This window comes from Electrophorus electricus, chromosome 7 (assembly GCF_041902795.1).
Source record: "Electrophorus electricus isolate QZ-2024a chromosome 7, ASM4190279v1, whole genome shotgun sequence".
Lineage (NCBI taxonomy): Eukaryota > Metazoa > Chordata > Actinopteri > Gymnotiformes > Gymnotidae > Electrophorus > Electrophorus electricus.
In genome coordinates, this window is record NC_137503.1 from 30,013,649 (window position 1) to 30,085,737 (window position 72,089).

Here is a 72,089-nt window from a genome sequence, read left to right on the forward strand (position 1 = left end):
TCCCAAGAGGCAGGGCACTCTACTGCAGTACAAGAGATACAAGGAGTCAAGCTGATGCATCCAGTAAAATGACGTGGCAGCAGGATGAAGGTTGGAATTTGCTGCGTATGTGCCATACATTAGCTATCGTTGTGTTGTGTCCCTTCTGCTAAAGTGGCTGCCCTTTCTCTTACTGAGGGTATGATTTATGGTAATATCACTTATCAGAAAGATAGTCCAAAGTTAGAATATCATTAGCTTTAAAGCAGAGTCAAAACATCATAGGTAAAAAAAATTACCTTTATTTTGCTTGATATTCTATATATAGAGAATGAATCTACTTCACAAGATCCCAGAGATAGACTGGTGTTTGATTCCACTCATATACACCATGAGACCTCAGATATGTACAAAGTCCACATTATTTATAGTCTTAATGAGCTCCAAGACCAATGTTCTATCTATTTGATGCAGTTTTATTGCGATGTTACAATTAGGCCATGGTTTTACATCTCATCTCCTCCAAACCTGATACCGGGGCAGAACTGTTCCATTTATGAAAGGCTGATTTTAAAAGGCTGCACTGAGTGATTGTGAGTGGTTGTTTACTTTACAGGTAACACCACGAAACTCACTTTAAAGCTTTAGGAAAAGATGAATTATGGACAGCAAAAGACCAAGCGGACTAGCCCAGTCTATTAATCTGACAGAGTGTGCAGCTTCTGTGTGATTAACTGGAGCATTGCTGTTTCAAGATAATCAGGGTGTGGCTAACATATGGCAAAAGCACTTTTCACATTCTCTTCAGCCCTACAAGGATTGCAGAGGTTTTCAATCAGCAATGTCTTGTCCATATCCACAGTATGAAGCTGATATTATTGGCAAGATCCACTAATTAAATCTGCACTTCTGGTGCCAGGTTTTATGGTCATTTGTATGGCTGTATGGACTTTTGCAAGCAGGGACTTGGCAGTAAGATATGCACAAAGCACTGCAGAAGACAACTGCATCCTTATAATTTGCATTTGCAGAATTTTATTGCATTGCTAAATTATCCTGTGGACGGATTTATGCAATGCACGTTATTCAGCAGACAAACTAAGCCTGAAAACCCATAGAAATGACTTGTCCTGTTGAGCTACCACATGACCATTTCACATCCAAACCAAGGGTCCATTTTTTTTTTCTACTTGTTACTCTTTGTTACTTCTACCTTTATGGAATCTTGCTTGCTGACTGGTTTCCATAATAACGGAACACCCAGTACCAACCAATACTACAACATTTACGAAACTTTGTAATCAGTTCTTCTTTTTCAGACTTTTGGTGGAAAAGAATGTGTCAGAAGATCATTTAAATTACTAAGCGAGGGAAAAAACCTTTTTCAAATGATGTTGATTATTAAAAATAATATTGCTACCACTAATTATTAATCATTTTAAAGTATTTTAAAGTATCTACATTTAGTATATATATATATATTTTTAAGTGTTTAAGTGTCAAGGCTTAAACAACAAATGTCCTGGTCCAAACTGCTCATGTGCCAAAGCTATATCAATTTGGACTACTACAGTCACCTACTTTCAGTGCATTTTGCCGAGTGGACAACTCAACTCCTATGTCTATAAACAACCTAATTACATATAAGGGATGTAAATCTGGCCTGCCTTCTTCTCAGCACACAATATACCAGAATATGCTGTTTTTAGGAATTCTCTATATAAAATACCTTTTACTGTATTTTAATGCCTACAATGCATCACTTTATGTCACCTCAAGATGCTAAGATAACTAATAATAACTGAAATCTCATTTCATTGTTATTATAAGATTTTTGTTAATAATTCTGTTAATGTGATTAATTTAAGATTAATGAGATTAATTTAAGATTTAAACACAGCATGGTCTTTTTCAGTGTTTTATTTAATCATGTTTGTTTATTGTACTTTAATTTTATCATTGTCAATTGTTACTGGAGCAGCAGAATGTAATGTTTTTACATTTATGACATTTGATCACATAAACCACAGTGAAAGTTTCACTTCAAACGGCACCGACTCAAACCCCTGGCTGACGGGAAGGTGTGATCAAAGGGTGCCACAATTTTCCCAGCCACTGGAGGGGGAGTTATCACTGCATGGGATTGGATCAATGCTCTCCCCATGCCTTCATTTTTAAAGAGGTCAATTGAGCTGAAACTTTAATGTGCATTAATTGGAAAAGCAAGGGAAGTGGGGGGTTGTGGGCAAGGTTGGTCTGCAAAAGCGCAATCACTGTGCTTTAATGGCTCCCACACCCACCTCCCAGGAGAGAGAGCCAACAGTGGGAGCAGAAAAGGTCAGGGAGCAGTGCAGAGAGCTCTGGGAAAGCACCCGCTGAGCACTGGCTGAATGGGAACAGGGATAAAAGAGAGAGAAAGAGAGGACTGAATGTGAGAGATATGGTGCTGAGTGAGCCAATGGTTTGAAAGAATGAAGATGGTTAAATGAGCTGCAGTTGTGGCCTTTCTGACCCAAAGCCACCCCTCTGCTTGACTCTCAGGGAGAAATGGCTGGAGGTGAGGAAGTTGAGGTGGAGGAAAGGAGGGCAGATTGTGGAGGATTAGGAGGGTGGGGTGGAGGATTAGGAGGATGAGTCGGAGGATTAGGAGGATGGGGTGGAGGATTAGGAGCATAGGGTGGAGAATTAGGAGGGTGGGGTGGAGGATTAGGAGGATGAGTCGGAGGATTAGGAGGATGGGGTGGAGGATTAGGAGCATAGGGTGGAGAATTAGGAGGATGGGGTGGACGATTAGGAGGATGAGCTGGAGGATTAGGAGGATGGGGTGGAGGATTAGGAGCATAGGGTGGAGAATTAGGAGGATGGGGTGGACAATTAGGAGGATGAGTCGGAGGATTAGGAGGATGGGGTGGAGGATTAGGAGGACGGGGTTTAAAAACAGCAACAGACAAGATGGACAAGATTTGAAATAGAATGACCTCATGTCAACTAAAAAAGTGATAATTGTTACCATGAATGTATTTTCTTAGGTAATAGTTCTAATTACACATTATCTGATGTATCTATGAGGAATATGTGCATGTCTGTTTTTAAAAAATCAGTAAAACCTTTCATTGTCTATTACTGCTAAAGACATATATTATTTATGAGAGAAAGGTGCAAAGCAAAATTGCATTCTCTAAGGTTTTGCTTTTGTACACAATTAGACTTCTTTTTGCAGAACAGGCAGGGTAGTGTGGCATTCTGATAATACATTCATAAAAAGTGGGTTTGCCCTCTTTAGATTTTACCTTATGTCAGGTAAAATGATTTTGCATAGCTGCAAAAAAATTATTATTAAAGCAAAACAGCTTCAGCAGAAATGACTGAAAAAATTATGTATGACCTAATTCTGTAGAGTCATGGTGAGGAAAGTATTTTGATCTTAACTCTGTCTTTGGTCTTAACTCTAGATGAAATATGCCTTGCTGATTTTAATTACACACTGTACACTTGGATTAAACATGCAGTTAAGACTGTATTATTGTAGAAAGTGATGCTATTCTAAGAAACAAAGCCTTGACATTTAGATGAAAATGACCTCTGTTCTGTTAACAATTACTAATCACTGTCTTTCATTCTCTTTAAAACTTAAATAAATATCTTAAATTCCATCTTCACACACCTTTAAGAGAGACTTTGGATGAGATAGATGTACACATGTTTTTTAGTGGTTTTGAAATTACCATAATTAAGACATAATGAGGCACAATTAAGACATAACAGACAATCATGTTGTGATTTTCATTGTAATCTACCCTGGTGGGGTTTAAGGTTTTCTAGACTCAGATTAACTAATTGTAATAAATTACAGTTTCATGCCTCGGTATTACTAGACCCAGAGCTCTGCCAGGGTGCCAGGCCCTAGAGATATCCACTTTACCCAACTGACTGTATTATTCCACTATGCTGTTAGAAGACAAAAATAATATCATGCTCTCTGTAAGTTCTTGTTCTGTGGTTTCCCATGCTCTGCATGTTGCACTAAATTATGGACACTTTTACAAATGGATCCCAAAATACTGGAGAGCTGACCAGATTTGTTTGCCTGGTTTTTGTTCTTTTGGTTTTTGATCTGGACTGTTCTTTTGACTCTGTTATCGTCTTCCACTGGTTTGGTAATCTGACCATCTTGGCTCTGATCCTTGCTTGTTTCATGAGTTTGGATTGCCCTGTTCATAATAAAATGGCCCATACTTTTATCTGCAATTGTCTGGCAAGTTCCCTGCCATTAAAGTTATCCCTGAGCTATTTCAGGCTGCAGTGATGAAGGCAAACCTCAATACAGTTATCCCTGAGCTGTTCGAGGCTACAGTGATGAAGAACAAAGCCCCATTTAAAGCAATTACTGCAAAGGATGCACTGATTTGGGATTAAAGTAATAGTTTAATGGCATTAGCTGTTCAATAGTTTGATAGCATTGGTAAATTATTAATGTTGGTACATGCATTTCTCATGCCATATAGTATCAATAATAATAATAATAGTATCAATTTGAAAACTTGAAACTTTAAATTTTATACTTTGACCAGTAATTATATATTCCTATAATCCCTTTCATTCCTTTTTACAGCCTATTCAAGGCTCATAACTGGCGCTGTAGAGGCACTATTATATATAGTGTCTTAAAACATGGTAGCAATGTAGCTGCGTAACAGCAGCCATCCGGTGTCATTCACTGTGGAACGATAGCAGCTTGGTTACTTGTGCAGTAAATACTACTGAGCTGTTACATTGCTGTCATCTTAAGACCATGAATGCAAATGCTAGCATTAATCATACAACTGAGTTTCTCACTCTCTTATCCCTGACCCTCAACCCAACTCGCACCCCATGTTATTACTGTTTTTCTGCTCTTTGTAGGCTTATGGATGCTTCATAACATATGGATGTGTATCCTTAAGATGTTGCTCCCCCCCTCTGGTGTTCTTCTGTCACTGCAGCTCCCAAGGAAAACTGAGACTCTGTGCAAGTACACTTTATACACAAAGTAGGTACTTGAACACAGTACAAGTCATGGCTATTTTACTGCCAATCCTATCATAGTTAATCACTAGGTAAAGTGGTTAGCAGTGCCTTAAAGCACCAGTAAATGTTTTATAACATCTGATGCTGTATTACTATTACTAATGTTAGTACAAAGTTTATTTCTGTAAACTTAATTTGTATATCTATAACGCCAAGAATACTCTTCAGGTATGCTGTTTTACTTCATAACCAAAACATAATTTAGAGATCTGTTCATTTTTTTATGCATATGTGCATATTTACCTGCACAGCTTGCCGGTTTGTCTGTGTGCATGCTTGTGCACTGTATAGTAAATGTAAACAACTGTGTGTTGTTTGTGGGTGTGTTTTGTTAATCTTGCAGTGTCTAACTCAGACACAGTGTGTGTGTGTGTGTGTGTGTATGTCACTGCTGGAGTATAATCTAATTATATGATGATGCAGGTGAAACAATCAGGCCCACTCCACACCAGGGTGCATTATGGGACCATGGGAACAGTACCATACATGCTGTGCTCTGATAGGCACAGGATACTGTAATTGATGAGTAGGAAGCTGCAGGTATGACGTCCTCCTTCAACACGGGGTGAGGAATGCGGCTCTGTATAAAGCCATGATTAGTGGAGACAATGTGTTGTGGGAAGCTTGTGAACAAACCAGCTACTGCGTCAATAATCAAGTGATTGGGATTGGGCAAGTGCGGTGTGTTTATGTGCGTGTGTGTGTATGTATGTGTGTGTGTGTGTGTGTGTGTGTGTGTGTGTGTGTACATATGTGTAAGTCAGTCTGTTTGTGGGTGTGCATGTGAGTGTGTGTACGTTCAGACATGCATGATGCAAGGCTTGTAATGGCTCCAACTGGCTGTGGTGGTAGAGGAAGAATCAGTTTGAGAGGTAGAATGGTAAATAGTGTAGTACTGTGAAACATTTTTGTATTGTTGACAGTGGCAGCCTAAAACAGTTGCTCAGATGTACATACATTTAGGTCAAAAGTTTGGAAGCAACACTAACTTTGTAAATGTCACAATACACTGAGCACCCAGCAGGAGCAGCACAGCAGCAATATTTGAAATATTTTATATATTTTATTTGTTTTTGCTTAAACGTTATATTCTGATTGTGAGTATGCTGTGCGAAAATTGGCTGCCGCTTCTCATCAGTGTGTGTGAGTGATTGTAAAGTGTCCTCGAGTTTGAGAAAGCTGCTATATAAATGTTAATAATAATAATTCTGCTTCACTCCATGTCTAATAGGTGGATTAAATTATGAAGAACTTTTTCTTATCATAAGACTTTAATAGTCCCATTTCAACTCCAATTTTGTCATGTCACTGACTACTACTGCTTCGTATTCAGGGAAAATTAGCGGAGCATTCGTTAAAGTGCCAAATATATTAAGTGCTTAAACTAAACTTTTAATGAAGAAACAGAAATATAGAAAGTAACCGGTATGGTAAAATACTTGGGGAGTTAAGATGTGGGAGGATGTTTTCCTGTTCCAGTGCAGACATATACAATTTACAACATGAGCTACACTCTGAGCCAGATTCCCATACAGATTCCCGCTTCAAGGTTCTGGATTAAACTGTATCTTAATTATTTACTCATACAGAAAGTTTGGAGCATATCAACTATCTCAACTAAGATTTTACACAGTAGGCCTATTAGCAACTCAAACAATTTAACTGGTTGAACTTGCAAGTTTCCAAAAAAATTACTGGCCTAACAGCCTGACACTGATTAATCGGTTTGTCATCCTGGATATCGCACATGTATATGAAACTGAAAATAAAATGTATTAAGGGTTAGTCTGGGTTTTTTTTGTGTGTGTGTGTGTGTGTGTATGTGTGCTGAACAAACATATAAAAGTAAAACCCATACAATAAAGCTGAAGTTATCAGGGTCGATATTTGGGATCACATGTTTTTTTTCTGGTTAGACTAAAATTGCATGATAAAATGGATAAAGAGACCGAAAAACGTTTTAAATTGTGTGTAATTTAAACGTTGAAAATAAAAGTAAAACAATCATTAACAGCAGTGGGCTCATCTTCGATCCTGTTATGTAAGCTAGCTGAGAATGTTCCAGTTTCTGTCACTAGATGTCAGTGTTGGTCAACTCTGGAAGGTTGATTTAATTTCGGCGCTGTGCTAAAAGCTCCAAATGAGGCGTCGCATAATGTTTTTGGGGGGTCAAAATGATAGCCATATAAAAATAAACAAATACCCTAGATCAGATTATCTCATTCTTTACGAAGCAGACCTGTTGAAGCTCCTCCTTTATACAATGTGGACAATCATGACGTTTGGTGTAATAAAATGTTATTTGAAATTATTTTCGTTTATTCGGTGCTCATAATTATGTTTTAAGATATAACCTTAATGCATGTAAACTTTTGCTTTGAAAAAGAAAAACGCCTTAGTAACCAATTCAGTTTAAAACGACTCTACACTTGCTAAATTTTAGGTAGCCTCTATAACAGGACGCAAAAGGCACTAATCTTACGCTTCTCCTCCCCCACAAATTTGAAGCAAGTGTGGCAATTCAGAAATAAGGAACTAGGAAGTACGAAGGGCGATCCAAGCAAGGGAGTGGCTTACAAGGTACTTCTGTTTACCTGAACACGAAGGGAGTTGGGGCGTTGAGCGTGAAATTCCTAAGGATATGATCCCGACTGATGCCGCTACTTTGCAAGGTCAGTAGTCAAGTAATACATAACAGGTTTTAATTGAAAACCAATGCGTAACGCAGTATGCATATGTATTACACATTTGCTCTATTTAGTTAATTAAAAATTACTTTTACAATACCTTCACAATGTACTGTGGCATGCTTAGTATAAGTGTACGTATCCTAGATAACATTCGGAGTATAGTGTTTATTCTTAATAAAGGATTTTGCTGGATTTTGAACTTTGGCGTTATTCCGTGAGATTACTTTGTTGGACCCCTGCAATGAACTCGTGTCCAGACAAGTCTGCGCAGGGAAAAAAAACAAACTGTAGACTGTGCATTCCAGTGTCGCAGTCTGATCATGTTGAGGTGATTCTATAGCCAAAACCTGTAACTTAGTGAATGACATTTACTTAGTCCATCATTTGATTAATATATCAATGGTGCCAGTAGTTTAAATATCATTGTTTCGAAAAGTCCTGTTTTAATTAATCTGTTGATGATTAATTTCTTAGAGGTTAGTTAAACAGTGAGAATTCATTTAGCTATTTCAAAAATGAAGGATAGTTTTAAATAATTGTTCTTAACCCTTGCGTTCAGGATTCGTGAAGTGTTTATCTACAGCCTCTCTGTGCCCGTTCTGTAGTGAATACCTGTCAGCGGCTAACACTTGATAAAGGCCTAATTTAGGCCCCTAACAACTCAAATGCTAGCGTGACAGAATGGCATGGTGCTGGAAAGGTTTTCCTTAATTTTGTATTGCGTTAATCTTTTTATTAGTAGTAAAAAGTCTTTAAAAGACCTTTCTTTTAGTTCAACAGACATCTAAAGGCAAAGAGGACCATGGTTTATTGTGTAGTTTATTGTGTACATATTTATTTTGCTTGTTTTCCAGAAACATTCATATCTTACTTTCAGAAGACGCACAATTAGCTTAGTGCATCACTAGGGTAGCATTTTAAGTTTCATCCAACATGGATATTTGTGGTACAAGATTTGTGGTACAATATTTGCATATAGCTTCATCATTACAAAGTATGCAGAAACTGGAGTATTTTTGATTAGCGATTATAGCTTTTGGAGAAAAAAAATGCAGCTGTTTTGTGGAGTCTTCTCTACCTCAACCCATTTTATTTTCTCTATTTGTCCCTACTGGTTTTGGCCTGGTGTTTGCTTATAAGGTTTATGACTTCCAGAAGTCAGATCTCAGGTGCATGTTACATGTGCTAAATGAACCTTTTGCAAGCCTCAGGTAAAGAAATCATTGTCATGCAGATTGAAGAAAATATTAAAATATTATTATTATTATTAGTAGTAGTAGTAGTAGTAGTAGTAATAGTAGTGATAGTAGTAGTAGGAGGACGAGGAAGAGGAGGAGTCATATTTGACCCAAGGTAACAGTTATTAGGACCATGCCCATGTTTTGAGACATAGATGGTGTAAGCACGTTCACTATTGATCAGACCCTGAATACTCTAGTTATTACTCATGTGCTTGGCTGTTTTCTCTCCCAAGCGCATATTGGTACTATGCGGCAACTTAGAGGGAGTTATTCAAGATATGTAGCCTTAGTCCTAGTGAGGAATTCCTTGCCTCAGGGTAACAAAAACCTCAAGGAGATTCTCTCTCTCTTCTCTTCTCTCTCTCTCTAAACTTCATCAACTTGTGCACTTCACTGCAAATATATATATATATATATATTTCCAGAGAGAAACAGGACATTTCAGACAGAGGTCCATCAGCTGTGCAAGCTAAATTTTATATATATATATATATATATATATATATATATATATATATATATATATATATATATATATATATATATATATATATATATATGTATATGAGAGAAGGAGAGAGAGAGAGCGAGAGAGAGAGAGAGAGAGAGAGAGAGAGAGAAATTAAAAATTGTAGTGAAGTACACCTGGTTATACAAGAACCTCTCAAACATCCTGTTTCTGTCTCATATATATAATAGAAGTACAGTTGGATATGTTGGAGGGTTGTAAACTTACAGAGAACATCCTGCTCACAGTTTTAAAATATATTTGAGTTATATTTGCACTGTTATTTTGCAAAAGACAAAAACATAATAGCCCTTTTCAAAGGCAAAAATATCAGCATGTGTCAAATCCTAGCATCAGTATTGGAGTTGCCACCTTTGGAAATGATCCTTGTCACCTTGCTGTGACTGTGTGTTCTTCACAGGTGTGACGAAGGTGTGGTGGTGTGCATGTTGTTGTGAGAGGTGTTAAAAATGTCAGGTGATACCACCACACTGTCATGGAAGGTCCCCAGCCCAGGCTCTGATGGACCCAAGAGCCCTGTGTTTGGCCTCGCTGGAGAGGGCGGACCTGTGAAGATCCTCAAGGTGTGTTTCAGCAGTAGCAACAACCTGAAGAATTTCAAACTTGTCAAGTGTGACAGCTCATGGCAGATAAGGGTAAGAGTCAATACGTAATAAAGTGTGTAAGCAGCATTTATATTCTACATACCTTCTACATGTGAGATCATCAGAAATATGTGAAAGATTATTCAAGTGGTAAAAGAGGCACTTTTTCAATCTTAAATAATTTAAAAAATCAGTTGTAGAAAAAAATTATGAATTGTAACATAGTACTAATAACAATATAACAATAACAACAATAATAACAACATCTGTTCATTCATAATAACTAAAATATATCATAATATATGTTTGGAGGCGTATTCATACTGGTCCTTTATACTTACACTCATTGCAAGCTTATATGGCTACATTACAATGACACCACTTTTAAAATGCAGGAAATGATTCCTGCAATAAAATATTACTCTCAAACAAAAAACTGAACTAATATCCTGAGCTGCCAATGGCTATTTACTGTTTGTTCGTCCTCAGGCCATCATCCAGTCTATCCTTATTAGTGGACGCTTGGGCCCGAACGTGCAGAATGCAGGTTGCTTCGGCCTCAGACTCAAACACCTGAAGTCCGAGGAACTCCACTGGCTGCATCCAGACCTCACAGTGGGGGAGGTGGAGCAGCGCTATGAGAAACTCCATGTGGAGGCAGAGTGGAGGTGAGGAACACCCAGGGTTACCATACTGATGGTGTTCATGGAACTTGACACAACTGTGTATCGAACATGTGTCGTCCAATTATATTGAGATTTATAATCAGTGTCTTCGCTAACAGTTGCGAATGCCTTTCAGATATGACTTGAGGATTCGCTACATACCACTGAATTTCTTGGAAAGGTTTAAAGAAGACAGAACCTCACTACTATATCTCTATCATCAGGTTTGTACTCCTCATACACAGGCCACATTAAGGTTTGTCTCTTAGATGACAGTGACTGTTATTATTGTTTGTACTTGAATGCATGCGCTTCTTGTTGTGGTATAGGTTCGGAGTGACTACATGCAGCAGTATGCCAGTAAAGTCAGTGACGGTATGGCACTGCAGCTAGGCTGTTTGGAGATCAGGTGGGACCCACTGGGATTTTGAAAGGCTTTACCGTAGACTAATAGCATGCATTATTCATTAATGTACATGTTTTCAGAATTCTGGCCTGAAAGATAGTATTTTTATTTGCTGCAATGATTGTGTGGTTTACCTTTGTGACAGGAGGTTTTACAGAGACATGAATGCCAAAGGTCTTGAGAAGAAATCCAATTTTGAATTGTTAGAGTGAGTCATAAATCTTTGAAACTTTATAAACCTATGTACAAATACTTATTGGATTTTGATGCTCATCAGTTGTTTAACATGTTACAATTACTCGACATTTAAATTTATTTCCAATTGCTCCTGCAACAGCTAAATGCCATATTGGGGCAATATTGTGCTTTGTTCCAGGAAGGAAGTTGGTCTAGAACTTTTCTTTCCACAAAAACTGTTAGAGAGTATGAAGGTAAAGTCCTAATTGCCTCAATTTATTTTGTGTCCATTGGCAGTTATTTTAGTTCTGCTCATGTACAAAATATGTTTGGGGGAAGTGTGTGTGTGTGTGTGTATGTGTGTCTGTCTGTCTGTCTGTCTGTCTATCTATCTATCTCTCTCTCTCTCTATCTCTCTCTCTCTCTCTCTCTCTCTCTCTCTCTCTCTCTCTCTCTCTCTCTCTATATATATATATATATATATATATATATATAAAAGCAGTTTATATTACTGCTAATTAGACAGGCTATTGGGATTCAGCTGAGCTGACTAAATGGAAACCCATTGCTGACTTTGTGTCTTTTTGGCCTGAAGCCAAAGCAGCTGAAGAAGATGATACAGCAGACCTTTCAGCAGTATGGCACACTCAAAGAGGAAGAGTGCATGTTCAAGTTCTTTAAGACCTTCGGAGAATTCATTAACTTCAATGAAGAGGTGTTCCCCTGTGAATTAGTGGTGAGTTCTGTGCTGCAGTCTTGTGGTAAGCCATTGATGTCTGCACTGCTGCTGAGGCCCAGAGTTTTACTGTTTCACAGAGTTTTCACAATTTTATTTCTGGGATATGTGCTTGAGGATTACATCTGTAGAGTGATGCAGAGAGGTCATGCTATTGCCACCCAATTCCTTAACAGCAAGGCTGGAGTCTAGCAGTGGACTTGGTCATTGGCGCAAAAGGTATTCGCCAACGCGCACAAACAGATTCATCGGTAAGAACACTTCAACGCATTTAAAAAGCTACACTGACTTATAAATGATTACTCCTTTAGAACTACACTCTACAAATGGCCATGGGGTTGCAAAGTCACTAGGCTGCAGTTGGGAATTGAAACAATTTTACAGTATCCTAAGGACTCATTCAGGGTTTAGCATGATAAACACAGAATAGTATAGAATAGTTCCCTACTCAGCACGTGTGCTTGTGGTGGTGTTTAAAATGATTTGTTCCAGTTGCATTTCCTGATTAAGGCATTAAAGTTGCGTGCTACTATACTGTTTTCTGTGTTATTTTTATCCCAGACAGTCTGTCTGGCAGACTTTAAACAGATCCGAAGTATCAAGTGCAGTCCACAAGGTGATGGCAAAGCACTGTTAGACATTGAAATCAAGGGAGCCAAACAGGTGAGATCCTCACGGCAGTTCCAAATTTTAAAGCCTTGTTCATAAAATACCACTGTCATCCCTTACAACAGTCTGACTAATCCTGTTTTCACTCCACAGGCCCTCTCTATCAGCGTTCCTACTGTGGCAATGGCAGAGAACATGGCTGATTTGATTGATGGCTACTGTCGAATGGAGAGCAATACCGATACATCTCTGATACTTAGAACAAGTAAAGAACTTTCATTCATCTTCATTTCATCTTCTTTCAGTAATAGTTCTGTTGGGGCTGCATGATAAGTAGTGGTGATCCACATTAAGACTTGAAAAAGTCTTGGTAAAGCTAAACATGCATTGAATGCTGAAGTAAGAAACAAGACTTGTACACTGAGACTTCATTAACTGTTTTAGGGGCAGAGCCTCGAAATGCCCTTCCTGCAATCCCCTTAGCGTAAGCAATTATTTTTTCTTTATGCTTTCGTTCCAAGTCATAGTTTTGGTTTTGATCAGACTTGATTTAAGGGATATCTCTGCACAGAATCATGAATCTGGGCATTCAGTTGTACACATGTGTGAACAGTACCCTGTGCTTTGTCTTGCTTGCTATTTGCCACTTATTTCTCATGGGTTCCTTTATTAGAAAGCTGCCCGAGCCAGTAAAAGACACTGAAAGATATAGCAGGAGTGAGTAGCAATGCAATCTCCTCTTTTGCCTTTGTTCATAACCAAGTCAGTCTCAGATCAACCCACCAGCTGGATGGCAGCTTACTAATTTCAATTTTATTTTTTCATTTCATAGACTCTGATATATACTGTGAAATTCTGGATGAAAAACCACCACCTTCAGGTAAGTAAAGATATTTATTTAATGTGAAAGCAAGGAACTCTGTTTTTGTTTGTTTACTTTTTTAACCTTACCTCAGCTGCTTCACATTTCTATAGAGAATGAACTTATTATCTTGTGTTCAACAGTGAAATATGGAATCTCTAGGAAGTCCATAGTCTTGGGACGGATCTTAGGTTCGGGCTTCTTTGGTGAGGTTTATGAAGGAGTCTACAAAAAAGAGGTGAACATTTGTGTCTGTGTTGACACTGCAGATTAGTTGCACTGAGTTTGGAACTACCTGCTCCAATTAGTTAATATTTTCTTTTTATATTTTGGCTCCAGACCATATTATAGGCTGTAATAACATGTTTAACTGAGGGCTATGTGTCTGAATTAGAATGGAGAGAAGGTCAGTGTGGCTGTGAAGACCTGTAAAGACTGCTCACCCGATGTGATGGAGAAGTTCATGAGTGAAGCAGGTAGTAGAGATAATTAGTGTAATAAGACACTAATGCAGAAGTGTTTTTCAAAGCCTGCATGGGTTTTCACTCTGTCCTTAAACCCATTCTACTTCTGGCTATGCTCATGCTTTTAGTTATCATGAAAAACTTGGACCACCCTCATATAGTGAGTCTGATCGGAATCATTGAGGAAGACCCGGTGTGGATCGTCATGGAACTTTATAAGTACGGGGAGGTAGGTAGCCAACATGGTGTCCTTTTTTTTTAGTTACAACCTTTCTTTTTTTATCTCAAGTACTCCACATAAACACATATACGTGTTTGTAGTTTTCAATCTGCCAAATGTAAATAGGTTAAGAAGGGTTTCAAAAAGATTTACATAGTTCAGCTTTTGGCAGGCACTCTTACATATTTAGCAGGAAGATTGTAAGATCGTGTGACCTTGGTGTTGGCAGCACCTTGCTGACTCCGCTCTACCAGACACACAAAGGGTTCAGAAGTTTAGTATGCACTTTGAACAAAATCTGTCCAAAGGAAATACTCCAGAAGCAGTACACATATACTGATAAAATAATTCTATTTGGTGGAGGCTGGGTGAGGAGTTTTAGTGTCATTTGATTAATCTGCAAAGCAAACCAGAAGCCAAATGGAAAAGACATGATAAAGTTCTCAGAGCAGATGCCAAAGAAAATCCTGGATGACGTAAGTCTGAAAAACTGTTGTCTGGTGCCTGTTGCAATAGCAATAGAAATATTTAGGGAGAAAGACAAATGTTTTATTGTAGGTAAAGTGAATAATCCAGGAAGATGGAACAAAAAGCTTTTACACTGCTTTAAAATCTAAATCTTCAAGAAAGGTCTTGCTAGTTTGTGGAATTGAGGAGCTAAATTCTTACATACTGCATATTTATACTTTCAGCTTGGGGACTACTTGACCAAAAATCAGAACATTTTGACCAGTGTCACACTAGTGCTATTTAGCTTGCAGATTTGCAAAGCTCTGGTCTACTTACAGGGGAAAAACATGGTGCACAGGTATGCATATCAGAATCACTGAATTACTGTCTGTATTCTTCATATTCAGAATAAACTATCAGATAAATCTTGTGTGTGTATCTGTGTGTGTGTGTGTGTGTGTATGTGTGTTTGGATGAAAAACAGAGACATTGCTGTGAGGAATGTGCTTGTTGCTGCTCCGGAGTGTGTGAAACTTGGTGACTTTGGCCTGTCCCGATACATCGAGAATGATGAATATTACAAAGGTAAAAGCAAAGCCATTTTGTTGACACATAAAAGCAATGGACTGTTCAGAGCCCTGCAGCTCCACTATCACCTACTCAGGGAACCACTGGACTATTAGTGACAGCAAACTCAACAGGCCGTGTGCTGAGGCATGAATAACATTGTTTATTTTTCCAGACGTGCTTTTGAAGTGTTAATTCTCATTGAAATGAACAAATGAGGTTTCATGATGACCGGCTTTTTTTGGCTTTCCAGTCTGTTTTGCTTGTTTCTGAAAACACAATGGATAAAGCAGATGGAGGATTATCCCTGCTAGCTATTTTTAATTCCTGTTGTGTTCTTTATTTTGGATATAATGTGGTTCAATAATTCAGTTTATTGTCTAGTCTATTGCTTTTTTTTACCCCAGATATAATATTATAAAGAAGTGTTAGTCTGTCCCAGAATGTGCACCTGCAGCTAGATGAGCAGTGATGAAATGACTCTTGGGTAAGAGACTGAGCTAGCCTGGCAGGCAGAAGGCAACTGTGCTGTGGCTGGGTGTGAATGATAGAAGGCACCTGTGTTGTCGCTGGGTGTGAATGATAGAAGGCACCTGTGCTGTGGCTGGGTGTGAATGATAGAAGGCACCTGTGCTGTGGCTGGGTGTGAATGATAGAAGGCACCAGTGCTGTGGCTGGGTGTGAATGATAGAAGGCACCTGTGCTGTGGCTGGGTATGAATGATAGAAGGCACCTGTGTTGTCGCTGGGTGTGAATGATAGAAGGCACCTGTGCTGTGGCTGGGTGTGAATGATAGAAGGCACCTGTGCTGTGGCTGGGTGTGAATGATAGAAGGCACCAGTGCTGTGGCTGGGTGTGAATGATAGAAGGCACCTGTGCTGTGGCTGGGTGTGAATGTTAGAAGGCACCTGTGCTGTCGCTGGGTGTGAATGATAGAAGGCACCTGTGCTGTCACTGGGTGTGAATGATAGAAGGCACCTGTGCTGTCGCTGGGTTTGAATGATAGAAGGCACCTGTGCTGTGGCTGGGTGTGAATGATAGAAGGCACCTGTGCTGTGGCTGGGTGTGAATGATAGAAGGCACCTGTGCTGTGGCTGGGTGTGAATGATAGAAGGCACTTGTGCTGTGGCTGGGTGTGAATGATAGAAGGCACCTGTGCTGTGGCTGGGTGTGAATGTTAGAAGGCACCAGTGCTGTGGCTGGGTGTGAATGATAGAAGGCACCTGTGCTGTGGCTGGGTGTGAATGTTAGAAGGCACCTGTGCTGTCGCTGGGTGTGAATGATAGAAGGCACCTGTGCTGTCACTGGGTGTGAATGATAGAAGGCACCTGTGCTGTCGCTGGGTTTGAATGATAGAAGGCACCTGTGCTGTGGCTGGGTGTGAATGATAGAAGGCACCTGTGCTGTGGCTGGGTGTGAATGATAGAAGGCACCTGTGCTGTGGCTGGGTGTGAATGATAGAAGGCACTTGTGCTGTGGCTGGGTGTGAATGATAGAAGGCACCTGTGCTGTGGCTGGGTGTGAATGTTAGAAGGCACCTGTGCTGTCGCTGGGTGTGAATGATAGAAGGCACCTGTGCTGTGGCTGGGTGTGAATGATAGAAGGCACCTGTGCTGTGGCTGGGTGTGAATGATAGAAGGCACCTGTGCTGTGGCTGGGTGTGAATGATAGAAGGCACCTGTGCTGTGGCTGGGTGTGAATGTTAGAAGGCACCTGTGCTGTCGCTGGGTGTGAATGATAGAAGGTGCATCTTTTTCCCTTTATTCCACCGTCACAGGAGCATGGCAGAGTGAGCTGCACCAGCATCTGAGCAAAAATGCTGAACACTGGTGCACAGCCAGTAACGGAAGTAGTCCACAGTGTTAGGAGAAATGCACAAGCAGAGCCCAGGGGTACTACCAAGCATTAGATATTACTTTTTTTTGACAGTAGCTGTTATGTCTTAAAATCAAGAGGAAGGGAAAAACTAGTTTAAAATAGCATTATTATAACTTTTGAGTTAGTGAATGTACTTTTAGGGAGATATTTGAAATCTTTTCTTCATCTGTTCAGCCTCTGTTACCCGATTGCCAATCAAATGGATGGCCCCTGAGTCCATCAACTTTCGTCGCTTCACAACAGCCAGCGACGTTTGGATGTTTGGTAAGTTATTTTCAAGACACAGTTGCAACATTTACTGCATATCATAACAAAAAACTTTATTAAGTTAAATGCATAATTTTATTAAGTTAAATGCATGGCCCACATTCAAGGTCTTCATCAGATGTAAAGATTCATAAGATGATACATTTAATCCTCATACCAGTTAAAAACAGGTGTGGTCTCCTAATTAGAGGAGTGATCCATTCTCCTAATCTGCCCCACCTAGTTGCCTAAGTACCAACGGCAGACCTTAACCCGTAAGGTATATCAAGAATAATAGCAAGGTGGCAGAAAAGGCTATGTACACCTTCAGAAAATATAATACACACTTTCAGAAAAACATAATGTGTTTGGCAGATCATCAAATTTATATATTTCTTGCGTGTTCAGTCCACTCCCCATTATGTAAATGGCAGCTTGTAAACATGCAGTGATTCGCAGCAAGTGTGAAAGTATAAATGTGATAACCCTCACCTTCAAGGTCCTAGCTATCGTGGAACCCAGCCAGGAATGGGTAGCAATGGCAGAAAACAAAGTAAAAAAAATATGGACATTAAATACTCTTCCAATTTAATGAAATAGACAGCTAGGTAATTAATTAGGATGTTTGTTATTAATTGTTGAATGGTGAAGATTAAGGTAGATAGACAGTCACAAGCAAAGTCTTTGAATGGGAAGAAGCCCAGATTCATCATCCTTCTTTTTAATGCAGACATTCCCCTTGAACAAGACCAGTCAACAACTTGGAGAATTCTCTCTGACATATTGACATACTGGTCAGCACTGCTTAAATTGCATTAGACTGGCCTAACCTGGGAAGGCACAGGTTGTAGGGGTCTCTGAATCATAATTACGGGCTTGCTCTCGCTGATGGATGGCTCTGCGTAGGTGGTGTGCCCTTCCTAGTACAGTTATGGGATAAGAGTGCAGCAGACAGAATACCCCTCTACTCCAAAGAACCATGAAACCATGGCCTTCGGATCTGTCCTGCAGAGGGTTGGAGTGAAGTTATTTTATGTAACAGTCTGTTGATCAGATCTATGGCTGCCCTGTAGGGTGATGCCCTGCTCTTCTTTATAAAACTCAATACACACAGCACAGATGCAATGCCCATACTTGTCAAAAGTTGGTTTGTTAGCTTGTGCTCAGAGAGACTCCTGTTAACTATACACATTTGCCCTTTGTTATTATAAAGCCCTTTTACTTCTGTTTCAATTCATCGTTTCTCAAACTCCCATGACGGCCTTGCTGACGCCCAGTTTGCTCTTAGGGAGATGTCACTATTCCCAGCCTTTAACTGTTCCTCCTGGTGTTATCTGTAACTGTTCCTAATGGTGTAACCTTTGTGCAGCTGTCTGCATGTGGGAGATCATGAGTCATGGTCAGCAGCCCTTCTTTTGGCTGGACAACCGGGACGTGATCAACCAGCTGGAGCAGGGAATCCGTCTGCCCAAGCCAGACTCATGCCCTCCTGCACTCTACTCACTCATGACCCGCTGCTGGAGCTACGACCCCAATGAGAGGCCCACATTCACTGAGCTCGTCTGCAAAATTAGGTTTCTGTCTCTCTCTCTGTATCTCTTTCTCATGTTAGCCCCAAGAAGTTCTCCTGGGAATGTGGTTATTTTGTATTGGTATTTTTATAGAATCCATAGAGCAGGTATATTTTACAGAATCTAGTGTTAACCTGTACTCTCTGAATGTTGTAGTGATGTCCACAAGATGGAGAAGGAGCTGGAGGCAGAGAAGGAGAGAGACAGAGAGAGAACTCGTGCAGCCAGGTTGGAGCCCAAGATCACCATCAGCGAGCCTCCACCCAAGGTACAGTCGGGCCTGCTCGTGCTGTACTGTGTGTGTCTTGACTGCCCCGCTTACAGAGATAGACCTTGGATGCTATTGTATTCACAGCTGTGTCTCTCTCTGTGTGTGCAGCCCTCAAGAATGAACCCCGGTCGCTTCGGGAATACCCTCAACATTGGTCTTCACATTCAGGTAGCATGCACATAGTGTGTTTTTGCAGAGCGAAACTGAACTAGGTGTGTGTGTGTGTGTGTGTATGCCTGTGTGTGTGCATGTGTTTTTGTGTGTGCGTGCCTGCCTGTGGTTTTTTATGAGGCTCTTTGTACTCTCTCACAGCTGAACGAGGCTTTATGCGCCAGTTCTCCAGACTTGGCCAGTCCTTGTGACTATCAGTCCCCCATAGACTCCACCAACAACATCATGGTTCCCAGCATGGCCACCCGCCGCCTCAGTTTGGGGGTAAGACTACTTTGCAATGCCTTCATCACACTGAGGCTGGTGCTACCCATCAGTCCACAGTCCTCCAGCAGGCTTGTGGTAGTTGTAGTTTTGACGGCCTCCCACATGTGGGCCAGGAAGGGGAGTTCAGTGTGGGGCCATCCAGCATGGAGGACGCACAGCGACTGTGGCAGGCGGAGAAGCAGCGTCTACACGATACCCTGAACAAGCAGAAGGAGGAGATGGTGGAGGACAAGCACTGGCTGGAGAAAGAGGAAAAGTGTCTGGTGAGAAGATACATCCCATACTTTCTGTTTTACTCTTTAACTTACAGACATTTACAGCCTATATTTGACTTTATTTTTGACTTCCTGAATGGCTTTCATTCTTTTTTAAGGACCCCAAGATTAATGAGAACACCACTGTTGAGTTGGTAGGTATCTTTAGGACACATCTATTAACTTTATGCAGTTTGTGAAATATTGTAAAACTGTATTCACATATATTACTGATAATGTGAAGTTAATTTTTACTTTTTTAGGTGTAGTACTTTTTGGAAAAATGTATCATTCCTTTTGAGCTTTTTTCTCTGTCACCACATATATTACACTTTTTTAAACTCAATTGTCTGTTTAGTTATTACATATTCCCACCTGTCATGGCTTGCTGCCACATGATTGCTACTGGCCTGGGAAAGTGAGGACTAGCACACATTTCCTTGGAGGCACATGAAGGCGGAGCTGCCTCAACCGCCCAGTTCTGTATACACAACCTAACAGACACCCTCGATCACAGTGAAGGACGGAGACTGGCAAGGCCACCCTTCCCCCTTAGAGCAGCGCTAATTGTGTGCTCTTGGTCTCCCACCCACAGATGGCTCTGACATTGGCATTGGGACCCAAGCTAGCAATTTCCTGAGAATAGGTTTAAACTTTAGACAGTTGCATCACTCTGGAGCCCTACATTACACTTTTGCAGGGGGCTAATCCTCTCTATATGCAATGGTCCTTATTACCCCAAAAAGAAACTTTTCCAGCGACATACTGATAAAAAAAAAAACCCACAAGAAAAGTGAAATATAAGAAAAGAAGCAAAACATTAGAAAAAAGAGTATAATGTTCATGCACAAAACGCTTATATAGTTTGCTTCTTTCAGAACTCTGAATGTCACACTTTAAATGTGCATTGTATGTCTAAATATGTTATATATTCTAAATGCATGTGAAAGATATCAGACCTTGATCGCAGACATGATTCTGATACTGGCCAGGTTAACTGAAAGCTTTCTCTGTTTTTAGCCTCCAGACCCTCAGTCTAGTTACGGTAAGCCTTCCGTTTTGCCGAAGCTAACTCACTGTAGTAGTTGATGTCTGTATACTGTGCACACCTTTAAAGCACACCATTATGATAGTTTTTTCAACTCCTGTTATGTAGCTGACCTGCAGAAGCCTCCTGCAAAGCCCCCAAGAATTTCAGTGCAGGTAATGAAGCCCACTGTCCGTCTGCACGTTGTAATAGCAGGGTCTCCACACAACTTTCGAATGACTCCACTGTGATTCAGAAGTTCAAGCGCAGTTCAGTTCAAATGCAGTTCTGGTTTGTTCTATGTAGCTCATCAGCACTCTGTGGTTCTGGTCCTCTCTTCTCTCTGTTAGCCTGCCCCCACAGCAGAGCTGGACCGTTCAGAGGACAAGGTGTACCAGTGTATTATGGATCTGGTTCAGGTGGTGGTTAAGCTGAAAAATGATGTGAACACACTGCCATCCACTGAGTACATAAGCATAGTCAAGGTAACTCTGGCACTTTTAGGTGTGCCTTCAGCTGGTATGGGCACTCTGCTAGACTGTGCATTTGTTTTAAAAAATTCTGCCCTACAGGATTCTAATCCATTACAGCAAAGTTCATTTAAATATATATTTTTTTGAATCCTAAGCTCTAACCCTTTCTTTCTCACAGTCTGTTGGAATGACGCTGCGTGATCTGATTCACAGTGTGGATGACATTCTGCCATCTCTTCATGAGTCTGTAAGGACAGAGGTAATCTGCCTTCCTGAGTAGTGTTTCTCGCTAATAATTTATAAACATAATTTAAAAGTTACACCACCTTTACTCTTTTAGAAGACTTTTCAGGTTTTTCTCCTTTATAGTTTCCAATAGAAAACTTTTCACTATCTGCTTTTATCTCCCTCTATAATATAACAGTTCTCTCTAGCCACTTTCCACAGCTAAGCATTTTCAGTCTGGTGAAGGCAGGCAAAGAGCGCATTTTTGGGTGATTAGAAGGGCGCTGGAGGTGTTAACCCAAGGCTCTTGCCATGTCTCCATGCTCTTTGACAGATTGAAGGTACGCAGAAGCTGCTGAACAAGGACATGGCGGAGCTGATAAATAAAATGCGGCTGGCGCAGCAGAACGCCATCACCTCTTTGAAGGAGGAGTGCAAGAAGCAAATGCTCTCTGCTGCCCACACGCTGGCCATGGATGCCAAGAACCTACTGGACGCTGTGGACCAGGCACGGGTGCGCGCCAACCTTGCCCGCCCTAAGCCTGCGGAAGCTGGCGCCCTGGACGCAGACTAGAGAGGGTGCATTGGCTCATTGCATTCTAACAAACCTGCTGACTTCTAAACTTGGCATTCTATATCTGGATACCTTCGAGGGCTAGTTTCCTGGATGCTGGTTATGCCTACTGCTGAAATAAATTGTGGTCTGTGGGGATTATTCATTCAGTATCCATTTTGGTCTTGGACAAAAATGGCCAGTCATTTCCGCGGAGATACAGTGTCCTAACCTCTGTAATGATGGATTTAACGACCATCTTAACATTAGATTTAAGTGATATTTTGGGGTGGGAATTAAACTTGGGTGTAGGGATGATTTCTTGGCGCGGTGTTGGACTAGGCATATTTGAACCAGAGCTACACTATTTCTTTATGGTGAACTGAAACATGAGTACAGTCTCCTTATATGTAGAGGTTAAGCACCTGTCGATAGAATCAGACCTTTGCCTTGGTTATACCTGTCCTTTTATTATGACGCAGTGCATCTGATTTACATTTACATCATCATTTGGGAGATTAACCACAGTGACTTACATATGTATCACTATGAGAGTACATGTTTAGCCTGGGATCGAATCCATGACCTTGGTGTTGCTAGCATCTTGTTTTACCTGCATTACTAAGAGGGCTGTGGAATCTCACCTCATCTCATTTAATCATGCCAGGATACATTAATAAAGTCAGATGTATGCAGTCTCAGGACGGATCTTGGCCATGAATCCACTCTGAAAATCCACATATTGAAATGGCCTTGCATCACTACCAGATCTCATCATAGAATTGGTAGGAGAGGTCTGTCTATGATTTGTGGACATCGTTCAGTCTGCCAAGCAGCGTTCTTCATCTACCTGTTACCACGTCCCCCACTGTTTCATCAATAGTTTCTGGCTCCGCTTCACTCGATGTGTAAAAACAGGAAACAAAACCACCGCAAGTCTAACCAGAAAACAGTCATAACAAATATAACAGATAACCGTTATATGAAATAAGCCTATTTTTCCAGAGATGGCCTTGGAAATGCAAAAACAGGATTTTTACCAAACTTGGCTTCAGAGCCAAAGGAAAACATTTTTTTTTTTTTTTTTAAACTAGTCAACAAAAATGTCCAGCAAGCTAACAGTAATTGTCCCATTAACTGCAATACGTGTGCTCAGTGGAAAAATAAAATAAAATAAAAGCTTCTGTAATACAGGCTGCAGGAAAGAAATCTCTTCTCAGAATTCACATTCACATGTTATGTGTGGACACATCAGTGTGACCTGAGCCAAGATCCGATTTTGTTTACTTAAGTCACTTTGAAATTACAGGTGTTATCCTGGCCAACAATGTGAGGTTTAACTATATTTCACTATCAGGAGATTATTGGAACTCTTTCTGGAGTAGAATTGTTCAGGACAAGATTTTACTGTACTTATCCAATTTCTACAAGAAATATTCAATTAAATGTGTACATTAACAGAAAATAAGATTCACAAAAATGTCTAAGGCTATTAGAAAGAAACCCTTTCTGTGTTGCATCTTAAAAATGAATGACATATTAGAAACTGAGTTTCAGACCAAAAAGTGTCAGGTTGCGGTTCAGTGCGTTTTCTCAGCAAACGGCGAACTAAAAATGCAATCAAAATGTACCATGTTGAATGTGATTTCTTCAGCTTATCAAAATATTTTTACACTCTTATTTTTGGAGTTTAATCCTCTTACTGTAGCAAGTTTATATACCTTTTACTGATGGAGTTAAGTTCATTAATATTATTAATAAAAAAAATAATTTCATCCTAGCATTAGTCTGTTTCTAGGAACACGAATAAAGAAGTAGTAGTACACTTTTTATGGCAGTGTAGCAGAACACGATATAGTGAACTATATTCCATTTTCAGACTCCTTTCACATGACTGAACAGAAGGGAAAAGGATTATTTTTAATATGACAAAGGTTTAACATGTGGGTTCCTGCACATAAATGTACTCTATAAGCATTAATTTATCAACTTCTGCCAAACTGCAGTGGTTCCTTCAGGCTCTGTAACTGGCTCACACTAGCACAACCGGTTTTAGCTGCATCTGCAGATACCTTTCTGCTCCCACAAGTATTGATTCTTTGAAAGGACATCTCTACCTGTTTTACTGAAATTAGTTTTCATTCATCTAGTTCATGCATTTTTTCTAGTGAGTGCATGCATGTCTGTGTGTGTGTGTGTGTGTGTTGTGTGCGTGCGTGCCCTTATGCATACTCATATTCAGATATTTTAAAACTGGTCCATAATCTATTGGACTACCCCTGGAGAAGATTGCCCAGTGTGATCTATGAGGATTCCTGCAGCGGTAATCCCTGCTACAATTGCTGTTGTATATTTGGACATATTTTTAGCATGTGGCTACTTATGATTGGTCAGCAGCAGCCAAGCTCAGTTTAAACAGTAACTATGACAGCCAAGGTCAAATTGAAGGAACAGTGCGGCAAGAGAGAATTCTGGCTCAGAGAGACTCATTTTCAGAGAGACATGCTGGCATTCACAGTGAGATTAACTTTGCTGCAAAACAAAATTACCAATGGGTGTAATTTAAGAAATGTTGTATCTTAAACCTCTAAGGTTAAGAAACATTGAACCTCTAGAGACTCTAATTCTCTCTCTCTCTCTCTCTCTCTCTCTCTCTCTCTCTTTGTCATAATCACATAATTGCAATATATAAGTAATTCTCGTGTTTTGTGAATAAATCTGTTTATCATCTTTACCCACATGAAAATTTGGTAAACAGCATCGCTTAATAAAGTTAAATGGCTAAATGCTAAGTAATGTTAAATTTTAGAGCACGTAGATTTTGATGCTATCATGCTTCAGTATCGAATTTTCTGTTCCTTATAATTATGATACTTCATACATAATAGTTTTACTGATTTGGCCTTTAGAGACAAGCTGGTGCAGGATTACAGTAAAGGGACCAGCCTATACCATTGCTTAGCAACTGCTGTCTGAGGCTATGCCAGCTTGTACACAGCCCATCTTCTATCTCAGTGCCTCAGAAGCTGATCCACTGATCCATGAGAGAGAGAGATGGAAAGTATGTGTGTGTGTGTGTGTGTGTGTGTGTGTGTGTGATAGAGAAAGGGAGAGAGAGACATCACTGTTTGAGCTCCTCCAGATATCTTTTTTAAGGTTCCACATTTTATTCAACAGTAGCCATTGCAGAATTTTACATTCAGCAATAAGTTTGCTCTCAGCCTGTTGTCCGCTGGCTTGTCGCAGGTCTTTGTTCTTCTGTGGGAAGTGATGCTTCCATATTACTCATTCACATGGCACATTCCCGTACTGCCTGTGCTGACACGTGTTCCCCTAGGGCCTGTACATGTCTACGAGTGCATGCACAGCCCGCCTCTAGATCATGCCTGCCAGCCACGGGGGGAGGAACAGGCCGATGGTGCCCAGAAGACACACAATGATGAACATCCACAGGAAGATTCGGTCAATCACCATGGCAACATACTTCCAGTCTTCTTTAACCTGTATCAAAAATCAGACAAAAAAAGACATCAAAAAAAGACATGATAGACAAGTTGCTTTGCTACATTATAGTTCTCTGACGTCTAGAAAACAATACACACACTCAAACTGAATCAGAGAATAGCTAATCATTCACTATTCATATTGGTGATTACCTGTATGCAACTATACTTACACTGAAATCTGCATCCTCTGCCCTCAAGTGGTCTGCAATGTAGTGAACTCCCTCCAGCGCCCGCATGATGCTGGGAGACAGAGGGAATCTCTGGTCATCTGACTGCGGGCTGTCATCTAGAGCGGCCCGCTTGGTATGGTTCACTCTGCCCCCCAGCTGTCTGGGAACAGGCCCTGGGGACATACCCTGCACTGGAGGTGGGGTGGAGCCAGGTGGCCGAGGAGAAGGAGGGCGGAAGGAGAGGGAGAAAGCTGAAGAGAGCGGGAACAGCTCCAGGTCCTCGTAGTAGTGGCAGAGACGCGCCTCCTCCCCTTGCACCTCACCCCTGATCCAGCTGGCTGAAGTGCTGAGGCAGGGGCCAGCGTGCATCCTTGGCATCCTGGGTGTTCTGGGCTTTCCGGTCCCCCATGGGCCCTTACCTCGCTGCTCCTGCTGCTGCTGTTGGCGGAGGAGCAGAAGACGCTGACGTCTCCGACCGTCAGGCACTGGCCTACGCATGAAGAGCCAGCGGGGGATGAGGTCGAGGAAGACGGCATGTACCCAGCGCGGCATCTCATGTGTGCCGGGTGAGCGGTGGTGCACGTTCAGCACGAACACTGTGATGATGATGGAGAGCGTGACGAAGATCATGGTGAAGAGCAGGTACTCGCCGATCAGCGGTATGACCAGCGATGTGGACGGGATGATTTCGGTGATGAGCAGCAGGAAGACAGTGAGCGAGAGCAGGACGGAGATGCAGAGCGTGATCTTCTCGCCACAGTCTGATGGCAGGTAGAAGACCAGTACAGTCAGGCAAGAGATGAGCAGGCACGGGATGATCAGGTTGATGGTGTAGAAGAGCGGTAGACGGTGGATGATGAAGAAGTAGGTGATATCAGGGTAGATCTCGTGGCAGCAGTCATACTTCTTGGTGTTGTAGGTGCCCACAGCGTTGACGATCGCCCACTCACCGCTCTCCCAGTAGTCCTTGAGGTCCACTGTGGTCTCCAGGCGCTCCAGGTCGATCTTGGCTTTGTCATATGTCCAAGAGCCAAACTTCATCTTGCAGTTCTGCTGGTCGAAGGGGAAGAATGTGACATCGATGCTGCAGGAGCTCTTGTAGATGGCTGGAGGAACCCAGCGCACTTTGCCCGTGTAAAAGAGGTGAGCTTTGGTCATATGTGTCACAGCAAACTCCCCATCTGCACTGAGAAGGAAAGACATAGGAAACATATCACAGTATAAATGGGAAAAGAATTATATGAAATATATACCTAATCATGACTTTTTAGAATGTTCTAAGCTTTGTGCAGTTCCAAAATGCTGTTTTGAATAATAAATAATAATTTTACTTCATATTTCAAATCATAAATTAGAGATCTTGATGTTTCAAGCAATCTTCATAGTTTCTTGCTAATCCCATTAAAATTCGATTAATACAATGACTATTAATACAAAGGTAGAGCCAAAAAAGGAAAAAATTAGAGCTGCCCTAATCTGTGTTATTGTGTTAATAAACACGCAGATCCTCACAAGACATAATGGCTTTTTAATTCAGTGCACTTAGAGCAACTAAAATAAAAATCACACTTCTGATCATATGAGTTCAAGGTAGTGACAATGGTTAAGCATTATCCGGAACTGCGAAAACACATAGGTGACAATTTAGAGGCAAACCATTAAGGATTCATTTTCCATCTGGTCTACTTACAGCTATTATTAATGCAATGAAAGTATCTACATATTGCTAGTTCCAAAAAAGGTTACACAAGTTCAAGGACCATTTGTGCAGTGAAGCTGTACTACCACTAAATAACTGCAGGTGGTGTTCTTTCAATATGTTGTTAAAGACTGCTTCTGAGAGACAGTAATATATGTGGCATTGTATTACACTGGTGACACTATAGCAGATAACCTCATCTCACCTCTGAGTTAGTTAGCTCAGCGCTTTTAATGTTCCACACAGCATTTGCAGTTATCATCCATTTATTTTAAATAAATGACTCTGTGAAAGTAAATTCCTCACCGAGGTTTTTTTTTTGTGTGTGTGTGTGTGTGTGTGTTTGTGTGTGTGTGTGCGCGCATGCATGCATGTCTGTGCGTGATTAGGTTATTACTCACTTGTTGTACAGCACAATGTCTGGAACCCAAATAAGTTCTGATGGCACCCTGATGGAAGTCACGTTGTCATAATCAGATGGCTTCCAGCGCAACTTGTAATCATTCCATTCCTGAAATGGGAGATGTAAGAGGTAATTATTTTAATACGTTTATTATTATTTTAGCACTGCATATATTTTTCCTGATTTTGTACTTGATCATATCTGAACAGGAGGGAAATTTGAGCTTCAGTCCAATCTCTTAATTGCCACAAACTATACCATTAATAATTAATAATTTAATAATTTACACAAAATGAGACATATTGTTTATGTGCTATATATACACAGAGCTTTAACTACACTCAGGCTAAACCATAACCCTCATTCCAATTTCTACATTTTCATATTAATTCTAATCCTAATTCTAATTTACAGTTACTCTCCATATACTCTATAATTCCAAAGAAGGCATCTGGCAGAAAAAAATAACTGGAGGTCAATGGAGGTATCATTTATACATTTAATCAGATATGTTGAAAAGTATTCCTTGGTCCTAGCTGGCCCAAAGAGTTGGCAGAGTGAAAGGTTGTGACTGTTTGAGAGAATGCTTGTCTTACCTGCTTCAACCACACGTTGGTTGTCATCATCTGGTTTTTCTCATCCTACAGAGAAGAGAAGGAGTAGAGAGCCAAGAGCAGGGTGAGGTGAGTTAGGATGCTGGGCCAGCTCCAAGAGGGTTCTTGTGGTAATAGGAGGGTCACAACTAAATAACGACTACAGCAGCCTTTTAAATGTAATATCCTGATGTACCACGTTCAGGCAATGCATGATTCATCAGCACTATTGAGTTAAAGGCCTGGTAATGTGGTTTCTGAGGAAGTAGATGTTGCCATCTCTATCAAATTAACATTTACAAGGAGCCACTGGAAGTTTGTGGCACTTTAAAGAAAATGTGAATTTCTTTGAATTTCTTTCTCTAATCTTTATACTCTTCTAAGTGAATTTAGATGGAGAAACTGTTATTGTAGTTCCAAAAACGACAGGGTACCAATTGCAATTACCAGTTGCAATTGAAGCAGAGGAAATCAAGGGCACTATGTTGAACTGTATAGGTTTCTCATATCTTAAGGGTATTTGGTATGTTTTTGAAGTCTGCTTTCATTGTAAAATTCAGATTACATAAAAATATCAGGTTACACAAACATATTGGTTACAGGAGAGTATATGAAGTCGCACTAATGTCACAGTCATACAGAGCAGACTAAAATGTTTGAGAAATGCAGTAGCAAGAATGATGTATATTAAACACTTATATTTCCTTTCAATATCAGAACTCTTGAGTCAGCAAAGTCTTCTATACTGTGGTGGATTAAACACTGTATGTGCTGTATGGTGTGTTTGCCTCCTTTCTGTTGGACATTGCCTATGCATGTGTGTAGTTTTATCCAAGACATTGATAAAAATCTACAATGTTGTTTGCAGAGTTTAAAAAAATACATACAGTGCCAGTGGCAAAATGTTCATTATTTATTCAGTCATGAGTCTGAAACGAATATTGGTGATAGGATACTGAAAAACCTGTACTTTGAAGGAGCCCTGACTGATAGTCAGCTGACATCTGCACAGTTTGAGCTGTTTGTGTACTCATTATGAGATGGGAGAGGATCGGCATGTAATATGCAGTGGTAAATATTTGTCTGGAGATATATGTGGCCTCTTTCCAACAGTATCTTGGACAGCTACTGCACCGTTGGAAACAAAATGTAAAGATTCTCTGCCGTTCTCTGGCGTTATACATATGTGTAGCCTGTGTATAGATGCCATGGACTGGAAATAACCTGGCTGTGATACTGTCATTGAAAAAAAAAAAAGTGTAATATTAAATTATATATATATATATATATATATATATATATAAAAATTCATTTCAGACCATATATATGTATGTAAATATGATTTAATATTACACTTTTTTTTTTGCAATGACAGTATCACAGCCAGGTTGTTTTATGGGGCATGTGGGAATGCTCAGGGAATAAGCAGTACTCTTCAATACCATGACACTTTATATGTCTTCATGCTTTGACAGTTACCACATCAATGAGCTGGGCTATGGACAAGCCGAACTTAACAATGACCACGTCTGAGGTGTTTGGCACTGGCCGGGACCACTTGTTGTAGCCAATGAAAAGCTTTTTGAAGAGTTCATCCTCAGCATGCGAATGAGTCTTCTCATAACAGGATGCTGCAAATGCAAGAAAGGTCAGTGTAAGAGACATTAGAAGCTCTTAGCAACAGTGCTTCAGACTCAGAGTCTACCGGCGGGAGACTCAATTAGAGTCCACCATGCTGGCACCTCCCACTCATAACCATCCACCCCTGCTGTTCATTCATGGGCACAGTAAGACTGAGATACACACTCACCAACCCTGTTATTATAAACATTTATTTAGCAGAAACACCTCGGCGAGACCATCTGTTGCCATTCACAATAATGTTCACTTTCTGACAACAGGACCCCTACTGATATTGACAAGATATTTGATATTTGGCAACCCAGCAGTGGCACTGACACAGCACAGCAACACCCACAGCTGGGTCTGATACTCATGCCATGGTAACACCCACTGCTCTGCTACTGTCATGTCACTGTTAGAGATATGTTAAGGCTACCACCCAAATAATATCTAGTCAGCTGCGGTCATATAATCAGGAGTGATCAATGAGGTCGAGGGTGGCAGACGAATGTATATGTCAACAGATGAACTACAGTCTAGAATTGTACACCCATAAAATAAATATATATAATAACAAGGTAAAATAGGTGTTTCTAATAAATTGGGTTGTGAGTGTACATGGCCTTGTTTGTAACTGTTTTTTAAGAAGTCTTGCCCCTGTATTATGCATTTCTGAGCCTTTTCCCTATTTTATCCTATTTCTTTGTTTGCCTATTGTTAAATAAATCTAATGATGACCCTGTTGGACTGTTTGTACTGTATAATTATGTCTTTGCCTGCGGTTACACTATCTGCCTGTTTTTTAATCCCTGCTACATGCACTGATGGTGATCCCTGGATTATCCCCTCTTTCTCTGCACATACAACCTCCTGCCTGTATCTGACATCTCTTACTGCTTGTGAAAAAAGCCTAAGAAATATACACTTGGTCTGGCCTTAGAATTTTAAATCAAGTGCATGGTATGTTCACCTGCTTTGTGAACATTTTTCACTGACATTCATCTAGGGTCCATGGAAGAAGTCATTTACGGGTGATTAGATCAGTGGTGTGTAGGCTTTGAAAACACACAAGGTTGACGACATTTCCACATCATCTTAACAGATTAATATTACTTACACTTTTTCCACACTCACCTCATCTGTCAATTAAATGATAAGAAATGCTCATTTCCTCTGCAAGGAATGTGAGTAACGTTTAGGCACGATAAAGCATGTGACATTAATCCGTCTGGCGAGTTTAAATTTCCCTTTGAATGAGTCTACAGAATTTACCCTCTTGATAAAAAGTTTGGATTTGGATCTATCTTTCCCAGAGGAATGTGACTTCTGTCTTCATTGAATTTATGGTGGCAGTAGTGCATTAAGAGCTCCGGTGATATATCTGCATACACAGAGCAAATACACAGGACCTGTATTTGAGGAATTGCTCTAAACACCCACAATGATGTCATTACCTCAAGCCTGTCAGCTAGATGGTCAGGCCCATGTCAAATATGTCCTCTATAATGGTTTTCCCTTTTTTTATTTTTGTGGAAAGATATTTATCACATATTTAGTGATTATTTTGCTTTTGATGGGGGATGAAGTAGGGTCAGGTTCCTGTTATACTTGTGCACCTTGGACATATAGCCTCTCTTCTAAACCTAACAACCTCTCACTGGAAGGAGGTGAAACGTCTGGTAACCACCTTGCCAAATTCAGGCATCAGCCCAGCGCTGCACAGATGTGAGCAATGAGCCCTGCGTATTGCGCCTGCCCGCATCACTTGCGAGGCCGACCATATTGGGCGCTCTGGCATGGCTGAAATGACTTTCGCAATGTAGTGATTTGCTGTCTTTTCTGGAGCTGAGATGCCTTACGTTATTGATGGCTTCTCTATTATCGCGCAGTAAATGAATCTCTGGGATAGTAGGTGCATGTTATTAGCAAATGAGATTTACGGTCCGAACCCAGGAGGACAGGCGATGTGGAGAAATATCACAAGAACCTCTCGTTTTGGCACTGCGCTAAACACGCGCTAAACATGCGCTAAACACGTTTGAGCCTCACTTTTTGGACACTTCTGTTTAATTTTGATAAAATTGGTAAGTTCAGGCCTTCCATCGTTTTTAAGTAAATCCACGATAATCGAACTTTAGCGATGAAATTATGATAAATCAAACACATCATTACATAAATTAAAATACATTTGTAGCATGCACAAATTTAAAAGTGAGCAACAACAACAATAATAATGCTAATAATAATCAACAGGTTTTAGAGCATTTGTTTTTCCTTACACTTCATTTGCGTACTATGCGATCAGTGGGAAAAGCGATGAGGCCTTCAGGTCTACACGCACTGCGATCAGGCGGCCTGCTGTAGCTCACGTTTCAGTAATGCGCGCTCCGCAGTTGGTCGGTCGCAGCGCGCGTCTGTTCCCCAGTGTATGAACACCATAGGCGACCAAGTGGAGGGATTTACTGGGGTTACATCAAAGCCACATCAGGGGAGACCCGAAATTTTGAGTGAGAACATAGTGTTTATTGTTTTATGCCGATTCTCGCGTACGCGTGACAAGAAGCATCCACCAAATAAGTTACTTTAAGACAAAGTATCTATTTTAAGACAAAGAACCAAGCCTCATCTATTAAGCCGTCAGGTAGGCCCTAATAGACCCAACTGAGTGCCATAAAATAATAGTGCTTATGGAAGGTGTAGGGTAGAGCTGAGTAATGCCCAAGGGTTCAGCGCTCCTGCAGACTTCCAGCACCCGCTGTGTTAAAAGGTTGTGGATGTTGTTAGATTTTTTTTTATCATTTGTTTGTTTGTTTATTTTTCCTATTCACACTTGCCCATTACACCATTTTATTAAAAACAAAACTGTAAAATACATTGTGCTGTTCGGTATTTGTTTACCCCTTTACTCTGTAGCAAATGTATTTTATAATTTAAGACATTTCATGACTTTTAAACAGGCTTCATACAGGCTCACTAATACAAAACGTCAAGCAAAATCTACAGGGACTTACTTGACTCACACAGGATGATAAACAGAAGAGTTGTCCTCAACGAAAACAAGTGAATCACAATGCGCTCCATAATCATTTCAGATTCAGCTTTCCAAGTCTGGCATCTGCGTTTGCCCTCGTCCATGCTGCCAGGTAAACTTTTCTTCCGTTGTCATTTTTTATGTCGTTATCGTTTTGCGGAATATTTGCGACTCGGTTTTTATGTGGCTTTGGGGAGTCAAATAGATATCTTATTCCTGCCGTGAATTACACGCTCGCATTCAGAAGCCAAAGGTAGTTGCTACTTATTTGTTAAAAGTATGTCGCCGTCCTGAGCGAAAACTGACGCTGCATTTTAGTTATCACACGGATCCAAAGTTCTTCCATGTTATTTTGTCTATGCCCTAACGGCACTCTTCCGTCTGTAAACGCCGCGTAGACACATTCGAAGGCTTGCGCACCTGTTCACCGGTTCACCTTATAAGCCATCGTTACATGTCAAATTACAGAGTAATTTCAATATCCCAGAAAGACATAAATACCGAAGTTTTTCCATGTCAATTTAAAAGTTTTGGAATAAACTGCTTCAGCATTTATCACCACGCTGGATGCGTGTCTTCGGTCTCCGGTCTCCCAACTGACCATCCTTTCGCGCAATCTGTCCATCCAAAGTGATGTCAGGAAAAGAAGGAGGGGCCTTGATGCGAATTTTATGATCAAGGGAGTTCCCCGATTGACTGTGGTCGCCATATCAACTCTAACAAATAAAATATTTTTTAATGTGACAATGTATTTATTTGAGCGTGCACCATGCGTGTTAAGCAAAGTGTGTATTAACTATTAAAAAATAAACGTGTCAGTAACTTCAGGCTTTTAATTAAAAAAAAAAAAATCTGAAATCATATAAAACTCGTATGAAATTTTCCGTCAGGCTCCAAACAACAAAAAACGACGGTTAGACTTTGAGTTGCTGTTGCTACATATCGCAGGCAGGGGGCATGCCAACAGAACTATAGACCAAATAGACCAAAATGATTGGATATTTAAACTTGTGATTTTTAAATGTTGTGTTTTTATCTGTTTGGGACTGTTGACAAACGTATTGAGAGAATGCCATGGTGTTGGTTACACGCGGAATGTTAACCTAAACTAACGTGTCCATGATGAAAATGAAATATAGGCCACACACACACACACACACACACACACACACACACACACACACACACATATATATATATATATATATATATATATATATATATATATATATATATATATATATATATATATACACACACACACACACACACACACACACACACACACATTTATATAGGCTACTGTTGCGACATTTAGACCATATTTATTTTAAATAATGTAATAACAGCAATTAAATTAGCAATTTATTCAGTATATCTTCATATGTCATATTTTACACATTGTTTTAATATGTCTGTTATGATTAATAAGTAGTGGGAGTTAAACCATTCTCATTTGGTAAAGATGAGACTCCTTTCAGCCTTGGCCTCCAGATGAGGCTCCGTTTATTTTTGTGTGACATCACCGTCATTTACCATTTTTCCACTACAACTCTAACTTACATGTATCCCTGCTGACTGAGCGGACCTAGCCGTCTGCTCTCCATCTGAACCCTAGCACCAAGACAGCCAGACCATAACACTCCGCTAACTTCCTGAAATTGGAGAGAAAATGCACTGAACGTCACTTCGTTGCCAAGAGCGCCCCTCCCCCCATTATAATTCATAGACGTAAAAAAAAGGAAACGGTCAAAACCAGGACCTTTTATGAAATCAGTCAATCATCCCTGTAATAAGCTTTCTGGACAAGTGTAACTCTAGTACCGTTGCACAACACAATATCGAATTATCTTTCTACGTGTCCCTTGCCTCCAAATAAATCTGACTTGTAAAAACATTGCGATGATGTTTTTTTCATCTGAACTGGCAATCCTCCCACTGAAGGGTTTAGGGCTTTTTAGTGAAGGACTCTTGTGGTCTTTCTCAGCTGCTTTGTTAGCGCCATGTGCAGCGTCCGCGAGGAGATCTCCAGTCGGCTGGCGATGTCTGCTGTCGCTCGCAGTATCTGTTCAAAGGCTAGAGACCCTTCTTTGATTCTTAGAGAGGGACACAAAGCAAAGAAGCAGCATCAGAGCAAGGCAGAGAAAAAAAAAAAAGGAAAATAAAGAAAAGAACTGGGTATGAGCAGAGGGGGGCCCAACTCAGCTCTGAACAACCCACAATTTGAGGGCCAGTAAGGAGATACAGTCAACATTCCTTCCCACTGTCCATGCTGATGATGGCAAACCCAGAAGCCACAGTCAAGGCAAAATGGCAATGGGTTGTCTGGGGCTTTCTGGCTTTGTATTTGTCAGGTTCTTTTGTTTTATAATTTAATTGCAATTGACATTAAGACTTTTTAAAAATTTCTAATAACAGCTTAAAGTGGTACAGCTTTTTCCTATAGATTCTTAGGAAACTACAAAGCTAAATTGTAACCCCTTAGTTATTTTTGCTGAATTTATAAAAAAATCTTACGTTTACTTTTTGTAGGTCTTCTATGTTGTTACATTTTTAAAAGAGAAGGTGTGTGAATTTAGTTCTCTCCTATATTAGTACTACACCTTCAAGAATCTGCTTACTTCTGAATTCCAGCCTGGGCATTTAGGAAGTCTCCCTCCAGCTGGTTCTCCAGCTCCTCTGCTGCTTTCTTCATTACCCCCTCACTGCTGGCATGATCCTCCCTTATCCCGGCAATGTTCTCCTGGATAACCTCCTGATAGCTATGCTCGCCCATCTCTGCTCCGACAAATTGGACCAGATTCTCCACCACTGCCTGGTTCCCATGCTGGAGGGCTTTTAGATAAGCCACTTCTTCCCTGGCTGCCCTTAATCGCCTGTACATAGCCTGGTTGGTCTGGAAGTACACAGAGCAGTCATCTGTGGTGGTCTCTGGGATGAGTTGGAAAAGCGGCTTGGTCCAGTATGTGTTCCCAAACCAGGCTGGATCATCCTCGGCAGTATGCAGAACAGGAGTCGAAACATTGAACACAGCCTCCAGCACGCTGCCTGAACCCCAGTCTTCTGTGTCACCACTCTGGCACTGGACCGGCATCAGCAAGGTTATGAATAGCGTTGCAGCCAGAGCCCAGCACTGCCCCATACTGGCCTAGGAAGGAGAATAAGTTTACTGCCTGTGACCTTTCTAACCTGTAAGCAGAAGGAGTAAAGAATGCGACCCCAGGAAGTGAAAGATATAAGGCTTTTAGATCAAAGCTGGCGCATGTCCTCTTGGAATAATCAATGTTCAATTGCCAAGACATGACCTCACCACAGAAAAAAAATAAAAAGGGACTCTTAACAAATGAAGTCTAGCTTGAGGTTCCAGAAGAACCATAAGATTTCTAAATGTTTTCTGAACAAAGCACAAACCGAAAAATAATCCAACTATAGTTGGTGAAAAACACCATCTGCATAACATTAAGAACATAAAACCCACATTTATATCTGCTGCCACAGTTAACAGATTCATGAAAACATGACTTCACATTTGCTACAACGTTTGCTGCTTTCAGTCATGCCACCAACCATGACATCTGTCATGGTGTTGTCAGCACTATGACCTACTACCTGTCAACAGCTGTCTGTTTAATGTCTGAGCCTGGCCTCCGCTCATACAGCCTGGAGGCTGCACTCTAGATGAAGTAACCTTATCTCATTACATTGCTCTTGGAATGGGATGCAAGAAGAATGACATTTTCTATGAGTGGAAAACACACAAGATCCACTGAATCTTAAGGATTACCACGTTCCCTTGAGCCTGAAAAAAACCCAGTGTCTTGTGTTGTAACACCTTGTGAGAGGTCAAAAAATGGAAGTAAGTAAGATATATCTGTAAAACTATGTTTAGTGTTGCGCCTGCCATCTGCGTAGTGAGTGTTAAATGAAACAGTTCATTTTTACAAGCTTTTCCAGAGCATGTGGTAGTTTGGCTGCTGGTATGCGCACTGAGCACATTTGTATATGTGAAGGTCTTGAGGTGCAGTGTGAGAAAGCTTTAAGGGAGAACTGTTTATGTAGTCCTCCATGTCCAGGGACAAAAGAGAGCTTACTCTCAGAATAGACTGCAATGATATAGTCTGAGTAACACAGCTGGATAATCTTTGCTGATTCCTTCACAAAAGGTCAATTTCCTTGGAATTACAAGTTGAGTTCGGTGGACATAAAAACCTAGACTCAGATTTAGGGTGGCTGTTTAAGGCTCCTGCAAATCCTGTCCACAAAGCCCTGATACATGTTCTTGACTCTAATCTTAGGTTTTTCGCTAGCGACATTAAACCGTCCACGCCAGCGGGGCGATCTTTCAAACTTTGGTAATTACATGTCAGTTTGTGCAAGATACCACAGTAAATATGACTACATATGCCAGCTGTGATTAATACCTTGACATTTATGTTTGATTTACAAAGCAAATGAATCTTTTGGTGATTTATAGAAAGTACTCCAGTCATAATGGCTTATTGGTTCAATGTAGAGTCTTGTGAAGCCCCAGCAGCACCTTATTACGACACGCTCCTATACTCCTTCACACACTCCTTTATTAGCATCTTGTCTACTGCAGAGTGTCTCAGCGCTCAGCAGCCTTGTGGGAGCTTGTCTGAAATGTGATAGCAGTTTTTGAGTGAACAGACAGACTCAGCAACTCTTTCTCACCACTTCTGCATTTTTGTGCATTTCTCGGTTTGTGGTCAGGATGAACTCTACTGGCTAATTGGGGGGGGAACACACTGCCTGCTCACTGTTCAGTGCCCCCATTTTCCCCATTCTCATGACTGCTGCAAGGTTTCATTTAGCCTTTCTTGTCATAATGACATAGCCTCTTTAAGTTTCAGGAAATCCATTGTGTGAAATAAATCCCCTGCCTTCCAGGAGGCAGTCTTCGGATTTAAAGCCCTGGCTCAGCCTTTAGTGCTTTCATGTATGGAAAGCGTTACTGCTGCTCACTGCTGCCTGTTCATGATTAGCAGGACGTGTGAGCTCAGATGCATTACAAAAAACAGAAGAAGCTATAGAAAACACAGCCCTTTGAACCTCTCCCATGCACAAGCTGCTGCCAACCCCCCCCCCCCCCCCAAAAGGGCAATTTGTTGTTCATGTATGTTGTTGATTGACATTTTCACTGTGGAAGGCAGACCACATTGGTAACCCAGCAGACTGACCGTAATGAAAGTCTTTTCAGACCGCAAAGATGAGACGAGTGATTTATTTCTTATTTACTCGCAGCTTAATAATGAGGAGCTGGAAATGCACAGATCCTTTTCCTGCCCTGGAACTAGAAAACTTCTAAAGCGTCTTAATGAGAATTCCAAAATATAGTGTTACAAGTAGTGCACTAAAATGTCCTAGACACTGAAGGTGTAATTTTAGGGAATGTGTCATATTTCATTGTTAAGCAGAAGAAGATGAAAATGCAATGAGGTTTCTGTTGTGTCTTTGTGGACTTTGTGCTTTTGTTGTGCCTTTCTGGTCAGTACATTATGCATCATCAAAGGTTCACAGAACATGGACTTGCTTGGTGTGTCACATCTTCCAGAACCATTTAAAGTGAATTTGTGTCATAAGCATACTGCTCACATTAGCATTTGAGAATGAACAATGGCCAAAATGTTTTGAATATGATTAGCTGTTTCATCATAGGTGGGGCTGCCAAGATGGCAAAATTATATAAGATTTAACAAAGGAGAGAAATAATTTATTTGGTCATTTAAATTTCTTATTTTGTGCCACAAAAGAGCATCCAGTTCTGCTGACCTTTAAATGACAGAGCAGTTCAAAACAGCTGAAAGGCTTTCACTGGTAAAACCTGTGTCCATGTCTGCATGCAAAAAGAAGGCCACTATTAGACTCGTGTATTTATTGCAAGGCAATGTTGCTAGTTTTCTTTGCACAATGAAAGTAACCACGAAGGTAAAAGAGAGCATCTTAACTACACGGTTCATACTGAGTGCCGGAGTTACAGTGGGTTTTTGACAGGGACTCTGGAACACTTCTCTGCCTAATGCATGGCAGCACTTTCCAGCTTCTGGCTCAATTTCTGCTGACTAGCGAATAGAGAAGGTAAGCCATTAGCATTTCGGTCTTTCTCAAGTGGACCTCTTAGGTGTGTATCCCCCCATATATGTTACACCTTTAACATATCATATAGGTGTTATGACAGCTCAGCCCCTGGCTATGTAACTTGAGTGACTGGCTCCATGTCTAAAGACCGTCACCTCTCACCCGCTGTATGTGAAAATAGAACCCTAAAGAGAATAAATAAATGATGACCAGAACATCATTGAATACTATTGGAAAATTTTGTTTGATTATTCCCTATAGGCAAAATATCTAATATGACAATTTCCATCAAAAGGTTTTTTTTTGTCTTTTTCATACAGCAACTATAATACCTCAGTCTTTCTCCTCAAAGAGATGCTAAAGCAAGAAACACAAAAGCTTGACTCACCAAAATCCTACAGCCTCTAAGACAAGGTGAACTTTCCCGTGTGTTCAAAATGCTAAAATCCTCAAGCTGCCATTCAGAGACTGGGAGGTGGAACACAATCAGTCTGTCTCCAACTTCATTGCTTTCACTCCAACAGTAATGTCTCAGGGGTAGGCTGGAGAACTCCAAAGGCTGGGCCCCTGTCTGGTAACTACTGGAAGGGGAGGGATCATTTGCAAAAGAGTAGAAACTCAAACTTTTCTTTCTTTTGCGGTTAAGAGAGAGAGGTAGTGAGGGAGAGAGAGCAGAGGGCGAGAGAAAACAGAGAGAGAAAGAGAAGGAAAGTAAGTGGAAGGGGGGGAATAATCTAGATCACATCTGTGCTGTGCTTTCTAATGAACAGTGAGAGTTAGTGGACCAAGGGAAAAGCCTCTTTATGACCCTTCCAGATTTTTCCTCAACAGCTGCAAATTAAAGTAGTCCCAACGAACATGAAATTCAATAAATTAGGTTATCAATGGTAAAGATCAACACAATCTTCCATTACCATTTATAAATGCATATATCTACATAATCCTGCCTATTGCCTTTCATAAATGTGATTTCTGTTTTAATTAAAGTGTGCTTTACTTATGGGTAAAACATAACTGCCAGAAAACAATCATATTTTCACTGGCAAGAAAACTGAATTTATTTCCCACCTTCAAAAGATGTGTGACTCAGTGCTCCAGAGATAACCTGCTGAACAGAAACTCAACCAGGACAGCTTTAACTCTGAAGATACCACAGCATATAAATTTGTTTTGGAATTATCTGTGCTTCACAGTACTTCACTGTGCTGTACTTCATTAATAATAAGTCAGTTCAAGAGATCATCACATGAAAATTTGCATCATCTTAATCATGTTAAAATGGTGCAACAATGGTCATCAAATTTGGGCTAAATGTATAGAACGTATGCAAAGATAATCTTTGTTTTCATATAAACAGGGTTGAGCATATGTAGAGAGTGCTACAAATCCCAGGAATATTTAATTCATATATAAAATATCAGTTCACATACACATTCATAAATGACTGATAGAGGCACTTGGTTTTTCATGCATTATTCAGATTTTAATACAAAACAATTGCCATCAGGAAAATTGAATATTTTCCTCTAAACTGAAAATATTGTATTCATGACTTTTTTTTTTTTTTTTTAAAGATCTCCCTAATCGGTTCTGCAAATAGGTGATTCACCTTTGTGGGTGTCAGCAATTTTTTCACAGAACCTTTGGTCTCCTTTTGGCACCTGTCCTGCCCAAGCTGCGGGTCTCTACCCTAACCCCTCCCCCTATTTAATTTGTGTCCTCGTCTTCTTTGCTGTGTCATCAGTGGCCGTGAAAATAGCGTTTCTCTTGTGGTGGTGTCCTTTTTTGAAGTCTTGGTAATATTAGCATCATTCAGCTGCACCTCCCAAGTTCCTGGTCTCTTAGGTTTGCATCGCTGTAGAGGTGATACTTTCTGCTTGTGTCCTTATCTTCTCTGCCTGCTGGGTTTAGGTTCCAGACAATGCTGTAATGAAATCTGTATACATTTACATCCAACCAGCTCCCATTTAGTGAATTGTGAATAATTACTACATAAACACTGTCACTAAATGTAAATAATCAAATATACTCTGCTCAACATTACAACTAGGTGTTCTGTCGGTTCAGACCAGACAGAGTAGCCTTCATTCCCAACACAACTGTTCACACACACACACACACACACACACACACACACACACACACACACACACACACACACACACACACACACACACACACACACACACTCTCTCACACTCACTGTTGAGCAATACATTGTGGTATATGGAATGAGAAAAGAAAATTAAAATGTGTCCATTAATGGAAGAGGCTTGTAAATTATAGAGCATGTGTATATGGTCCAGCTGCAGTGCAGTTTATAACTTGGATGCCTTTTTGCCTAGTGCCACTCAGGAAATTAAACACAATTGTATACTGGTATGTGGGAGGAGAGCCAAAGACCTAAAGCAGTGCTGCATAAAGGAGAACAAGTACTAAGAATTTGCATCGTGTCTACATTGTTGTTACATAGGACATTAGCCATGGTTGTAGGCAAAGGGTAAGTTCCATATTCACAGTGGTATGAATGAATCAGCGTGTAAGCCAGCCCTGTGTCTTCTTTTAAGTCTGGAATAATGCTTCTCACTTTGCATTGAACACAAACAATGTAGCAAGTCCAATCTGTGATCATGCGCCAGTGATAACTTACAGTCCAAAAAAACTCTCTCCCTTTATCTATCTATCTATCTATCTATCTATCTATCTATCTATCTATCTATCTATCTATCTATCTATCTATCTATCTATCTATCTATCTATCTATCTATCTATCTATCTCTCTCTGTCTCTTTTCTATTGAGTAATAATTCCTTTGATGATTCATTGTCTGATTCTTGGGATTTAACTCTTTCCTTACAAGCAAGCCCCAAATGACCACAGCAAGATGTGGACTTCTTTAAAAATATGTCTGACTTTGGACTTTAAAGTATACCTCTAACTTGCTACTATCTTGTATCTTGTTATTTATTTTCCCCCATTTTCAGAACTTGATTATTTCTTTTGCTTCATATGTTTAACTGACAATGACCACACTGTAGTGGATGTTAAACAGGAACAGCGCAGACTCATGCATCCAGATGAGAATTAAGAGCCACTTTGGCTTGTGCTGTCTCTGGTGATAACTAATGGTCAAACCTTTTCATGATAAAAGATATTCAACTCTTAGATAACCTTTGATCTTAGGCCACTGTGCACACCACACATGTATATTTGTAAGTCATGCTGAGAGGCTGCAATTCAGAAAAGTATGGTTGAAGTGATAAATATGAGTGAAGCCAGAGACCAACTGCATGACATATGACCAAGACAAGAGATGTCGTGCAGAAGTGGTGTATAAATCAGGGTGGAATGCAGTATTTGTTGTGCTGACAGACATAAGTGCATGATGTCTATGAACCTAGATATTCTGAATTACCACCATACGAACAACCATAAGAAATGCACCCCCTAGTACTCATATTCTGTCCACATCATACCCACATTCATTTCTTTACTGATAGTAAATTGAAAATAAACCAATTGTGACTGATGGTGTCACAAATGGTGTGGAACTAAGGAATCTCATTCAACAAACAAGGCACTGCTGCAAAATATACCCTGACAGGGTGATTAGGATTCAGATGTTTGTTAATCATTCTGGAGAAGCTCATTCTGCTGCAATGACACTTTCACAGGTTTTAATCAGCTTACTTTTCCAAATAGAGTCACAATTTCCACCGGGAGAAGACCATTGCTTGTTTGCTACCAGTTAACCAGGAGTTAATGTTACAGAACTATTCAAAGTGACATTACTAGGTGTAAAAGATCAATTATTAGTCCGTGGTAATTTTCAGAGTGATAGTGTAGCCTGTGTAATTATTATAAATAAGGGATACCTGTGATTCATCTTCACTTTAAGAAACATACTTTATTCTTTCCACTGAACAGCACCAGAGAATAGGATTTTAATTTCCTTACCCAGATGGTCTTATCCAGATTTATGTATTCATTTGCAGTGTGTACTGATCTCCTGTCACTCATATCATTGTGGCCATCCTAAAGCAATTGGTCTCCCAAGGCTCAATTATAATCAGACAGCTAGCCCCTGGGTGTCACGTGCTCTCACACTGGCTGCTGGCGAAAAAAACTCCGGAGATCAGCATTGTTCTGTGCACACATATGGGTGTCACCTGCCTGGATCTCAAAAGCAAACAGCGAGAAAGTCATCACTCCCTCCCCTTGTGCTAAGGTCAGTTAACACAGAGTGAAGAAAGCAAACTGCTTGAACACTCTACCAACACACCTGCTTCAGACACACAGTGGTGAATACATTGCTCTTAATCCAAAACGTTAGCATCCTAGTGACTAATATGCTGTAACACTAACCTTTGTATGTTTCATTCAATTAGGTATATGGCTCATAGCCTGACCCAGTGTTACAGTGGCCATAAAATATGTACAATATTTGAAGATGGTTTTACTGTGAGACAGAAGGAGGTTGTTAACCTTGGGGGAAGATTGACAACATGTAGCCAACACAATAGATTCAGACTATAATAATATATGCTTCACTGTTCTCACAACATGAAATACAACATGAAACATACAGCACGCTATCTTCCCGATCTAGACTATGGATAAGATAAATAATTTACTGGATGAGGACTTTCATTTCTTTTCCTCAGTAGCCACTGGCCCCTTTTCCATCATATGCAGCTGCTTCACAAATGAATTATACAGCTCAGCATGTTGTCACCAATGCTTTTCAGAACAATTAGTCATTTAGTGAGGCAGATATGAGAGCTCAGCATCCATTTAGAGGATTGGCTCTGTATAGTACCAACTAATTGATTCCTCAGTCGTATTAAATCCTCTCTGACTTTGAAAATAGATGGAGAAAGCCAAAGATACATGCTGGTGTTCATTTAAGACTGCATGAATGACAAGATTATCAAATCATTCAGTCACTTCTGAGTTTATATTCACTTTGACATATCACGTGTCTCCCTGTACTTGGCCACAAGTTTTACTGGGAACATAAATAACGAAAGAAAGAAGGAAATTATTCACACAAAAAGGACAGTTCACACAGTTCACACAGTTTGACCCTTTTTAATCATGGACAATAAAGATGTACCATACCGACATGTGAAGAAAAAGTCATGAAAACATACAAAGAGAGATGTGATGAAAAAGCTAAAAGGAGATGATGATATTAAAAATGATCAGGGATAAAAGTTTAATAGATGAGATACAGAAGGCATTGAGATGTGAACAGCAATCAGCCAATTCAGTCTCTCCAGCTTTATGCAGCAGGTTCAGTTTTTAGCACCATGTGCAGTGAAGTGGGAGATGATTAACATGCTTTCAATTAGCTCGCAAGTCTAACTAGTCTGCTATTTAGTGCCTAGCTCTTTGGCTTTAAGGTTTTAATGTTATGTTTTTTGTGCTTTAAATCAGCAACACCATTAAGTGCCAGCTTGGTTTGAATACATTTTCCTACTTGTTAGTTGTTTTTAAGGGATATGTTAGTACATGGCAAATATGTATACCGCTATATTAAACATGTCTGTGTACAGTATTACTCTTCAGCATCTACAAATTAAAAAAACACCATGAAAATTGGTGTTGGAACTACAGCTCTTCAGGAAGTGAAAGACTGCTAGGTATTGGTCACATATAGGAAACAAAATGGCATCATTGTTTTCTAAATCACAGAGTTGAGGAAATGCCCTCCTGAATAGCTGTTTACCCAGAACAGAATGCCTTTTCTGATTCTATCTCAGTGGACATGAGCTAACATAAAAACATTTAAAAGCCCAGCGGGGCACCTCCGCTTCCAGAAAAATTGATGCAATTCCTTCAACACTGGTGCCTAAACGATTTCTGTCAGTAAAACAAGAGATTGATTTTCTTAAAAATGATAAAAATCAGTATTGGGGATAGTTTTGTCAAAGTATTTTAGCCATGTATATTTTCTCACTAACTCACATGGTCAGTCACCCTTAATATTGTTTTTGCAGAGGCAACTATTGTTGCAACAATTTTTGCAGTCCTTTAGGAAAACTCAGTTGAGTTGACAGTCACAGAAGAATTTAACAGGTGTAATGTCCAGACAGTCACCTCACTACCCTTGGGATCTGTGGTCTGCTCACTGTCTCATCAGCTATTATTGGAGTGTACTTTCTCTTAATGGTGTCAAGGGCTTTGCATGGAACAATACAGCCTACTGGTGCAGCTCAGGTTGCTGTGCTTGGTAATAAATCTAGCCCGTGGTAGAGTTGTTCCGAGTAAGAAGAGGCTATCTAATTTATTAGTATCCATATTTATGGTTGAATATAGATGATCATTGATTATAGATGATTATTAGTTAGTGTACAACTTCATCCATTTGAATTAAGGAAGTGTTCTTCATAACAATTATTCAGAATTAGACGGAGGTACAACTGCACTGATGTTTAAAGAATTAAATGTACAGAGCCAAGAAAAAGCTATACTTTTTAGATAAATAGTGTTGCTTAGAATATAAACAGTCATAAATTATTTGGCAAAATTATTTTTTAAACAATTTTTCTTTAAAAAGCAAATTAAAACAATGGACAGTTTTGTGGCTTCCCTCTAATGCATCTGGACCTTCTCCTATGACTGAAGTATTTAAAGATCCAGTTCCTACAGATTTTCAACCCTCCCTTTAGCTAGATATGAATGTGGTCAACATGAATCATTAATCATTTAATTGTCTACAAAGGATTACAAAATCCAGGACTGGACTTAGATTTGAATACCACTGTCCTATGGGGTAAACTGGGGTATGCTTGGTTGTAAACCACTGCTTAATTATATTCGAGGATTTTGACACTGGAAAAATATAGCAATAATTGTTTCAGGAGAACTCTTGAGAGGGTGATGGACCTTAACAGCTGAAGTTAATGAGTGGCATTTGGGTGAGGACAGAACCTCTCTCAATCCCCACTTTGGGAGATTGCTGATCTAATGGCTCAGAGAGGGAGGTGTGCCTTGGACACACTAGAGCTCCATTAAGATGATTGCTGGCCATGTATTTTTGCTGGCATTCACTCTGTAGTTCCTTCCCAGTCAGGAAAACTGAACATTTACCTCACTGTCTTCTACATGTGCTGCTCCAATGATCAAATAATATTCCCTTTGTAGGAATGGACATTTTTTTTTGTTAGGTCTGGACTCACCGTTCTTGCTGTGCTGTAGCTAGAGTAGCATACACAGCATTATTATTACTACTGCTGGCCAGTGACTGCATGTCCTCAAGCTTTCACCTTTGTGGTCAAATCTCAAGCCTTGGAAGTAAGCCTACCTAGAGCACGGGCCAAGCTATTTGTTCAGAATTGTACAATGCAGTAGAAGCAGTACCTCCACTTTGCTTTTATTGATTCTTTAAGTCCTCTGGCAAGGTGACTTACATTGCTGTTTGTTGTTTTATTATTCTGTACAACAGGAACCTCGCTTAAGACCAGAAGAATGTGTCAGCAGGGATAAATCTGAAATTTGTCTCCAAGTCAAGTAAGCATTGGAGCATCTTCAGTGTATGCCAAGTGATAAAAAATCTTAAAATGCTCCTCCAGAGAGGTTACATTAGATGACGGATCGCAAACAAAGATTTATCACTGTACCCCATGTTGTTTAAACATGTAGCCATTTACTGAGTTGTTTTAATCTGATGAATGACAAGATTCCATAATGTTCACATATTCCTTTTTTAACATCAGACACTGGAGAGATGGATTAATGGCTCAAAGAGGCCGTTGACTGTGAGCTTTTGGCTGTTTTGCTCTGGGAGGGGGGTATTACTTATGCAAATGAGCAAATATGGTAATTTGTTTGTGAACACTGATTGCACCCTGCTGACAAATCAGCCATGAAAAGATGTAGCTGTTCATATCATAATGCAATGAAGTCACATAGAGGTGGCTCATCAAAGTGATTAAGGCAATTGCTTCCATTTGCATTTTCTCTCCCACCCTGCACATAAAAATCAACAACTGAGAAGTTTGAAACATTTTGCCTTGAAGACAGAAAGGAAAGATGCTCGAGTCTATTCTTGAATTGTTGATTGAGGTAAGGGTTTGAGAGTCATGGGCCAACTGCAGGATTGTCCAAAGGAACATTAGCAGAACTGTTTGGCCACAATAGAAAAGGTTCGGTCTGTATGTTTTGCCTATTTCTTTCTTTCTTTTTTAACTGTATAATGCACTGTTTGATTTTGACAAGTGGGGATGACATGAGGCTTAAGGAATTATTTGCTCTTTTAATGACAGTTTATGGCAGTTTGCAGATGTTGCTGTATTTGGCACTGTTCTGTTTTAGATTTTGATTGGATGAAGCCTTTTAGCATTAATTCTGAATTATCCTTCTCGCTACAAGTGATGTGCTGTAGGCCTTTTCTCGACTCTGCTGAGAAGATCACCAAAGAACTTTACATGGTTTATGCTTTTCCCTAAGGACTTTCCCTGCCTGTGTTCTTCACATGTGTTTTACCACTGTATTTCAGTTACATGTGTCCTCTTCCTTCAGTAAGTGCTGTTATGTCCCTGGTCCCTCTCCTACATGCACCTAAGAAATGCTTATTACATTTTCAAGGACAGCTTTTATCAATTTAGAGATTTATTTCAATTTTTAATCATTTAAAAAATAGGGACGTGAGATTACACTGGAAACTCCATCTCCATTTCTGTCAGTGAAGCTAGAAAATCATTAATAAATTATAACATGCCTGTCATGAAAGGTACAAATCTGCAAGAGGTCACTATAATTCAGTATGCCCTTTCTAAGTGGCTAAAGAACAGAAGTAAAATGCTATGCTAGTGAAGCGCTGATTCATAGTTATTCCTTCTACTCACCCTGACAAACCTTAACAAGTGAACAGTTTATAATGCAAAGTGATGTTCAGGCTATACTCCCATGCATTAGCCATGCCCCTTAGAATATCCACCTCATCTGTAATTTATACTTCTTTAAGCTTTAACATGCTAATTTCATTCAATTATAAAATGGCTTAGTTTACAAAGTGACTTTTTGGTAGGTTATTTCGATTTGAATTAAGGGTTAGTTTACTCTAAAGGCAGGTAATGCTAAAGCAGTTACTCCTTTGTGTCTGAGCAAGTAGTATCTGGGGAATGCTTTCTAATTTAATGTGAAAATGGTCTTATTGGGTACTTATTAAGTCCAGATTTGGGTGATGAAGCAGAGCAGCTGAGTGAAGAATGGCCTTTGCCCACTCAGCACACAGGGGATGTAAAAAAAATAACGCCATCAGGATCTGGGGCGGGTTGATTGGTGACAGGCCAATGGGATGATCGAATCCACATGTAGGAAGGTAGTGGGAGGACCCAGAGATGGCTAGAAGGAGATATATATATTAGCATCAACGAGGGATGAAATATGGTGTGGTGGGTTCAGGTTTAAGGGTCCGCTTCTGTTGAGGGAAAGCACACATGCCCAGGACACCTGGGAAAGTGAGCTTGTAAGTCCAGCTACTGAAGATTTGTTAATATTAGTGAGTATGTGTGAACACACACACACACACACACACACACAAACACACACACAGACAGAGAGAGTGAAAACCATACCCTCTAGATATACATTAAATTGCAAACCGAAATGACATTTACACTACAGATTCAGGGCAACCTTAATTTTGTCCATTGTGCCTGAGAAATACTTGTCTGTCCACAAATATTCATATATGCAACTCTCTGGACATATATTGCATACAGAAAAGCTTTTATGAAGCTTGGGAATGGAATCCTGATTTAATGCAGGAGAATATCTGTGTATGTTCACAGGCACACCTGTGTCTGTGTTTATGTGTTTGTGTGTGTGCAGGTGAGCATGAGTCATTATATCACATTGCTATAAGCTAACTGTTTGAATGTCTAGATGTTCCATGTTTTAGCATTTCTTTAATTTACATTGATTCATGTTAAAAACAAAACTGTCAATTATCTAGACTTTTTTTCACTATTCACTCACACACACACACGCACACACACACACACACACACACACACACACACACACACACACACACACACACACACACACACACACACACACACAACATGTAGGCTGTGCAGCATTTGCAAGTAACTCTCTTGCTGAATGCCCTAAGTGTTGGACTGTTAAACTGGTTTGTTGTTCACATCATCTTAAGGAGACATGGACAACTATCTTTATCAAAGTGATTCAAAAATTAAAGGTGCTCAATTAGGCCCTTATAGCTGCAATTCCACTTTCATTCGTAAATACATTCAAATAGGTCATTTATATTGTTTCTTTTACAACAAATATCAATACAAAGTCATGAGCCCTCACCTTACTACAGACAATATGAGGGCTGCTTTATGACTAATCAAATAATACATGCACATGCACTCTGCACTCCCTGTCCTCATATATCTCATAAAAGTCAATGCTGGAGAAATATGGATGATGAAGCATGCAGTGGCCCCGTGACCAAACTGCTGATGAGCAAGTTACGTATAATGATATTGAGAATATTGAGCTTCAAACACAACAGTAAAACCTGGTGCCAAAAGATTCAACCGAATGACTTATATAAGAAACAGGATCATGATGACAATTCCACAGAACTCCTTGCCAAAAAAAATAAAAAATCATACTAGGTAAATAATATTAAATGAATAATATTAGGTGAATAATAAGAATTTGACCATATGTATGCAGAACGTCTATGTAGTAAATAAATAAGTAAATAAATAAACAAACACATAAATAAATAAAAGCTAAGCCCTGCTACAAGCAAAGTAAATGAAAAATATTTCATTAGCTGAGAGCAAGGACAATGTTGATTTAATTGTATTAATCATAATTACAAATAGATTTAAATTAATTATAAATCAGATAATATTTTATATTATATTCATATTTTATAGGTTGATGGCAGCTTTGGCTTTCTCTTCTTCACCAATAATTTTGAAATATTTTTAGTTGAGTCAAGTGTCAAGACCTCATTATTTTTCCAATTATTCTCTATAAATATTGTATTCAATTTGAAAATTACAAAATGCAAGAATGAAGATTAAGCCAAACAGTTTTGCTCATGTTAGTAAAGAAAGAGTTTATAGAGTTTTTAAGAGGTTTCTTTTGTTTGTTTATTAAATCAACTCGCTAGGCAAGTGTAATTACATAACTATTTTGTGATCTGAATGATACTTTCACTGGCTGATATTTGTCTTGTCTTTCATTGTACTTCATGACCTTTTTTTATTGACCTTGAAGTACAGAATTGTATGGAACCAAGGAACAAATACACATAACATTTAGAATATCCACAATATTCATGTTTTATGCACTCCACATTTAAAGTAACTATTTCAATGTTAGTAAAATGTCAGTACAAGTTTGAAAATCCAGTATAGTACCTTGCTCTGGGATTGACTTTTTGGGACTTTTTGATTATGTATTTATAAACCTTTACAGTCAATTATTATTATGATTTAATTGATTGTATTGTTGATGTAACTTTTCATTCTTTTTCAAACTAGACTTAAATAGTACCTGAATCAGAACTGTCTGTAATTTGTTATTTGATTATATGTGCTTTAAATATGTATATAGGAGTTCAGAAGGAACCCACAAGACAGCGTTCTGATTTAACATCTGTGTCAGCACCAGGCTCTAGGCTTTCTGAGTCAGTTTGGTGGCTGCCCAAGGTTTATTTACTGTAGTTAAAGGAGTGTTGTTTCCCCCAGAGATCCAAATTGTAAAGTACGGTTCACTTCACACACTAGCCACCGAATCTTAACCAATACCAGTAGCATTTTGTCTTCATTATGTACATTTAAAAACTGGCCTGCCATTGATATTCAGGAAATGAAGCTAACGGTCAATGCTCGACCAGGGCTATTTATTACATGCAGCCATCGGTAAGACCTGGAGGGAATGAGGTGTCAGGGCAGGGGGCCATCATCTGCTAAAGGCATAAAGGCACGAGGAAGTGGCCATAAATCACCACAGGTCTGTGTGTCATAAATCCTTTGATTCAAAGAAAAAGAAAATAAGATGAGCAGTCAAGGCCGTTTATCAGGCCTTGGTTGTATGTTATATAGGGCTTGCTTTTTACCTCTCTCACTCTGTGTATAGGGGCACTGGGACAATTCGCCCTGCTTCTGCCATGCTTTCCTAAATAACAAACAAAAAAAGAGCGGTCAACTTTGTGAATCTTAAAAGCAGAGATCGGCTAATTTTGAGTCATTCTTTCTGGCAGCCATAAGTGCTTTACAACGAGCTCATGGAGGGGGTTTGTTGTTGTTTGCTTTGATTCTCTTTTATTCTTACCTCTTCAGGCTACCGTGTGTGCAGATGCTTGCTTGTCCTCTGAGCTCTGACAGGGGGCCTCTCTCAGACAGATGTAATTACAATTTGAGCTCACTGGGTTTTTTAAGTAGATGGAGGACACTACCATATTGATTTCCACATTTCAGAGCATATCGCAGGCAGGGTGGCAGCTGATGGCGTTCAGTGTTCCTCAGAGAGGTAGGGGTTCCGATTTTTTTCTTTTTATTTTTTTCGCTGCCTAATCACTTTCGCTGCCGAATCAATGACCTGTCAACAGACTACAAGTAAAGTTATGGCTGTATTCAGATTTTTCCATTTCTTTCAAAAAGAGAAAAAAAAAGATTTGGGCTTCCAATACGCAGACTAAGTGGCTTATGTACTGCACCTGACATTCGTGGCCTTTGTATCAGTAAAAAATATTTTGGGAGTATAATTATGGCGGGTATAAACTACTGAGTTACCCACAGCGGTGACTCAGCCTATGTAATTGATGGCATATGTAAAGGAGTCATCTTTTCTGACCAGGTGGTCTATTACACTTCCACTCTCTGGCCTTCTATCTAATATGAATGTCTAAAACTACCACACTATGGTGTACAATTTGTTTCATATCACTTTTATATCAGATTATATGCACAATATTATAAAAGTGGTGTTTTTATAAAGTCTAAGCATGGCTAAGGTCCAAGTAAGCACCTTTCAATTGGTTTTCAGAGAATATTATTATTATTATTATTATTATTATTATTAGGGTCCAAGCACTTTTTGTTTTTGTTAGGATTTGTCTTCTTTTTATTATTCTTTTTCTCCCTTAAAACGAATCGTACAGACCAAACTGTAAATCCTACAGACATGAAACGTGGTCAATAGGTAGTAGTCCCTCCTGCTACTCAGGCGCAAGATGCCAGTCAGATTGGACTACAGGTGGTGCTACAGTGCACTCAAACGCATTCCAGTCCATAACTGCTACACTGCATGTCATATAGACAAAATTCTTTTTTCCAATTATTACTAGTCTTTCAGTTTACAAAAAAACCTCAAGAATCTAAGGTCCACCCACTTAGATTTTGATATAATTTGCATAATATGCAAAATCACACACATATTTGAGCACAAACTAGTCCTAGTATTTTCACCAAACCTGCACAAATCTGGTATCCAGACATTCAGAAGAGTCTGAAGTTTACTAATTATAAAAAATCTGGAGATTTCTACACTCTGAAGTTTCCACATGCCAATCAAATCAAGTGGCGGATATTCCACTGCAAAAACTGAACATAAACAGCTCCAACTCATGAACACTTCAATGCAATGACAACAAACTTTACAGACATGTACCCCATGCAGGTATGGGGCATGTCAACCATTTTGGTGTACCTGCTTTACTAGGGGGTGCTATAACAGGCATGAAATTTACACACACCCACACAGAAGTTTATGGGCTGAACATGCCACTTTGTATATTTTAAACATTTACAAAGCACACACTGCTTGCACTGATATCATATAATATCATATACATACATACAGACCCACCCGCACACACAAACTAATTACAAGGCTTGCAATACTTGTGACAAAATTCAGCATTAAAGAACTGAGAATCATAGTGTATTTCTTAGCATTTAAAATACTTCAGAAAGCTACGAGCGTTTTACATTAAGTGCAAAGAAAACACTTTAACACCTTTAAAGACTGGTTTTGGTGCAGGGACATCCAAAGTAGTAATCTGGAAGGTAATACTCAGAACCTAAAACAATAAATGCAATTTTGATAGGAGTTGTTAATTATGAATATATCTGAATTTTTAAGAGATGCCAGACACCTACACTATCACTCACTAAGTCCAGTCACAACTTGAGTTTACATACTTGTGCCATTTTCATGGCGGCTTCTTATAAAAAGGGACAAAACCACATTGCCATGCAACCATGGTGTCTGGCATCCAGGTGCTTCACATCAGATTTTAATTAATGGCAAGACATAAGAAGAAAGCCTATATAAAGGTAGAAAGAAGACAGTCAATCCTGCATTAAACAAATACATAGAGCTGTAAATGTAACCTCCGTGGGAAAAAATAGCAGCAAGCTATCATACATTGAAACGTCTTATGACTGTCAAAGATAACATCAAGGTTAGGCTAAATGAATGTCAAAATTTGAATTTTATTTTGTTGTTTCATGCCATAACAAGTAGTTTGTGGATGTGTTTAATGTTTCAGGAGTATTCAAATTGACCTTTCAGAAAAAGTGAAGCAATATTCCATGGAAATGGCCCATTTAGCCTAAGCAGAGGGGAGGAATCATTTTTACATATATCATATACTGTAGTAAGAGCTATGGTTTTAAAATAGCTATGTTAAGGGAAACATATATATATATATATATATATATATATATATATATATATATATATATATATATATATATATATATATATATATATATAAATATACAGAGTTGCATATATACCATCCTGATATCTTTTTTTTTTGTATGTTTGTCACACTTAAATGGTTCAGATCATAAAACAAATGTATATATTAGACAAAGATAACACAAGTAAACATGAAATGCAGTTTTTAAATGAAGGTTTTTATTATTAAGGGAAAAAAATCCAAACTTACATGGCCCTGTGTGAAAAAGTGATTGCCCCCCTCCGTTAAAACATAAATTAATTGTGGTTTATCACATCTTTGGAAAGCTGAGTTCAATTTCTCTAGCCACACCCAGGCCTGATAACTGCCACACTTGTTCTCAATCAAAAAATCACTTAAATAGAACCTGCCTGACAAAATGAAGTAGATCAAAATTACCCCAAGAGCACAGTGACAACTCATTCAAGAGGTCACAAAAGACCCACAACAACATCGAAAGAACTGCAGGTCTCACTTGCCTCAGTTAAGGTCAGTGTTCATGACCACCATAAGAAAGAGACTGCATGGCAGAGTTCCAAGACGAAAACCACTGCTAAGCAGAAAGAACATAAAAACTCATCTCAGTTTTGCCAGAAAACATCTTGATGATCCCCAAGACTTTTGAGAAAATACTCTGTGGACTGATGAAACAAAAGCTGAACTTTTTGGAAGGTGTATGTCCCATTACATGTGGTGTAAAAGGAACATCATACTAACAGTAAAATATGGTGGTGGTAGTGTAATGGTCTGGGGCCTGTTTTACTGCTTCAGGACCTGGAAGACTTGCTGTGGTAAATGGAACCATGAATTCTGCTGTCTACCAAAAAATCCTGAAGGAGAATGCCCAGCCATCTTTTCATGACCTCAAGCGGAAGCGCACTTGGGTTCTGCAGCAGGACAATGATCCAAAACACACCAGCACATCCACCTCTAAATGGCTTAAGAAAAACAAAATGAAGACTTTGGAATGGCCTAGTCAAAGTCTTGACCTGAATCCGATTGAGATGCCGTGGCATGACCTTAAAAAGGTGGTTCATGCTCGGAAACCCTCCAATGTGGCCAAATTACAACAATTCTGCAAAGATGAGTAGGCCAAAATTCCGCCACAGTGCTGTAAAACTCATTGCCAGTTATCGCAAACGTGTGATTGCAGTTGTTGCTGCTAAGGGTGGCCCAACCAGTTATGAGGTTTAGGGGGCAATCACTTTTTCACACAGGGCAGTGTAGATTTAGATTTTTTTTTCCTTAATATAAACCTTCATATAAAACTGCATTTTGTGTTTACTTGTGTTATCTTTGTCAAATATTAAAATTTGTTTGTTGATCTGAAATATTTAAGTGTGACAAACATGCAAAAAAAAAAAAAAATCAGGAAGGGGGCAAACACTTTTTCACACTGTGTGTGTGTGTGTGTGTGTGTGTGTGTGTGTATATATATATATATATATATATATATATATATATATATATATATATATATAGTCACAAAACAGAAACCAAAATATCAATACAGTACAAGGAAACAATAATAACAACTGAGTATACTAAAACATAGACTTTTTTGTATGTACAATGGTTTAATGAAGCTACTTTTCAAAGGAATAGTTTTCAACATAGCACCAGATTATGTACACTAATTATAACTGAAGTATGTTTGTTATTAAATTCTGTTAATGGCTGTTTAACTTATTTTTAAAACCAGAATTGAAATCTTGCTAATAATTACCATGTTGATGTCATGATCAGTCCCTCCCAGGTTCTGTGTTTTCCCTGTCTTGTGTTTTTTAGTTCTGTTTTCTCCTCTCCTCGTTTGATTTTACATTTATGGCATTTAGCTGATGCTTTTATCCAAAGCAACTTACAATTATGACTGAGTAGAAACTGAGTGTTAAGGGTCTTGCTCAGGGGCCCAACAGTGGCAACTTGGCAGCCAGCAACCTTCTGATTACAAGTCAAGTACCTTAACCACTGAGCTACCACTGCCCTACAGTGGCAACACTTGTACCTCATTTAGTTCATGCATTTAAACCCTGTCTTTCTCCCTGTGTTTTTGCTGTTCAATCAAATGTGTTTAGTTCATTGCGTTTGCATGTTTATTTCATATGGTTGTGTTTCTTTGTATTCTGTACCTATGTGTTTATCCTAGCCTTTGGGTTTCCTAGCCTTTGTGTTTCCTAGCCCTGAGTTTTCCTAGAGTCTTGTTTTAGCCTACTTACCCTGTTTGCCTTCATTTATCCTAGTCTTGTAATAATATATCCCCGTACCCTCCGTGTCTGCTCTTTGACCCTGGACTACGACTATGACTCTGATTCTGGAATTGCCCCTATTAAATCTCGCTCTTCTCCGCACATGCGTCCGCCTCCTTACCCCTCAACGTTACAGTTGAAACCAAGACTATATTTATTTAGTCATTTAATATTAATTAGGCATGATGTATAAAAAGAGTTGAATACTATGAAACTTTGAAAAAAAAAATTAATAAATTGACTGGTGATGAACGTTTGTAAAAAATATATATATATTTTTTAAGGTCAGTTTTCAAAGACTATTTAAAAATCCTACAATTATCTGTAACTGTTGCAGCGATATGATTGATTACAATGATGCTATAAAGCTAATATTGTCTTTTATTAATTAGTTGAACATTCTTTTTGCTAAAACATCATAATCATGCACACTCAATGTATAGTAACTGATGACATTGTGTACATTTGGAGAGGTTTTGGGCACTTTGCAGATGTATAGCACATCTAGTGTGCAATTTATTAGACAAGACTCTGGTGAATCAATAAATGTAGAGCATAACTGAAAATGAATCTCCAGCATCAAAAGGCACATTGTAAACCCCAAAAATCAAAGGCATTTTTTGTTTTTTTGACATTTACTTCTGTATTAGATGAGCTCAAATGGAACATAAATGATGGAAAAATAAGCCTGGATTTGAATCCTGAATGACCACTTGCTATGTGTATAATTTAAGATAACTAGTGTTAAATTGAACAAGTACAAATCATTCAAAAATGAGCTTAAAACTGGAGGTGCACTTAGGGGTTACAAGTATTTAAGGCAACTAAGCAAAATCTGAGATTTGCAAATGATACTGCAAGACTTGCTGTACCTATTGTGGAATACCTTTACTATTTTCTTGTATTTGACATTCTGTGTTATCCAAATTTATTATTCATATTTTAAACTATGTCTGTATAATTACTCTCAAACCCATGGCACTGCCAATAAGGCTTAGTGCACAGTGTGATACTCCATGGTCAAAATACAAGCTGGTTTGTTATTTTCATAACATTACAAGGTACACTCAGCAGGACTTCGCTGTTACTAATCATATTCAGTAATCAGGTCTCCCCCTCATGCAACTCCAGCAAGCATTCGACTTACACCAACAGAGAGCAGCTTTCCACAGAGCCTTACCATTATTGCCTTTTATTGATTAAGTCCTTTCTTTTCTCTGGACTGCCGCACATGAACTGCACTCTTGTTAATTGGGCACCATCCCCCGTTTACCACAGAGCACCCAGCCAAGTTACTTTTACATCACACTGTCTCTGAGCTCGTAAAGACATGTGCAGAGTTTCTAATTTGATCAAAGCAATGGCCTTTTGGAGGGCTGAGAGCTTAGTCAACACCTACTAACATACTGTCCATGGGAAGAAACCTAATAACGTATTTAGCCCAAAGTAATTCTTAAGAAACTGTCATTATTGGGACATGCTGTCAACAGGTTTCAGTCCCTACACTTGGACCAAACTGATCAAAGAAGTAATTTAGCACAAACTACATTTTCATTCAACAAAGCAGAGAAACATTTTCAATCAAAAACTTCAAATTGTGAATTGGTCCTTTTCCATCACCAATTCATGGGATTCATGGTAAAAACAGACAATCAGAGTCAAGGAGCTTGTTGTTGAGATGATCATTATACACACAATATGCATGTGCATGTATCATGCTCCATCATCCATGTTGGAAAATCAGTTCAAACTGCTTGTCCACAATAGGGAGTTAAAAAAAAATGAGATTGTTACTAACAGAATCACACACTTTGCATTGCATTACCAAAAAGTTGCAATTTAAGTGATCTGAACTTAAATGCTGATTGTTCTGTTGACCACCATGAAATTCTGTGTGCTTTGGTGAACACAAAAATCTATGCAGTTAGAAAATAGCATCTCTTATGGTTTATTTAATGATGATTTCCATGTATCTTCAGGTATTTCACACTCAAAAACAATGCTTAATCTTTCTGACAGAGTTTGGAATAATATGACCCTTGATAACCTTCATCCAAAAACAAGATGCCATGACATATTGTAAATCAATAATTCTTTCAACATAGGCTGGCCCCCTCCTACCCACCTCTTGCCTAGATGACCTTCTGTGCCAATTCTAAGTGAGGGCAATCAATTATGTGATTAGATACAAACAAAATATTGATAACTAAAACTTGCTAATGACTGACTCTTCGTTGTCCGTTATGCTTTAAATATCAAAGTAGCATGTCTCTGGAGAATGCTGTCAGCTACTTCTGACATACATTAGCACTGGAGACCTATAAATGTTCTTGTTCTGAAACCTCCTCCCTGGTCAGTGTTAGCTAGACGTGGAAAGCAGGCAGGCAGCATGACTCATGAATGCAATGGGCTGTGGAAGAGTTCCAGAAATGGGAATAAATAAACATATTCAAGGTGACAACCAGGTGTCATCTCACTGAGTTCGACGGGTGTGCACAGAATGAATAGTTGAAAGGAACAAATGAGATTGCTGGTGAAAAAAGCAGGATCTGTGATTGGTTGACAGATGAAGATGGCTCGATGGTTTCCTCTCTGGCTTTTGAGGTGTGATGGATGACAAAACAAAGTGTCACCTGGGATTGCCTTTTTCTCTACCAACATCTTCCTCCCACATACTTTCTCTCTCATTTTCTCCCTAACTCCTCTCTCTCTCTATCTCTGTCTTTTGCTTTCTCTCTCTCTCTCTGTCACTCTCTCTGGCTTTCTCTTTGCCTGTCCCTTAAACATATGATCACAGTCTTGCTGTTTCTATTGATTCATCTTATTACATTTCACTGTGTAGGAGGACTAAAAAAGATTCTTACTTTTTTCTTTTATCTTTTCTTTTACCAAAGTTTCTCTTTGGCAACTACACTTTTGGTCAATATTACATGTACTAATTTCAAAGCATTGCTTCCACACTGGTTCGGATTGTTTCTCTTTGTCTCCCCAGCCTCTGCCTCTTACCTTGGCTTGTGCCTATGCTTTATTTCTTCTGGAATCAGTGTTTGAATATCTAGCCCCAAACCTTTCTGCATTAGTATTAGAAGCATTATTATGTCATGTTACCTATTATCTGTGTAATCTTAGCCCTCTTTTTTAATGTTTTACCTGTGTTTTTACGGTGGTTATAAGTATGCATTTTCCCATAATGAACCCATCTGCTGGTTACCTGAACTACGATGTTTGTACTGATAATGGCTTATGTAGAGGTACAACAGAAGCCCACATGCATTCACAGCCTACCGTCCCTGGCACTCCTTTGTTATATTGTCTATTCACTCCATATCTTGGATGAATAGATATTGGTACACATTCTTTTGTGTGCTTATTAAGTTGAGAGTGAGAGTAATCTTGATTTACATGAGAAACTACAAAACAGAGGATATGAATGGAAGACCTTTTGCTACAATATATGATTGCATTATGCTGTTATTAAATGCTCCATAAATACAACATGGAGCTGTTGAGGAAACATTAATTTTCAAAAATATAATGAAAATTCAGATGGATGAGTCTGTAATTTGCTCAAGCAACAGTGGGTCCAGGATCTGTAAATATGGTGGTGCGATGATGCCCTCACCCGCCAGCTTAGCTTTTGCATTACACGTACTTCAGGTGTACATCTTTCCTCATTGTCCAGACCATTGTCCAGTGTGTCTTTATGTTGTGCCTTATTTAAGCCCTTCTGTTTTTGTGACCTATTGTTGGTAATTGATGCTATGTTGGCTTATTATGTTCAGTTTTGGTATCATTTGTTTCATTAAACTCTTCAGTTAGAGATTTCGGTTTGTGTCTTCCTTTTTTTCCTGTACATTCTTCACTGGTGACATGTGGCAGTAGTCTTTTTAATGGTTACAACATGTTCTGAAAACGACAACAGAGATTCATGGGAGAGCGTATAGTTTCCATTACTGTAGCAAGTGGCCATTTCATTTATGGTTTGAATGTTTAGGACATTTTTTAAAATTACACTTTTAAATGATATTACTATTGCCTATGACTAACCTCCAGAGAAGAAATAAGAAAGGATTCAAATGATTAAATTTTTTTAAAGGATTAAAAAGCATGCTCATGCAAGTCTTTTTGAATTTGCTAGCAATATCATTGATCCAACATTGATAAAAATTGCATAGTCATCAGTAAAGTGGCAGAGTCTGTATGGTGTGAGTTTTGGAACACTGACATTCCACATTCTGTCATGATGTAGTTTAATGTTCAGGACTAATGACTTTATTGCACCAATTACAGAAAAATTAACCCAGATATCAGGAGCTTCTTGTAGCTGTTCCACAAGCAGTACTGCTACCAGATGTTACATATTAGCCTTCACTGACTCAAAGGCAGTTTCTGTGCAATCTATTAGAACAAGACATCAAATGTATCCCTGTAGAAATCCTAATAAACTATGAGTAGCTTACTGTAAGGACTTTACAAATGAAGTAACAGAGTGACAGTCTAATTGGTTAATTTACTCCCTAATTAGAGGATTAAAATTGGTTTTCCTATATATGATACACTGAATTAAAAACATCCATAATGTTATTCTTTGCACTGTATAGACAATTGTACTAATGGGATTGGAATGAATATACTTTCTCCAGTGCTCATAGTTTCCATATATATTGATCTTTAGGTGATTCGGAGAAGGTGACAAAAGGCATAGGCTTAGTGTTTTGTGGAATGTGGGCTGAGGTGATTGAATTGGATTCTCCTCTCTTCTGCATGAAAATGTATTAAGTAAAAGTGACTAAACCAGCAATCTGTGTCTGCATTATGATTTTTATTGAACCATATAAACAACCTTAAATAACTGAACCAACCATAACCAAATTATATATCAGTAAATGGCTGTGATAAATTCATCAACAATATTTGTGTTTCTAGAGCAAGAAATTTACTTTTCTAAGAAACTGCAAACTTTGATGTATGAAAAGTAAAATGATGTTTGCTGAAGTCATTGAACTGTATGAGTCTTATCATAACAGCCATTCATTTTTTAAGCATGTCATAAAAATGCGGTGCTTTTGGTATCCCTTTAATACTGAATGATGAATTTTACAGCTTCATTTGTTTGCAATACGTAATTGGAAAAGCAAAGGCTGATTCACTTATCCAGGAGTGAACTAAGGAAGGCCCAACAATAAACCTATTCAAAAAATGATTAAAGAGTGGCTCGCGTACATTCTAATGCAACACTGGTATGGTATTTAGCTTCAAAGAGGATAAATATTTAAGGATCTCATTCTGCTCCAAAGGTTCCAGTTACTGTTAAAGCTTTGTGAGAACGTTGTAGTTTTATAGCCACCTCAGGAATGTGACTTTAACTGTTATTTTTGATATGATAAAAAATAAGCTATGACCTTGGATTTTTGGATGATCATTTTATGACTTCTGCCAGTGGCTTACTCCTTCTGGGCTGAGGTGCCAAGCTTTAATTGAGGGTCCTGAGAGTGCCAGGGAAGGAAAGAGCCCATTTAAGACACAAATGGAGATGTCTTATGTAGGAGAAAATGCAGACTGTCCTGGTTACTGTTGACCTATACTGCATCTATTTTATTAACTTGGGTTCTTTTGTGCAGCCCTCAGTGTCAAGGATTTATTATTTCTCATAGAAGTGGAAATGAGGCACTTAAAACAAAGAGAAATGAGGAAAAACTGAGTAGTATTGTAGCAGAGCTTGAGCTTTGATTCCTCTGAGAGTTATAAAAAGAGAATTGTTATGGTTATGCGTGAATTGCATAGCATTTGGAAAAATGGATGAGCCATGAATATTTTAGAGCTTGATGTCTGCATGTCTCATGTCTGCATGTGAAGATTGAACATTCTCAACATTGGTTTCAGTGCAACTAGAGCATCACTGCGCAGGGTCTGTTATTAGGGTTCAGGTTTTGTTCTTCATGCTTAAATGTCAGGAAACCAAGAAGTTAAACTTTTCATCTTTTATTCATCAAATCCACAAGTGATACATTAGTGAAGATTGTTCAATTTTGTTCAGTTTTCATCATATGTTTGAGGGTTGCTGCATATACTTTGAAGAACATCCACAATAACACAATGCTATTGTAGGGACTGATAGAATAAGGGTACCATCAGTGCTTTAATTCTAAAAAGTGCCTTTGTTCTGAAACACTCTACAAGGGAGTACTATGCATGAAATACCTTCTAACGTCAAATAACTACTTAGGATCATATGTTTAAGTCTAAAATATGCCCCAGCTTATGATTATTTCTACAGGTATGTATATTATAAGCACATCAAAAGGTCCATCTTATATGTTCGGTATGCCTCAAATATGCCCCAAGGTGACATCTTGAAATGAGGAAGAATCTAAATTTCTTTTTTCAAAGTTACAATCCCCCCCCCCCCCCCTCCGCCCCCCCCCCCCCCCACCTCACCCCCTTGTGCTGATGCATCAACCACAGAAAATGATGCTTGGCATGGATTCTCTGATGTGAGGGCACCATATGTCAACTTTAATAAGGTTGTGCTGTGTGTAGTGTATGTGATATCCTGTCCCAGCATGACACGCTGGGCTTGTCATACTCTGTTAATGCTGGCTGGCATCTCTGCACAGTGCCCCACAGCCATCCATGGCCAGTTAGTCAGTCCATCTGTGGTGGCATAGTGTCACATCCGTCTGGCTCAGATTCATTTGCTTTCATTCCATTCATCTCTGTTTCATTCTCTCTCTCTCTCTCTCTTCCTGTTGCACCCCCTCTATATTACTCCATCTTTCTCTCTATCCCTATCTACCTTTTTTTGCTTTTCTCTCTCCTTTCTCTCTGTCTCTACTCATTTATTTCAGAAAGAATGCAAATATATCTTATCTCCAATTTACTTCCTTTTATTTTAAGGTAATCTTATAAATGGAATTAATTAAATTAATTTATGAATATAATTTTTTTGTGGAATTGTGGAAGCACGAGACTGCATATTAATCTCCTACACACTGAACAGAGATTGTGCGTCTGTTGTGTGTTTGGTGTTTATGAAACTCCAGGATGAGAGCAGATGTTCTTTTAACAAGCACCATTTGCCTCAGTAGCAGAAAGTGGGGGATCAGGCGGTAATCATCATCTGGTGAGGATCACTGTGTAGAGTAGCTTCGGAAGAATAGCATATGTTTTTGTCTTTGCAATCTGCTGGTGCATTCACTTATCACAACTGGGAGGTGAACTCTTTACAGGGCTGTTACTGCCTTCATTCGGCTAGCGTTGATTGCATAGGGCTTATTTTGATTTTGCATCATCTTTGTATCTGCTGTGCACATATTTGTTTATATACTTCTAAACACTTTCAGAAATGAGTTACTGCAGTGTGGTGAAGGCTCTCTTCATCAAGACCTTTATGATTTCAAATGTGTGTAAGGTGTGTTATGTTGGGTGTTTAGAATATTACTTTAGAATCTCAGAACATTTGAGAAGCATAGTAATTAACTTGCCATTTATTATTTAAAAAGCTGTAGATTTACAAAAAAAAAAGTTATAGTAATTTATGTGTCATCACTGTAACTTTTTGAATTTGCAAAATTTTGTTTCATGTTACTGGAACATGTATTACAAAACTATACTACTACAGCATTGTAGTGTACTACTACAAAACACTGTACCATAGTGAAAACAATGATTCTAATATACTGTTATTAGATATATAGACCGTATTCAAGGAAGAATATCCTCAATATTCTTTTATATCAATATGCTGGTTAATTGTATATTCAGAAAGATCAGGAAATCAAATCTAGGGAGAATAAGTTTAGGAAGTAAGTCTGGTAACTGCAGTAAGGTAGATAACGAAAAGATAGCCGCACAGTGTCCTCAGCAAACAGCACCCTATAGTCAGCAGCAAGTGGCAGAACTCCTGTAGAAAACAATTGTGATATCAAGCTAGAACATATAAAATTTAAGGCAATGAACAACTCCAGGCTGTCTGTTAAGGTCGATCAATAGGTCATTTGAGTAACACACAGAGCAGTGGATCGAACTCTTACTGACAAGGGCTCCATAAAGAAAGCCTGCTGTGCTGAAGCAGTGTCAGGGATGACACAACGGAAAAGTGCAACAAGGAGTTAGAGACTTTTTGTCGGCGAAGTAGTGCTAAGGAAAACCAAAGCCATCCCTAAAGAATGGCACCCACTATAAAACAAGGTCTCTGTGATTAGAAATGTGACTGGTTTTAAGCTGAAGTGTTATTAAAGGCAAGTGATTTATTCAGAAATGAAAACAACACAAGAAACAGTTCCCATTTAGGTAACATATATCAGTGTAATCACTAGATTCACCAAGACAAGATTAGATTGTGTAGATTGTGTTAGATTGCGTTTCTAATAAAAAAAAAAGTGTCAGCTGATCTTTAACATTTGCCAAAAAGCTTATCAACTTTGCCAAACACTACCAAGATGGATAGGATATGAGCAGTTTGTTGGCCTGTTTACTCTTGTATAATCAATCAACGATGTATGGAATAAATTGTATATCTCTTTGGAATCAAGCTGAGAGGTTCTTTTACATGAAAATTATCTTATGATTTATCGGTGGAAGAAACCATTTCCTGGTACCTGTTCAGTATGCTTTTACACATGCTTCTGTTGTTTCTCTAGGACATGTGAACATAAACCAGTCCTGTAATTCAAAAAAAGAATACAAAGGGTCCACACAGAACCTTCAGTTGGAATGTATTTGTGAGAAATGTCAAATTTCTTGCACGTACCTTTAGCCTCTGGAGAAGTCAAAAGGCTAATTGTTCATGTATTCCTACACACCATGCCTCTGATTCCACTCCCTGCACAAAGACCTCATTTGTAATGCCTGTGTTTGTGCACCCTTGCTGACACTTCTTTCCTTGACTGGAATAAAAAAACAAGTAAGATACAGTGAGAAGCCAGTTGGTTTTTTTTCTATTTTCTTTTTTCTTTTTTTGGAGCTATGTGCAGTTTGATTTTTGTAGAACGGTCTGTTAAACTGGGTCCTGTCATGGCCACTAATCCATTTAAGTGTCTGATTTAGTATAGATTCTACTAATAGTGGAATAAGAAAATCACACCAAGCACCTTTTCAACATAAGAATTATAGCTATATAAATTTCAATACAGTTAGATTTGCAAATAATAAAATAAATATATTTGGCTTTTCTTGTACACCAGAGGAAAAACAGACTTTCCAAACACAAGCTGTGGTATCCTGTCTTAGCACGAAGGAAAGAAGGCACACACACATCAAATGCAAGTTAATTATGTCACATAGGTTATGTGGCTTGGTTCAAGCCAAGACTGCTCAAAGAGAACATGGAGAACTGAGTCATTCTACCATCACTCCACATGCACCACCATGGAGAACCCTTTTTTTAGGTTTACTATTACACTGTCAGGGTGAAATTGCCCACAGTCAGGGCACATAATATATAGTCTCCTAAGTAGTGAACTGGTAACTGGTTCTGATCTGTTGCCAATACGTCATACACCAACATAAGGCATGTTATTATGATTGTTATAGTGTGTATTGGAGATTGTATACTCTCTTGCATGGGCCGTGAATCATAGTCCTCTTTTTTATCACCTTTTTGTGGTTTTTTTATGTCGATTTTTTTTTCTTCAGGGTTGCGCCCTATGGGTGTGTATCTGGGTGGTAAAAGTGTTGGGTTTGTAATCTTGTGGAATTTCCAAGAAGCTAGCCGTGTTGCTCTAATCACACTTTAAAAGAGGTCTGGTGTTTCAGTGTTGTGCTAATAATTGATAAGTCTGTGTTTTGAATGCCATTGCTGAGGGTTTTTTCTCTTTCTATCCATGCTTTGCCTGTCTTTTTGGACTTTATCCATTTCATTTTGTTTGATGGTTCATTCTCAAGAAGATGTTGTTGAAAATTAAAAAATTCAAGGCCTTCCTGACAGTGGACTATAAAGCTTTATCATCATTTTTATAGCAGTTATTCTGCCAACAAGAGAGTGGAAGGTTTGTCTAATACTGAAGGTCATCCTTTATGATTTTGAGTAATTAATTGAAATAGAGTTTAAGCAACCCTGACGGCTGGGTAGAGCCTTTATATGTGGTGTGCTGGAAGTGGAAAGGACCTGTCCTGCTGTGTCATGCGGAGTGGCAGAATGTTTGATTTGATCCAATTTATAGAGTAACTGGACATTCCTGAATGTTTTTCAGTGGTTTGGACATTATACTGAAGTGGAAGAATTTTGTAGAAAGAGTAAACTAATTACCTTTTATAATTATATTTTGAATAGCAGCAGTTATTGGCCCTAACAATCTGAGAACAGAAAGGGTCAGTGTGGGAATTCCCATTTAGCACATCTGTGCAATGTGAAATGTTGTGATATGAGTCTGCTAATATTAACTATGGCCCTGGATTAAATGTATAGACCTTTGATGCATTTTATAGTTCTTTCTCCAGAAACGTCCAGTTGACAAAGACCTTTGCATCCAGTCTAGCTATTGCAGTTTGTAATTTAATGAACAATGAGTAATGTATAAAGTTAAGTAGCCTCCATGTAAATGAAACTGAGTATGATCAGAATACAGTCACTGATCAGAATAGGATGATGCATATATCTAAGATGTTTGGTATAACTGAATGACTGTTTAGGATGTCACTATTTTTGATGCTAATATTTACAATAATAAATCATCTGGGTCTGTTATAGTGTTTTTATGTATAAATGAGGTGTTTATAATTATTAGAATAGATACACCTCTTTGCTTGGAGTCGCACAGTGCAGAAAACAACATGAATGAATTATGGCATGTTTATTTTATGATAGTCAGATTCGGAAAGATGGCTTTCATGTAATACAGGAATATGGCTCTCCTTCACACATGACCTCTTTGAACATTCACTGATGTAAGATGAGCAACATTGGCAAAAATTACATATGTCTACCCTCACAGAAATTTAGTCGGCTGATATATTTCATCTTGTCTCCCTGGGGTGTCATTGGGTCAATTACTAAGTGGCTTTTAGAAAGAAAAGTGAGTTCAAGGAATCTTGGTCTCTTTGATTCTTATGCCTGACTTGCCTACATGATTGCTCACAATAAATAGGTCAGAAGTAGTACAAGCCAGGATCTGTTTATAAGCCAAAATAGACACACCAACTCTGAAGTTTCAAATAAACAACTTTTACAAGTATATGTTTCTAACAGTATGAATATGAATCCATTCATATAAGCATTTATAAAATATGCTGAATTGATAAATAACTGACAAATGATCCTTAAAGTCTCTCGACATAGGCACAACAATATTAGTTTTTTTGTTTCAGGGGTTGACAATAGACTATGTGCATGCTATGACCTCTATCCATTGCAACCACTTTCATGTTGAAATATGGTATCATCTTACTAGCTTAGAGCAGTTACAGTAAAGAAAAGCAAGTGCTCGATCCAACTGATGATCAAAGCACAGGAAAAATGGTCAAGGGAGGCGTTAGCAAGTTTGTTATTCCTGAAAGGAAGTCAATGCTTGTGCCCATGACATGTAAATTGAACACAGCGTTGGCCGCGCAACCCACGCCCCACACTATCAGTTGCTGGATGAGTTATGGCCAATGAGGAGTTCAGTGGGACTGTTTAATTAGCTGTAAATTATCGATGTGGTAACTCTAGGACCAAGCATGGGAGGTCCTGGCCTTGCTGAAGGAAATGAGGTGACAGTGTCCTGATGGAGGGAGCTGTAAATTTGAGACATAGGCAACACTGCTTTGGACAGGATGGTCACCTTTGTACTTCATGGTGTTGACTCAGTAGGAACTGAATTAGGATGCACCGTGTGCCTCAGATTACAGTTACTCATCACCTTAATGACTCATCTCAATTTTTCCAAGCATGCACTTATACATAATTCTTATGTTGTCATCATGCTGAGGATTCATTACTAGGAGCACTTCTTCTACTGGGTATATCACACTATGCAAATATTTACATAGACATACAGTATAAATAAGATTCTTTATGATTAGTATTCAGTGAAAGAAAATATCCCATATGAGCCCATTTCATTCATGTAGGAAATCACTGATGTGTTTCCCCTTTACCAGTTTCCCCTTTGCTAAGCCATCTTTATAGCTGTCTATATAAAGCGCTACCTTATTTCAGTTCAAAATGTCAAATGTTAAAGGTCATGAGATGCCAGGAAGCCAGGATTAGCCAGTACCTCTCTTCATTTATCCAAGTTAAATTCAATAAAATCTATTTTGAAATTAATTACTCTTACACCTCCAATAGCTAACATGTCCTCTGGATTAAGACTCACTTTATTTTGGCTGACTGCCTGTCTGAGTGGTAGAGTTTAAGGTGAATCAGTTCATTACAGAACCAGCCATTTAAACAGTAAAATTTTATTAGGGCATATTAGTGCAGGAATAGCAACGATAATGTGTGCATCAGGCAGGCAGAGGTTCAGAACATAAATCTAAAGGTGTCAGTGGTGATGTAACAGGCAGGATCAGTGTCAGCGAAACCAAAAAGGACTCAGGAACATGCATGTGGAGACCAAGTGTGCGTTTTATTCAAACTCAAGTAATAACGTCAATATAACTTGTTCTTAAAGAGGTTAAAGCTCTATTTCATTACTGTTTTCAGTAAGCCCTCATCGATATCTCTTAGTGTCTCACAAGCAGTTGCAGGATTTGGGAGGAGGATGTAGTAGGAAACTTAATTTCCTATCTAAAATACATTTGCCCTTGGCAAGAACAGGGTGTTGAAATATTTTGCTTGGCAATTCATATGCCATTTACCTCCAGCTAAATTATTCTGACCCTACAAAAAACCTACACCAAACTAACATTATCCAGAACAAGATATTCCCTAGATAAACAAACACTTGTCACTAGCTAACTATCAAAGTGACAGAGATGCATCAGCTGTCAAATAGTAGACTCATGCATACTTAAATGCAGCAATACAAATGCCATATATTAAAAATATTATGTATTTTATTTATCTCTTTAAATTTACCAACAGCCTTGCCCACCAGTTGGATTTTTGTGTCATTGTTGCTGGTTTTCCAAGAGGTCACCTAGAGGTTATTAGCCTCACCTGAGCTAATAACATAATGGAATGACCCTGAAGATAATATTGGGCATGTCCCCAAGGGGAAAGAGCTAAGGCAAATCGGCAACAGCATGTTAAAAAAAGCAGTAATGGGGAGTGGGGGTTGGTCCTTCAACACTAGTTTTTCACCAGGCTTTGGCAGTGTTCTTAGTTACCCTCCCAACTCTATCCATACTGACAAGTTTGGCTTCCATGGCTGATAGAAGCAGGCAGGGCTCTTTTGATTGAACATTACCAGTACTCTCACTTGAGCCATACATGGAAGGGTACTCTTTAGTGTTAGTTCATATTGTGTATACTGTAGCTCATAAAGTCTATTCCATAGCTCATTAAGGATTGGCCTGAGCAATTTATTATGATATATATGCTCATAGATTTGTGTCAACAGAAGAAATATTGACACAACTGAGCCCAAGCCTGTTTGCAACTCATTTATCCCTTGTTAAGACAGATCTGAATGCAGATGCATGCATGTATCACACAAATACATGAAAATCAAGCTAAACCTATAATAAAGCTCATGCTTTATTATTCTTTAATATTCATATGGTTTACTGAATTGAAATTAGTATTCATACTGCAGTTGTCTTAACCAAAGAATCCAGTTTTTGTAACTGAAAATAAACAACAAAAAACAAATGGAACATTTAACAATTTGCATAGTATATTTTGGAAGGCTGATAATGTCCACCAGTCATGCTTCTAAGCTAGAAATAAGTGTAACAGGTTTACCTTAGGTCTGCAATTCTACATGTGCAGTATACTACACACACACACTCACACATAAAGCTGAAAAAAACTGAAAATGCATGATACAGACTTGCTACTGTAGACTGATCGTTCATTTTTGTCTTTCTGTACTATTGCATTTAAACTCCCAAGGGTCTGCTATCTGCTAAGTACACTACATTAAGGGTCATTATTTATTTCCTTTCTATCCAGGCTATGCTTCCTACTAGGCCTTTTGGTTTCCCCAGGGCTCCGTTCACGTGATACATGATGGTGCTGTAGCTCTTCTCTAACTGATGTCTGAACAACCTCTGAGACTCTGAGGGAGAGAGCAAACAGGGGTGTTCTCAGAGGGCCTGGAGACTGGCATTCCAGTGCCCATAAATTCATCATTTGCTCTCACAGTGCCCAAGAGGAAGTAGTGCACAAATCAATATTTACTGTAAATTCAATGTTGAAACATGTTTATCCTTCTCTGTGGGACAGTTAATTCAGATATGGATGGATGGGGGATAAAATGAATCTAGTATAAGTGTCCATATATGAAGTGCTTGAAGGCCACAGTAAAACTTTGCAATGGGTAAAATAAGGACACCTATATATCAACTATCTACTTCAATAAAATGATGCTGAAATGAAATACATTTTTAAGGAAAGAAATATTAATGAATGACTCAATCGTTCAGTCATTTAATGAATCAATCAATCACTGAATGTGCTGTTGACAATATACTGCTTTTGTAATCAGGGGAGTTATTGGAATCAAGGGAGTCCCTGGAAAGTCTAAAGGCAACTTTAAAACACCTTGCTGTGAATTTCAAGGAATTAAAAAAATGTAAAACCTCTTGGCATCCAAGAGTTGGAACTGTGGTCCTGAACTGTTGAAATGCCATGGCTTTGTATCAGGAGTCACTAAACTTATAGTGATACCCAGAGGTTAAAATCCCTCAAACAACCAGGTTTCTCAGAAGAAACATCTGTCACACTAAGGCAGAAGCAATATACCTTACAGTAGCAAATGCAATAAAACCTTCATCAGTAAGTTCATCTGAAATATACACAGCCCTCTGATATGGATATTTCAGTGATATGCACATAATTCACTTTCATATATAATGGAGGTTTATAAACATTCTAGTCATCAAAACTAGAAAAGGCATTGGTAGTTGAGCTGAAGTTAGATGTTTTATTGGAAATATTTTAACTATAAGCTCCTTGAGCTGATAATAAAACTATAACAATTTTTGTCTTCACATATAAATAATTTATATATTGTTTTGAAAATAGTCCTTTAGAAAAAGTGTATTGTAATTTGTTTTGGTGAGAAAATTGTGGTTAAATATGTATTTATTTAATGTTGGTGGGACAGTGAAGTGGATGCATAAGTTGATTAAAATACAGTCCTATTACAGCATCTTGTGAATTTCTTGATCGGCAATACCTAGTGGACATAATGCTTTTTTATTTCATGATATTCTGTCTGTGATTGGCCTTTTAAATGTTATTCTCAGTCATGATTCGAATGTATAGATGTTGTGCTTTGTAAAACAGAAACCTTTACAGTAACAACAGCACTTATGCAAATGTCTTCATAGAGCATCCCAGGACAAAATGCAAACATCTTTTTGCCAATTTAGTTTCAGTCCTTACCTTGGTGTGCCCTCCACATAATGCTCATCCATACTCAGAATCCACTTGTTATGTGAAGCTTTTGTCAGACTAGCTCTTTAGAATAGGGATTTGCTTTGTCTTCTCTGTGCACTCATACAGGCTTTCAGAGAAATGGACTCAAGCCCAGAACTCTGGCCATCTGATTTGAGTTGGTCATTTACCAGTGACTAATAATTCTGAGGAAATGTTTTGATAGCTCTTCTTTCCCTGAGTTCACATGGTTGTTTATAGATTGCCACAATCACGTTCATTTTATTGCCTTTTTTCATTAGTATATTATTGGACAAATAAATTATGAGGGCGTAATTCTTGT

The 72,089-nt window shown here is 39.0% G+C and overlaps 3 protein-coding genes across 5 annotated transcripts; 1 reads left to right on the forward strand and 2 right to left on the reverse strand.

Moving 5' to 3' along the window:
• The first annotated feature begins 7,595 nt into the window (after nt 1-7,595).
• On the forward strand, nt 7,596-22,348 carry ptk2bb (protein tyrosine kinase 2 beta, b). Of its 3 annotated transcripts, none has more exons than XM_027003007.3 (31): nt 7,596-7,718; nt 9,907-10,141; nt 10,580-10,758; nt 10,892-10,979; nt 11,085-11,164; nt 11,307-11,369; nt 11,538-11,592; nt 11,934-12,074; nt 12,251-12,325; nt 12,636-12,737; nt 12,837-12,948; nt 13,128-13,167; nt 13,357-13,400; nt 13,516-13,563; nt 13,689-13,783; nt 13,940-14,021; nt 14,138-14,238; nt 14,922-15,037; nt 15,164-15,264; nt 17,299-17,388; nt 18,740-18,944; nt 19,098-19,209; nt 19,321-19,380; nt 19,525-19,647; nt 19,764-19,913; nt 20,024-20,059; nt 20,925-20,949; nt 21,061-21,107; nt 21,282-21,416; nt 21,583-21,663; nt 21,964-22,348. In XM_027003007.3, exons 2-31 carry the CDS (start codon nt 9,956-9,958, stop codon nt 22,201-22,203), a joined length of 3,012 nt encoding a protein of 1,003 aa, XP_026858808.2. In that variant the 5' UTR covers nt 7,596-7,718; nt 9,907-9,955; the 3' UTR covers nt 22,204-22,348. The 3 variants fall into 3 exon arrangements, with proteins under 3 accessions (XP_026858808.2, XP_081573690.1, XP_081573691.1); XM_081717564.1 differs by having other exon boundaries at nt 9,907-10,069; XM_081717565.1 differs by lacking the exon at nt 12,251-12,325.
• Nucleotides 22,349-24,077: 1,729 nt separating this feature from the next.
• On the reverse strand, nt 24,078-33,808 carry chrna2b (cholinergic receptor, nicotinic, alpha 2b (neuronal)). Its single transcript, XM_035524428.2, has 6 exons — nt 33,188-33,808; nt 30,033-30,184; nt 28,557-28,601; nt 27,959-28,068; nt 25,859-27,044; nt 24,078-25,683 (listed from the first exon to the last, which is right to left on the reverse strand). The coding sequence occupies exons 1-6, from the start codon at nt 33,309-33,311 to the stop codon at nt 25,558-25,560; spliced, it is 1,743 nt and encodes a 580-aa protein (XP_035380321.1). The 5' UTR covers nt 33,312-33,808; the 3' UTR covers nt 24,078-25,557.
• Nucleotides 33,809-34,537: 729 nt separating this feature from the next.
• On the reverse strand, nt 34,538-39,861 carry si:ch211-142k18.1 (uncharacterized). The gene is made up of 3 exons (XM_027002993.3): nt 39,692-39,861; nt 35,829-36,355; nt 34,538-35,303 (listed from the first exon to the last, which is right to left on the reverse strand). Exons 2-3 carry the CDS (start codon nt 36,347-36,349, stop codon nt 35,165-35,167), a joined length of 660 nt encoding a protein of 219 aa, XP_026858794.3. The 5' UTR covers nt 36,350-36,355; nt 39,692-39,861; the 3' UTR covers nt 34,538-35,164.
• Nucleotides 39,862-72,089: the final 32,228 nt, after the last annotated feature.

Excerpts from the sequence above, each read along its gene's own strand:
- ptk2bb (XM_027003007.3), top strand. The coding sequence starts at position 9,956 with ATGTCAGGTGATACCACCACACTGTCATGGAAGGTCCCCAGCCCAGGC. Across the intron at positions 19,914-20,023 it reads AGAAAGAGGAAAAGTGTCTG|GACCCCAAGATTAATGAGAA; the intron begins GTGAGAAGATAC and ends TTCTTTTTTAAG. Across the intron at positions 20,950-21,060 it reads AGACCCTCAGTCTAGTTACG|CTGACCTGCAGAAGCCTCCT; the intron begins GTAAGCCTTCCG and ends CCTGTTATGTAG.
- chrna2b (XM_035524428.2), bottom strand. The coding sequence starts at position 33,311 with ATGGACGAGGGCAAACGCAGATGCCAGACTTGGAAAGCTGAATCTGAA. Across the intron at positions 28,602-30,032 it reads TAGCCCAGCTCATTGATGTG|GATGAGAAAAACCAGATGAT; the intron begins GTAACTGTCAAA and ends TCTTCTCTGTAG. Across the intron at positions 28,069-28,556 it reads CCAACGTGTGGTTGAAGCAG|GAATGGAATGATTACAAGTT; the intron begins GTAAGACAAGCA and ends CTCCCATTTCAG.
- si:ch211-142k18.1 (XM_027002993.3), bottom strand. The coding sequence starts at position 36,349 with ATGGGGCAGTGCTGGGCTCTGGCTGCAACGCTATTCATAACCTTGCTG. Across the intron at positions 35,304-35,828 it reads GCCCAGGCTGGAATTCAGAA|AATCAAAGAAGGGTCTCTAG; the intron begins GTAAGCAGATTC and ends TCCCTCTCTAAG.